Here is a 60,948-nt window from a genome sequence, read left to right on the forward strand (position 1 = left end):
CATCATTATCAGGCTGGGTAAATCTTGTCGAAATGATGGTGTACACAACAACACCAAAGTGCGTTTGGTTTCAACTTTTATATGTAAGCATGCAGTGCACTTAGAAATTGATAAAAAAGCAAACGTATCGTGTCGTTCATTATTTTAGCTGGCTTTGCAAGGAAGTATTGCGCAAATTAGCATTTCATAGTCCGTATCACAAAAGCATACGTTATCGTATCTATATAAATAAATTACCATGATGATATTGCATCAAAAGATTTTGATTTCATTGACCGATTTCATGAACAATAACTGCTCAAAAATGAGGCGCAGTACAGGAGCTATTTACGTACTCTTTATTTACTTTGTAAGGAAGTACATGCACAAAAAATATAAACGCATATCTTTTTCTTCACGATCACTGACAAAGAAAATGGTTGGTAAGCTTTACGTTTTGGACATTTTCTTCTCGGTTTACTAAATGTAAAAACACTACCATTTGAAGGATATCATCTTACCTACAATGAAGTAAATTATGCTCGGATAATTCCAAAACGATGGGCTAATTAAAACCTTTTCATAGAACCTTTTATATTTATGAAAACGACATCGTGCGTGTACACGTTATTTGATTTAAAATATCCTTATTCAGCCAATTGACTTTTATAACACAACGCTATGTAAATGTATTGGTAATAAGATCAATGCTCCTTGCTGCATTCTTTTTTTGCGTTTGCGTTTTAATTCAGTGCTTATTATAATCGTGTGTATTTATATGTTTGCTGTAGAACATGTATATTTGTAACGTTATTACCAACATTTGTATTCGAAATTCTATATGCAGTTCCAGTAGTATAATTGGACTTTTTTATATTTTAAATACTATTACTTTGGGTAGGTGCGTTTTATGGAAGTCTATTGCATCTTAATGTGCTCTATGGTGATATGTATACGCCGTTCATATATGTCTGCATAAAATGTTTACTGGTATCGTAATTGGCTATGCGTTTTTTGGTTACATAGAGTCGGTTCATATTTCGTTGAGTACTACAGCAGCGTATGGGGGAACGTTTATCATACAATGGCGTGTTACCACTGTACGTATGTCTTAATTCATCTTTATGTGTTTTTGATACAAGCTCAGAACGAACCGTGTTTTGCTATCAAATTGTAGGGGCGTTGCTTTCCGTTGACCGACGTCAACTGTCATACGTTATTGTCAATATTTTGAAAACGACATTTTATAAAGCATTGGTCCAATGTTGCTAAAACTAGGCAGGAATTTACTGTGTTATGATGATATCCGAAAACACACACATTTAGATAACCTTCTTATATAAAACCGCAATATTATTAATTGTTTAGAGGACCTTTAATAGTTGACATTGCGACCCAAAGGAACTAGCATTGCTTTTTTTCACAGCATATGATGCTTTAATAATGGTCCACATGTTACTTAAATTATGGAATTTTAACAAGTTGAAAAATCTCTTGAAGCATGCCATATATGTTAAAGAGTAGACTAGTACTAGTTGCAGAAAATTTTAACTTGCTTTGACTTATGCCTTGCCAATTCTGCACACATCTTGCACATATGCTGAAAATAATAGAATAACATAATCAAGTGAATATTTAAGTTTTCATTATGTGAATAATAATTAAACTTACTGATCTTAATATGGGTTGTAATGTTACAGATGCTATACTTGTCAATATGTTAGTAAAATGGCATACATCCCTAGCCCAACAGATGCAAATGCATAATGCAGATGAATTGGAGCTGCATAGCACTGACGGATAACCCTAATGTCAACAACAAATGACGTCTGATCTTTTTAAGGCAGCTCAACTGCTGACAAACAGTGACAAGCAAAGCAGCTTTACGAACAAGAAAACAAATGTCTGCAAGCTGGAAACAGTCACATAAAAGCACTCGAAGACTGTTCGAACTAAACAAGGAGCGACCAGGAAGACATGAGTTTGTATGTGCAGACCGTGTTACTAAAATTTGCCGTCTGGTTTCAAATAATATGCTTCCTTTCTGTGTCATTTATCAGAAAGTATGCTGCTATTCTTGACAAGTAACATAACAGTTGTCTTCTGGTGCTGCTTTGACTACGAACTGAAAAATAACAATAAGTATAAATAAACTAAAAGTCAAATACAAACGTAGACCCGTCTTAGGCGCTGAATTCAGCTCTGCATAGGAACACTGTCGCATACAACTCATCACACCGGCATCAGCTTGCTAAAGTGCCGGTAAGAAAATTTAAGCAAATGTAACCCAAACACAATTATAGACCAGGTTTTTTTTTGTAAATTTAGATCCGCTGTGAAATCATATGATAAGCATCACTTTTCGCCACATATACTCAATACAGTAAGGGTAACACAAGTATCTGAAGTACCTGAAACTCGAATATGTCTATGTATTTCGAACTTTTAAAGGTCCATCTGCGCCTTAGACTGTATAATGTGTTTACTCGGATTGTGTTCCAGCACTCTTACATAATAAATATTGTTACTAAGATGTTTACAATTTTGGTGAGGTGTTGCGTTGTGGGGGGAACCGGAATACACGGAAGAAACCCCACCTGCCCGCTATGGCGACCACTAACTTAAGTCGTGTCCTTCCGGTAAGAATGGTTGAATCAGGGTCGCTTAGGTAAGAAGTGCTTGAACCAACCAATAACCTGATCGGACAACGCCTGAAACCAAAATACAGAGCTTTTAGAAGCTATGCTAGGAACATTATTCCCGCGAAGTTCGCGTCCTAGCGTTATAATCAGCTCTCCACTGACAAAACTGTAGTATACACCACATTTCACAATTATGGATTATAAGAAAGAAAAACAACTTATACATACCTGGGTTCACTGTAGCTATAAATTCACAGTCCATTGCGATTACATCGTAGGGAACACAATGGACAGAGGTAAGACAAAAATACATCACGATCGAAAACACATCTTGCTTCATATTCACTTTTGAGTTCAGCTCTTCATTCCCGTGTCAAACGATTCCAATAATAATAGCCATTCAATTATATACAGACTTGATCCGTACTTTGCTTTAATTTCAGGTTTGCATGGAACATTATATACGACATACTTTCAGCATTTCGTAAGTCTTCCTCGATATATATTTACAAAAATAATACCGTAAAATGTATACGGTTTAGTTTAGTATATATGAATGTCAACATGTTTGTGTACATACGTCGGTTAAGCTCGTAGCTAATGTATCGGGTCATCTAGTAAATAGTTGCTCCTTGTTTCTGCTTTGCAAACATTACGTCTCCTAATACACGAGTAGGTTTAGAACAAAGGACTATATAGCCGAATAGCCTAAAAATGGGCTCACTGTTTGTAAATAGGATTACTTATAATACATACACTTAGAAATTAAATCAAATACAACGAATCAGACAGGCAAACCGATTTATTAAAATGGAATACTAACGAATACAATTATCACCCCACAGAAACAATGAATGTATGTACGATTGTGCGAAGATTCAAGAAACAACGGTAAAGTTAAAGTAAGGGATTGAGAATGATTTCTTTGCAAAAAAGACTATACCTTCGTTGTTTTTTCTTACCGGAGCGATTTCCATGCATTCGCCTACACCATAAATTCTTAAACTAGTAAAAGACCAGATTGCAAACAAACTTAGTATGCATTACATTTATTTTGCATTCATACACTATTAAGAAATGATGCGGCTTCAGCAGACTACCGGTAATCGCTAGCGATATGAGTATGATAATGACGGGAATGCTCGAACTGTAGTTACCAATAAATATTTGCTCATGATTCATTCACGAGTAACCGTTGATAAGCTAGAATTTTTGGACCAAACACATTAAAAAACGCTGGTAGAGTGCATGTAACTAATGGAAAATGTCCATGGATTCCTTTTTTGTTTTATTACTATTACCGCTTGGTAGAATTATCGCAACATCAATGTAGTGCATAAATGCTTTTGAATGTGTGAGAAAGGTACGTTGATATTGCTACATATAGCGGTAGTCCACTGTTTGCGACCATTGACGTTACAGATGCGACATAGAGCGTGAGAAGATTTTGCGACATTATGCGTTGGATTCGACGTTAAGCGTTGCTCCAGAATGGCGAAGTAAATGTGTGAGTGTTTTATCATGAGTCGCTTTAATAGTCGTGTGTTGATCATAAAGTGCGACAGGCGGAAATTTTTATGGCTTATCCGTATTTCGTAAAAGTGATGTCTATTAGTACAATGTTCTATATCCGTTTAAGTAAGTTCATCAAATTAAAACCGTATAAAATTATATAACTACACCACTTGTTTGTATCCATTTCTCCTTCTCGTTCAAACATGTGACATTTAAATTAATGCGTCATATTTATATTCAAAAATTATGTTTATAGCATTGAATATACAGTATTTGTAAATTATGTCTTTTTACTACTGTATCTCGGCCTGTCTGAATTTGTTTTTACAAATACTTTTCCGTCAACGATTTTAAATATTCATGAAAATTCGTTCATGGATTGTGTCAGACTTTTCTATTTACAATCGATAGGTCGACATTTAAATGCTGATATGAATTGATTTACCCAGTGAATATTGTAAGAAACCCATATCAATCCGATCCATATTGATATATATCATTTTATGCTTTCCGGTGGTATATAGAGAAATATCAGTAAAATAAAACTGCGCTGTTTCAAACAGTGAAAAATAACAGTGAAAAATATCAATATTTTTTACTGATTTACTGTGAAATGACGTCATAATTTCGACGAAATGACGTCATTATTCTAGAAAAGTTCTCTAGTTAAACTCTTTTACAATGTAAATAAACGGTGAAAAAAGCATACAAAAATTTTTTTTTTGGATTAGATGGGATATCGCTTTTAATTCACTAGTGATTATAATAAATATTTATATTCACTCGTGGCTGCGCCATTCATGAAAATATTATTTTATATGATCACTCTTGAAATAAAATCGATATTCCATTGAATCCAACAAATATCTTCCATATATTTGTTTTACCTCACCCGCTTACGAATACATATCATTAACCCGCCTTACAGTTCTTGGGCTTATGCTTATCGTATCTGTTAGATGATCAACTCATAGCGACATTTAGGCATTTTAACCTGAAATATAAACGGACTTTCGAAATATAAAAATGACGTGGAAGTCAAGCATTTTTTAAATAACTACGATATTTGCGGCTTATTAGAAATTGGAGTAATCGTACTGGGGAATTTGATACGTTTCTAAACTCGTATGTCCACTTCGATTCTGTTCGATCTAAACCTGTAAATGCTATTCGAAATAGTGGTGGTGTGAGTGTTTTTGTTAGAGAACATTTAATCCAATCAAGTTTGGTGAGAAGAATTAATGATGCTATTGTTGATGGTATTGTTTTATATATTAAGTCGAGTATTTTTCATGCCATGAAAGATATTATTTTATATATTGTTTATGTTTCCCCTGAAGGTTCTCCTATATATTTAAAAGAAAATGAAAGTAATGGTATTCTATTGCTTGAAAGCAATATTTCTGTTTTAAAATCTAGCTATCCTGAGTGTTACTTGTTTTTAGCGGGAGACTTTAATGCAAGAACAAAAGATTGTTTAGATTATATCCCTTTTGATACATTAGAACATATTTTTGATGTTGAGGTAGAGTATGACGAAGATTCTTTTAACATGCCTAGGGAAAATAAGGATAATATGCATTATAATAATTTTGGAAAAACATTAGTTGAAGTATGTTGTACGCATAATATTCACATTTTAAATGGCAGGTTGCATTCGGATAAATTTGGAAATTTTACATGCGTGGCAAATGGGGGCCACAGTGTAGTAGATTATCATATTGTATCTACAGAATTATTTCCATTTGTTTCTAACTTTAATGTAGAACCATATGATATTTCTGATCATTTTCCTGTATACTGCCAATTAGAGTTTACAGGTTCCCTAAATCACGAAAAGCATGATGCCGATTCTCCACCAAACGATACTCAAAACTATGACACTTATAAATGGAATGAAAAATATTGTGATTCATTTAAACAAATATTGACAGAAAACTTACAAAGATGCCGCGATTATATTTTAAATTGCATAAATGGAAATGTAAACGATGCTGTGCAAACGATTATCTCCATTTACAAAACCGCTGCGGAGGATATGCACACAAGAAGGCGCAATTTTAATAAATACCAAAATAATCCGCTCTGGTGGGATAGCGCGTGTAGTAAGGCCAAGCGAGAAAAATATTCGTTGCTCAGGCGTTTTCGTTGGTCCAATGAACCGGTCGATTTTCATTTGTACAAAAATGCACGTCGGTCTTTCAAAAACTTGTGTCATGCAAAAAAAATTCTGTACCAAAATAAAAACGTAAAGATTTAATTGACTCCCGTAAAGATCCGCAGTATTTTTGGTCGGTTATTAAAAAAATAGGTTTTCAGCAACAACAAATGCACCTATCAATCCCAATGAGTGGGTTAAATACTTTAAATCTTTGCTATTTAAAGAATCAGAAAACCCACTTCTAAATTTTGATGTACATGCAAATGCGTATAATACCGACCAGGCCGATTATATATTAAATTCGCCAATTACAGACGACGAAATAAAAACAAGTATCAGTAAGCTTAAACGTGGAAAATCTCAAGGTAAGACGGGATCGGTGCGGAATTTTACATAAATACTAAATACGTTATAACTCCTATTTTAAATGTACTTTTCAATAAGATTTTATCTTCCGGCAGCTTTCCTGGTGCTTGGAGTGAAAGTATTATCGTACCTTTATATAAATCGGGTTCGCGAAGTGATCCTTCAAATTATCGAGGTATATCTTTAGTTGACGTTATGTACAAAATATTTGCAGGCATCATTAATAATAGATTAACCAGGTTTGCAAATGAATTAGATTTAATTGATGAGGCGCAAGCTGGGTTTAGAGCAGGATATTCGGTTACCGATAATATGTTTATTTTACAGAGCTTGGTGCAAAAATATGTTTCTAAGCCTGGGGGTAGATTCTATGTGTTATATGTGGATTTTTTAAAGGCGTTCGATTCCGTGGTGCATTATAAACTGTTCACATGCTTTATGCGTAAAAGAATCCAGGGAAACGTACTTAAAGTATTGACCTCAATGTATTCTAAACTTAAAAGTTATGTACGCACGAGCCCCGGTGCTATTTCGAGCCCGTTTACTTGTAATATCGGCACTAGACAGGGCGACTTGTGCTCGCCGATTATTTTTATTTTATATATAAATGATCTGTGTTTATTTATTCGACAAAAGTGCGATACTGGAATATTTGTAACAAACGATATCCCTGACATATTTTGTATACTTTTTGCTGATGATATTGCAAATTGTGCAGATACTGCTGTAAATCTTCAGTTGCAGATAAATGCTATTGCAGAATTTTGTACCTTAACAAGCATGAATTTAAATCTTAAAAAAACTGAGGTTATGGTATTTAGAAATGGGGGTCCATTACGTCACTATGAAAAATGGTATTTCAATAATTGTCCAATAAATATAACGTCCGTCTATAAGTATATGGGCATCCTATATACCCCAAAGTTGTGCTGGTCGGCTGCAAAAACTAAATTAGCCGCGCAGGGGCGAAAAGCATTATTTGCCATTAAAGAATACCAAATTCCGTTCGGATATTTCTGCTGTACAGAGTTCTTTAAATTATTTGATGCCATGGTAACACCCATACTCACATTCGGATCAGAAATCTGGGGATTCACATATAGTGATTCAATAGACCGTGCACAAATTGAAGCTCGCAAGTACTTTCTGTGCGTAAAAACTACGGTCAATAACTGTGTAGCTTTAGGAGAATGTGGTCGTTTACCAATGTACGTCATTTATCACTCAAACTGTATAAAATACTGGTGTAAATTTCTCCAGATGCCTGATAAAAGATATCCAAAAAACTGTTATAAAATGTTAAAGTCATTAGATGATATTGGAAGGCGAAATTGGGCTACGGATGTAAAGGAGCTTCTTTTTAAATATGGGTTCGGCTTTATTTGGCTCTCACAGGATGTTGGTGATATTGATTTATTCATGCTCCGTTTTAAACAACGCCTTACTGATTGTGCAACTCAAACCTGGCACGAAAATATAAATGACTCTTCAAGATGCGATACTTACAGACAATTTAAAAGTTTATTAAACACGGAACGATATTTAGACATAGCAATGCCATTTCATTGCAGACAAGCGTTAGCGAGATTTCGTTGTTCAAGCCATAGGTTTCAAATAGAGTTAGGTAGACAATTAGGAATATCAAGAAATCTTAGAATATGTGCACACTGTCATATAGAAAATGAATCTGTAAAAACAGAGGATGAATATCATGTATTTTTTGAATGCTCTAAATATGCTCACAATAGGCAAATCTATTTGTATAATTGGTATCATGGCAGGCAAACTGTTTCAAATTTCTTTGATCTGTTAAGAAATGAAAATGAGTTTGTTATTAAAAAATAGCCTTTTATGTTTACCATTTAATACGTTCTTCATATGGAACGTAATACTTGTAGTGGAAGTATGTTTGTTCGTATTTGTTTTTTGTTTGTTTTCTCCATTCAATGATATTGTATATATATATAGGTAGGGACAACTCTCTGTATTATCTGTATATATATATTTTGTAAACATGATGTATTATGGGCCTTTGTTTACAATAAACTTACTTACTTACTACTACTTACCCGCCGACATTCTTCTACAGAAATTCACACATACACTTGAAGACTTTTTTAGCGCAACACTTTTCAAACTTAAATATCTAAGTTATTATTTAAGATATTGATTAAATTTTAAACATGTGATCATTTGACTATATTTTGAGCAAGCTCGCGATAGAATCATTCATTCTTGTCGATTGTACGCTTAAGCACATGGGTCATATATCGTTTCATCTTAAGGCACGTGAAAATGATGAAACACGAGATTATTCTAAATTTATTTCATCATTTAACGTGGTTTCTTACACCAGGAAAACATTAAACTTATAAAAAAAAGTGTATGGCTCATATGAATATTTAGAAACTTAACCGAGCATTTCGGCAAATGGCAGTCTACCCGCAGTGCAAGTGTATTTTCTAACTAAACACTTTTCAAACTTCAATGACTCACTAATATAGGGATAATACACGTTTACGAGGGCATGGTCATCTGCTGGCGCTCGAAAAATCCGTTCCTGCCCGAGTGCGCAGCACGAGGGCAGGAACGGATTTTGAGAGCGTTCGATGATGATCATGTCCGAGAAAATGTGTATTTTCGCTATTATTGCATAAACAAATCACACATACCAAAATAAATTAAAATATCATTGAAAACAATGTTTTGTTCATTCGACATCGACAAAATAATTCGATTATTTCAATACAGTTCAAGGTTGTGTTTTACATATGCCTCACTCGGTCATCATCCGAAATGACGAGGCTTTACCTTCGGCTTCGGATAGGCAGTTTACGATCTAAAATGTGTTTAAGCAGTGGATTAATGCAAAGTTGAAATGCAGCCGCGCAAACTAAGAAATGAGGAATTATTTTGGAATTTACAGCAGGATCGTTTAAGGTACATAATCACTTTAATTTACAGCATAGTCTTTCGAAAGTGTTGAGTAAATAACCTTAACTTCATTGACGTTGCCAATACAATAAAGCTGTTGTCAAGAAAGTGCAGATGGTATAAGTTAAAAAGTGGATTGAAATAGTCATTGCCATTATCCCTGCATGCATGAGGAAACTGGTGCTTATTCAGTTCCCCATTTATGCTTGGAAAGTCGTCGAACGACGTCGTCGAAGGCTGGAGAAGGGAAGTAACTGCGTGTGGACCAGATTATGGATATGAAAAACACATAACAGGGCTTGAACGGCACGTGAATCGCCTTGTTAATGCACGATTTCTTCCGTTCAAGCCCTCCTATTGTCAAGTTTCTGCACCCCACCAGAGGGCATTATAGATCGATTTTATGCACAATAAGTAAAATATGTCATTTAAAATTGTAGATGTGATCATTTGACTACATTCGGTGCAAGCTTACGATACAATCATTTATCCGTTACGATCGGACGCTTTAGCTCAATGAGTAGGTAGCCTGGAATTTGCCAATTGCGCGGTTGCGCTTCTGAATATGCATATGAGCCATATAAAAATAGTTATGTTTATGTTTTTCCTGGTGTAAGAACCAACCTTAAATCCTGAAATTTAAATTAATTTTGAATAATATAGAATAATTCATTATTTCCACGTGCAAACACATGAAACCATGTATGCCCCACGTGCTAAAGCTTCCGATTGCCATGGATGTATTATTTTACCGTGAACTTTCTCAGAATGCAGTCAAATAATCATATGCAATTTTTTTATCAAAATCCTAACCCATAACTGACATATTCAAGTTTGTAAAGTGTTGCGTTAGAAAAGTCCCCAAGTGTATAAGTAATAATAAACACCTATCCATTCTTTACACTGATTTGGAACTTCGAGTAGTGTATCTTCCTCTAGATAGATAGATAGATAGATAGATAGATAGATAGATAGATAGATAGATAGATAGATAGATAGATAGATAGATAGATAGATAGATAGATAGATAGATAGATAGATAGATAGATAGATAGATAGATAGATAGATAGATAGATAAGATAGATAGATAGATAGATAGATAGATAGATAGATAGATAGATAGATAGATAGATAGATAGATAGATAGATAGATAGATAGATAGATAGATAGATAGATAGATAGATAGATAGATAGATAGATAGATAGATAGATAGATAGATAGATAGATAGATAGATAGATAGATAGATAGATAGATAGATAGATAGATAGATAGATAGATAGATAGATAGATAGATAGATAGATAGATAGATAGTAGATAGATAGATAGATAGATAGATAGATAGATAGATAGATAGATAGATAGATAGATAGATAGATAGATCGATAGATAGATAGATAGATAGATAGATAGATAGATAGATAGATAGATAGATAGATAGATAGATAGATAGATAGATAGATAGATAGATAGATAGATAGATAGATAGATAGATAGATAGATAGATAGATAGATAGATAGATAGATAGATTTATTTCGGCATAGGAAGCATATACACAGTTCACAACATAACATAGAATAAAATAATAAGCAATTATTAAAAACTATATCATGAACAATAAACTATGACATGCTCACCAAACCAAGGATAACACAAAAAGAGCAAGCCCTTATTTTCATTGTGGTCCTTATTATTGGTGGCATGACAAAAAGAGGCAGACCTTAAACAAAACTATGTTGACCTTCAACATAACTATGTTCATAGTAAAATAATTATTTAATGAAATAAAAAATATATATCACCATTCAAAAGAGATCAAACTAATTATCACAGTAGTGATCAGAAAATATGACAGGAGCTGAAAACAAAGATCAATTGATAATGTTATCAATTATTGCAACACATAGATATTTTGACAGTTGTAATTTGATGATATGAGGTATCATGAATTATCTAAATTAAATATATTGCTAAAATGTATGTTATGAAGTATGAACTAATAATTAATAAAAATAAAAACCTAAGCCGAAGTTAATATCTGCTTATTAAAAGTGAAAAGATACACATATATAAAAAAATAAATATTATTCATTAAATGACTTTTAATGACAACCTTAAAGCCTTCTAACCTGTTGACCTCTGTGAGTGACTCAGGTAAAGAGTTCCAGAGTTTAATGCTGTTAGAAGAAAAGAATTTGGAACCATGACATTTGACCATGGGTAAACAATGCCCACCCTTTTTACTAAGCCTATGCATAGAATCTTGGGAAACAAAGTGTTTACTTAAGTAATCTGGAAAAAGGCCATTTCTTTTTTGAAGACATGACATAACATTATTTGATTTACTCTCATGTGAACTGGTAACCAGTTGAGGGACTTAAAGTGAGATTGGTCAATATGAACTCTAGAATAAAGGTCAGGAACAAACCTAATTAACTTATTTTGACAGGTTTGTAACTTATTTCTTAAAGACTGAGTTATACTATTATACCAAACAGAACAAGCATAATCATAATGACACTGAATCAGTGACATTACAAGAAGTTTCTTCGTATGCAAAGTAAGGAAATCTTTCTTACGATAAAGGAATTTTAACCTAGAATTGGCCTTTTTCAAAAGAGACTCAGCCATTGAGCAGAAAGAAAGGTTTTGGTCAAGGGTAATTCCAAGATACTTAACGGATGATGTAGAAGCAATGGGTAATGATAAAGTAAGTGTTGTACTCGTGCCTACTGTCGAATTTGTCCAGATATTTAAATAAACTAAGGCTATTCGGTACGACTTTTTCTACGTATTTTGCATTTGCTTTCGATCAAGATATTAGATAATGTGCAATATATTTGTGAAATGAAGAATTATTAATCAGAAGCCATTTCGAAATAACAATATTTATGTTTATGATTTATGTCAAAGAAAGTTTTAGTTTGAGAAAGGATTTAGTTGTTGTAGTTTGACAGCAGTTTCTGTACAACTTGCTATATCGACTACGAAATATATCAGCAATGTTATTAGTTAAAAAAAAATCAACCATCTAAGAAAGGGACGTTACTGGCTTATATTAAAAATAACATTTATAATAGATCGTACTGCTTACGACCCTTTGCCGGGTACCAAATTTACAATAAGTAGCTTTGAGCTTTAAAGGGATCTTTTCACGGTTTGGTAAATTGGCAAAATTGAAAAAAGTTGTTTCAGATTCGCAAATTTTCTGTTTAGTTATGATATTTGTGAGGAAACAGTATTACTGAACATTTGCCATGGTCTAATATAGCCATTATATGCATCTTTTGACGATTTAAAAACCTAAACATTATTGCAACGCGAAACGATTGAATAATTTGGAGAGTTCTGTTGTTGTCGTTAAAATTTGTGAAACTACGAAGATTGCTTATATAACGTATAAAACGTATAAAATACGCATCATATGTATGCTTGGCAGGATAGCTCAGTTGGCTTATGCGTTTTTACCTCAGTATGTCGGGGGTCACTGGTTCGAACCCTTCTGCGGGCTACTTTTTTGTTCCTTTTTAAAATTTTATTTTTGATTTTTTACTGGAGCTTTTAAATTTTAAATGGTTACATTTATCAATTTAAAGCATTTAATGACAAACTTCAAAACATGCCAAAATCTGTGAAAAGGCCCCTTTAACATATCCTTTCAATAAAAAATCCCTGGCCATGGTTCTTTGATAAATACTTGTTGTTGTTGTTATTGATGTTTAAGATAAAAAAAATGTAAAGGTATGTATGAAGTGTATTAACCTTATTTAATGCACTTAAGTTATACGACTACCACTGTGTGATTATACTTATTGACCGTTTTGTGTTTAATTACATATAAAATTATTTATTTATTTGTTCCTTAATCGCAGAATGTCATCCAGTTAGTCTGGAATCTTTGCAGTCTGCGCTTTACTTTTTAAGAACCCAGGTGACCTGTCATTGACCTTTTACTTGATAATATTGTATTAAAGAAAAAATATGACAGAATCATAATATTGTTCTCCAACCCTCTTTAACATCATGCTAGTTAGCGAAAAGCCGTAAAAGCGGTCCGCAAGGTTTTTCACAAAAAACTAAGCGAAGGCTCTCATGTTGGTCTTAGAAAGGGCACGACAGTTTAAATAACGTTGGTATTTTGACTATCAACAATTAATAAATACAAGTATTTTTCCTTTCTGTTTTCGATTCGTATGCGGCATTTTCGATAGACATCCGACGCATGAATACAATATGAGTTTGATTGCCTTATACATATAGTTACCATTACTTGAAATAGTAATACATATAAAATTAGTTTTAGAAACGGCAAATACGTGTATTGATCTTATTTACAGATGGAATCGCTTATATCACAACTTCTGTGAAGTAACATTTACGGACTCAAACTACCAGGCGACATTATACTAAAGTTGGGCAATAACAAGAGAGAATCACACGTGAAAGCGCTTCGTTAAGTCAACAGATCACCGCCATGGGACGCTAATTGCTTCACACGTCTGTTCGACGCACTTGTTTAATAACGCGGTCATCTTTTCCATCAATGACGACGGTATCTGCATCTGATTCGGTCGCCCGGATCCTTCCATTTTCGATTGACGTCATTTTGCGAGACACAAAGCCGGAACTGCTAGAATATTTTTCACCCACAAAAGTGGCCAGCGCAGATACACACAAAATGACTGTATCTACAACGTTCTCTATCGTAGCCTGTTAAAACTTCCGGTCGGCCATACGTTTTGTGTGAATGTCATGAATGCTGAAAAACACACAAAGAAAGTGGCGTCGAATTTCGGAAGTAACTGCTCGTCTTGAACGGCTTCGAGCTTTCTCTTTGGATTTGTGTAAGTGCTTCTTTATCAGCGCCTCAAAGACGGGCATATTTGGGACGTCTGTCGTAGGAATGCTTTTCACCAACCACCACCTGAATTATCACATGAACGTCCATCTAGGAGCGACGGTATATTTGTGCATCCAGAAGTTCTCCAACACAGTTTTCGACTACGCAGTACTACTGATATCATAGGGACCATGATGGTTTTAATAGCGGCTAATGCGCACAGTTCAACAGCAAGTATGCTTGCGCGCACCACGAGAGACTCCTTACTGGCAATTCTGATGAAAGTGGAAGTGAAAAGTTAGGTCTAAACAAATACATTGTACAATAGAATGCCAAGTTGTTTGTGTATCAGACGTAATACGGACAAAAATACGTGCTTCAATCCTGAACAGTTCTAGAGAGCGTTCAATGGTCTTGTTCTGTCATCCCTCATCTCATCTTATCTCATCTAAGACAAAGGGTGCTAACCAGCTTTCTCAAGGAGTCTCTTTGGCGAGTCTCTACAGATGCTCCCAATTTTATTTTTTTCTTACCACATTTATAAATCGCCCTTTTCATACCGAATATACGTTCACAGACGCTTAACATGTTTTCCCTGATCACTGGGTCATAAGTCGTCCGCAGCCACGGCACATTGGCTTATTTCCCTCACAGGTACCCATTTTTACACCTGGGTGGAGAGCAGCAGATGTGGGAAAATTTTCTTCTCAATGAAATTCCAGTGGTCAGGGCGGGATTCGAACCCGGGACCTCTCGATCCCTAGGCCAGCGTCCTACCATTACACCACTGCTCCCCAAGTCTTGCCCATCCAAGTCCCGGTGACATGAACAATTGTACATATGACAATAGGCTATTTATACACGAATGTGTTTGTAGGCCGCGCAATTTTCATCTTTCCTTGGCGGTACAGGTGAGATATTGTCTTGTATTATTGGATGCAAGCTTGCAAAGGGCGTGGCCTATCCAACGCCAACGCCTCTAGAGGATGCCTTCTTCAACGGGCGTCTGCCTTGTTCTCATATATAATTGTTCGTTGGTGATCTCATCTGGAAGACGGGTCTTGTGGATCATCCTGAGGAAGGTGTTGATGAAGACAGGTATTTTGTTTATGATGGTGACTGTGGTTGTCCAGGTCGCTGCTTCATTATGTACGCTTGTTTTCACGATGTTATAAAGGAGCCGTGTCTTGGTGGTGGTTTCTATCTCGCTTTATCCACAGTAGTTATTAGCTTATCGAGGGCTGCTCGTGCTGTACCAATGCGTTTTTTTACGTATCTATCCACTTCAACATTTGTCCAGGATAAAGCGAAAAGAGTTTACGTCTATTTACGCAATTTACTCTTAAGTGTGTGCCGTTGGATGCGTTTGTATTTAACACCGTGCTCTTATCTATATTGATGGATAGTTCCACGTTAGATGAATTATCCGCAACGGTGCTGGTCTTGCCCTAAATTTGTTTCGTAGGTGTGAGAGAGAAGAGCCAGATTCAGCAAGGTCGAGGTCGTGTAACTGCTTCTAAAGTTGATGTTAACCTTACTGTAAGAAATTGGTTAAAAACATTGTTAATTTAATGATTCTTTTCTTAATACAATACAAAGTGAATTGTGTAGTATTTTACTTGTCTATATAAAAAGCATTTAAACTACTAACAACGAACTACACAGGAAATTTGAGCTAAGCACTAAACGTTATTATTATACTATATTTATATTTAAAACTCGCAATTATTGACAGTCGCTTCCTTAAAGTTGAGAGCGCTGTAAATGAATGAAATTTCAACCAACATCGTCAAAAACTTGTTTTACGATAAGCCCTTCATATTTATATTATCCTATTGCTTGTTTTCTTACATAGAGTTTAAAAGATAACAAATCTAAACAGAAAACAAGCTACAAAACTGATGAACATCCATATTTGGAGATAAACTTATTTACATGATTAAACACTGTTGATGATTTATCACAGAAATACAAAAGAAGAATGAAAATGAAATAAAAACATAAAAATAAAGTGATCAAACCCGAATAACTCATACATAGCAAACTTAGCTATTTGATTCAATTATTAATAGTGTAATTATTCATCGCGGTAATGCTAAATATATTGGTCATGTTGATGGAATAATTCTTATTAAATCAGTCAAAAAAGTATTTATCATGTAGCTGTTGTAAAAAAATTAACAATCTATTATTAAAATGCCACGTGTTTATGAAAATAATAAGATTTGTCCATTATCTTTATTTTAAAGATATTTCTTGTCTTAATTTAATTATCATTTGCCTTAGTCAATGCTATAGCGTTGAAATAACAATTGGTGGACAGACTGACCACGGAATTGACAAAGAGTATTAATACTCTTTAACATATACTTTAATTACACATAAATGCACTGAAGCATACAGTCTTATTTTATGGTAAGGTATGTTTTTTCAGAAGGAGAAATATACTGTAAACACACTGCACTGTTTTTATCTAAAAACACCTTATTCTGTTAAAAGTGAATGTTTCTGAATTTTCAAGTGTATTTAATGCGCATTTAATGCAGAAAAACTGTGCAAATACGGCTGACGTTAATGCGTATTAAATGCGCATTTAATATACTTCGAAAATAGGTCAATGGTGTTGTGCAGGAATTTGTACAGTTGTATGGCTTTTAATATATTTATAGTATAGATGGAATATTTCTTTAAGGTCTCTATGATTGAAAATAAATCACAGGATCAACATGACCATGCGCGCTTAAAGTTGTTCTTGAATGCTTTCAGCATTTACGAGGACATACATAAAGTTCTTGCTGGTAAAGGCAAAAATCCGATGTAAAAAATATGTCCCACTTATGTCTATAACATTGAATTCAATCCTAATACATCGTGAGAAAACACAATACCTGTCACCATGGACATCAAATTGCATGTCTTTTGTGGAGAAATGCTCAAAACCAAACATTGATAAAAACGTTATTAAACTAAAAGGAAAATAGAATTGACTATTATAGCAAACACAAATTAACATTGCATTATTTTTTTTACAACCGAGTGTCTGATGGTCAGGTATTTTACTGGGAGTTGAAAGTTTGTAGCGTATGCACGTTTGATTTGAATAAGGACAAATTCTTCTTAAAGTTTTATTCTTGCTAAAGGTTTATAGGTACAAGATGTAATTCAGCGATTTATTTCCTTCTTTATAAAGAACCGGAAAACGGCACTTTCCCAATAAGGAAAAAACTACAAATTTCCCAATGGCTGTCAAAAGACATTCCAAATTTAAGGTTTCCAAAATTTAAAAATATATATAATGCAAGATTAAGTTAGCAAATTGTACCGTATACATTTCAATACAATTTCATCAATATTGACTTGTTACTAGATACATGCCTGCTTAAAAATAGGGAAAGTGTAATAATTGAATATGTGTATACATTTAGGAGGAAATAACATTAATATGCCCCTTCAAACATTTGGGGCATATTGAGGAAAACAGGAACAAAATTTGATTCACAGAGGAGGGGATTTGTGGAGCCATACATCTCCCAGTGCTGACTGATGTTTACTGATACAGTTTACTAAACTTTGTAAATGATGATTGTATCATAGAACATGTTTAAGGTGTATTTGTTACCGCTTACATTGTTTTAAACAGAAAGGGTCAAAGAAGCATTGTAACTGTTCCAAAGATATATCAACAACCAGTATGATAATAGACCCATGTAAGCGCTTTTGTTATTTAATAATGGCTATCACGTTAAGTCAGTTGTAACAGATATGGTTCATTGTTCAAATATGTTTTGTAACTGCATTATCACAGAGTCATCATTAAAACATCCTTGGCCGAGGTCCACTTGTTCATGTCGCAAACTACTTGAGCTCCAGCCTTTGTGGCTCTCGAGAAGGCAGATTTATTTAGGAAACGGAAACTTTTCGTTTAACCAATAGTTTTAAAAGGATCATGTTACAACATCATTACTCATAAATCATACGAAAACTGTTTACCATACCAGTATTTTGTTGCGTCTGCATTTTCAAGTTTTTAAACGCAATGCAATTCAGCACTTCAGTTATTTTTATGCCCCCGGTAGGAGGGCATATAATGATCGGACTGTCCGTCCGTCCGTCCGTCTGTCCGTCTGTCTATCCGTCTTTCCGTCACACTTTGCATTTAGGTTTCGAAAAATGCTCATAACTTCTGTCCCTTGAGATACAACCTTCATATTTGTTATGCATGTGTTTATGGACAAGGCATTTCCATACGCACAAAAATTTTGACCCCTGTGACCTTGATGTTGAACTTAGGGTCCGCGTTAAGTTTCGAAATCTGCCTTTAGGTTTCGAAAAATGCTCATTACTTCTATGTCTCTTGAGATATAACCTTCATATTTGGTATGCATGTGTATATGGACAAGGCCTTTTCATACGCATACAAATTTTGACCCCTGTGACCTTGACCTTAGGGTTCGCATTTAGGTTTCGAAATCTGCGTTTAGGTTTCGAAAAATGCTCATTACTTCTACGTCCCTTGAGATATAACCTTCAAATTTGGTATGCATGTGTATATGGACAAGGCCGTTCCATACGCACACAAATTTTGGCCCCTTCGACCTTGACATTGAACTTAGGGTCCGCGTTTAGGTTTCGAAATCTGCGTTTAGGTTTCGAAAAATGCTCATAACTTCTATCAAGCGTTTATAGGGGGCATAAGTCATCCTATGGTGACAGCTCTTGTTCTTATGTGCATTAATATACACACATATTCATGCGTATATCTAAAACTTGTACTTTCGTTAAATGTTTTAAAATATGAAACTGTACATATTTACTATACATGTATGTTTACAAATGTATTAATACACACCCTTACAGAATATGAACTTGAACTATTCTATGGATTACAAGCTGGTAAGTATTACTCAACGGTATAAGAAACATTTTGAATACAAACACCAACAAAGGCAATGAAATAATGAATATGAGAAGAATAAACACTCATTCACAAGTAAATAGTCTAATAAGAATCTATTTGTCGTTATAATTCTTTAAGAACAGTGTAAATATGCGCACATTGACGTTACATGATTTGCACATTCAATATACCCTAGTATTGATTGGACATCAAGTAGACCCAAAACCCTGGTCTACAATATGTTTTATAAAGTCCTGCACATTTCTCTGTGTCTGAATGTTGACTCCAAAAAGACGCTGTGTTAACAAAACATTTAAAACTTTATGGTATGTATTTGCAAGTACTAATGTTTGTATTAACAATAGCTTTGTTTGCAAGCGACCTGGAAAATAAATAAATTAGAATACCTCCATCTAAACGCAAGTTTATGAGCAGAATCATCTTTTCATTTTTAGTAACACTGACCTGGATATCACATGCCTGAACTGCAATCCCAACATAAGTCTGCATGTAACCTTCTTACACAACACAAAAAGGTACCTCAATTAAAACTAAAGTTATTCAGCAGGAAATACTTTTTCTATTTTTAGTAACAGTTACCTTGACCCCACTGACCGATAATACAAATCCTCGCTAGATCGGCACGTCAACTTCCTACAAACACAATGTCAGCACAATATCTTCATTCAACTGATACTGTTGAAGTCAAATTTACTTTTAGTAACAATGATTCAACGGGCTCACATTTTAGATCTACATTTCACAAGAGATAGAAATTGTAGCATGCAAACTTTAACCTGAATTTCTTACAAAAGCTTGTTGTTTCATAAAAGATTTATAGTTATATTCAATTTACATCTTGACGTATCATGTGGCCCTGGGTAGTGGCCATGCTTGAACCAAGGGTTATAATTTGAACACAAGCAATTGTTACACACCAAATATTTAACCTTGCGGTTTTAGAGAAGAAAATGTTTGAGATTTTCATTTGTAAAATCCTTTTTCAGCTGTATTGTCCAGCATCTGCAACCCACCAAAAGTATTTGAACAACAAAACAAGCGGTTTAGAAGGAGGTGTCCTTAGAAGAGCAAAAATTATGCTCCCTCACACTAACTGAAATAACGATATTCCCAGGAGATCTAATAAAGTATGTACAATATTTATGTGTGGATTACTGGATAGTGTTGATTATTGAATGAACAAGATGTATGTATGGATTACTGGGCAGTGTTGATTACTGTATGTGCCGGATGTATATGTGGATTTCTGGGTTGTGTTGACTACTGTATGTACCAGATGTTTGTGTGGATGACTGGGTAGTGTTGATTACAGTATGTACAAGATGTATATGTGAATTACTGGGCAGTGTTGATTGCTGAATGTATCGGATGTATGTGTGAAATACTGGGAAGTGTTGATTACAGTATGTACCGGATGTATGTGTGAATTACTTTGCAGTGTTGATAACTGTATGTAACGTATGTTGGTGTGGTTGATTGGGTAGTGTTGATGACAGTATGTACAAGATGTATTTGTGAATTACAGGGAAGTGTTGATTACTGTTTGTACCGGATGTATGTGTGGATGGCTGGGTAGTGTTGATTATTGTATGTACAAGATGTATGTGTGGATTACTGGGCATTTTTTATTACTGTATGTACCGGATGTATGTGTGGATTACTGGGCAGTGTTGATTACAGTATGTACATGATCTTTTTGTGAATTACAGGGAAATGTTAATTACTGTTTGTACCAGATGTATTTGTAGATTACTGGGCAGTGTTGATTACTATATGTACCGGATATATGTGTGGGTTACTGGGCAGTGCTGAATACTGTATGTACCGGATGTATGTGTGATTAGTGGGTTGTGTTGAATGCAGTATGTTCATGATGTATGTGTGAATTACAGGGCAGTGTTGATTACTGTACGTACCGGATGTATTTGCGGATTACTGGGTAGTTTTGATTTCTGCATGTACCGGATGTATATGTGGGTTACTGAGCAGTGTTGATTACTATATGTACCGGATGTAAGTGTGGATGACTGTATAGTGTTGATAACTCTTTGTACCAGATGTTTTTGTGGATGACTGGGAAGTACTGAGTACAGTATGTACATGATGTATGGGAGAATTACTGGGAAGTGTTGATTACTCTATGTATCTGATGTATATATGGGTTTCTTGGACGTATTGATTGCAGTATGAACCGGACGTACTGTATGTACCGGATGTGTGTTTGGATTACTGGGCAGTTTTGATTACTGTATGTACCGGATGTATATGTGGATTACTAGGCAGTGTTGATTACAGTATGTATCGGATGTTTATGCGAACTACTGGGCAGTGTTGGTTACTATATGTACCGGATGTATGTATGGATTACGGGGAAGTGTTGATTACTGTATGTACCGGATGTATGTGTGGATTACTATGAAGTGTTGATTACTTTATGTGCCGGATGTATGTATGGATTACTGGATAGTGTTGATTACTGTATGTACCCGATGTATATGTGGATTACTGTGCAGTATTGATGACAGTATGTACCGGATGTTTGTGTGAATTACTGGGCAGTGTTGGTTACTGTATTTACCTGATGTAAATATGGATTACTGCGCAGTGTTGATGAACCGGATGTATGTGTTGATTACTGGGACGTGTTGATTACTGTTTGTAATGGATGTATATGTATGTGTGGATTACTGGGAAGTGTTGATTACTGTATGTATAAGATGTATAGGTAGATAACTGGGCAGTGTTGATAACTGTATGTACCGGATGTATCAGTGGATTACTGGGTAGTGTTGATTACTGTATGTACCGGATGTTATATGTGGATTAGTGGGAAGTGTTGATTACTGTATGTACCGGATGTATGTATGGATTACTGGGAAGTGTTGATTACTGTATATACCGGATGTATTTTCGGTTTACTGGGAAGGGTTGATTACTGTATGCACCCGGTGCATATGTTGATTGCTTGGCAGTGTTTATTTCTGTATGTACCGGATGTATATGTGGATTACTGGGAAATGTTGATTCCCGGAAAAGAACAAACAGGTCATGCACGTTTACACTCTGTGGTGTTTGTATGTTTGAAGTTTCAATTGATTAATGTTACGTATAGAAGAAGCTGGCTATGCAAAAGATGTATTCACAAAATAATTGACTGACCAACTTATAAACCAGTTGACTCCAATAAACTGCTGTGATATACTTTTCGTTTGGTGTATTCTAGGCATGACACTCTTATTGTGTATGCCTGACCTTAACTTATGCAGGCATGGCACTCTAATTGTGTATGCCTGACCTTAACTGTTAGTGTATTACAGGTTGTAGTTTTGATCCTTTAATTTATTCATAAAACAATATTCTCAATATAAACTATAACACATACAAAATGAAATGTTGCAAAATTATATCAAAGATTTAGGTCATTTAACATCTTCAAAGAGGAAAATCAATTGTGCAAAGTAAAAAAAAGGAACATAAAACAAGTTTGGATTTTTTGAGTTGTCAAACGAAACACAAACTTTTCTTGTTGTATTTAAGGAAAATTTGGGAATGTACTGCCCATCCTTGATCAGGTTCTGTAGGCCAACCTTTACCTAAGACATTCACTGTCAAATAAAACCTCATCTGACTACCTTTCTACATGAACTGTGTAACAGGCATGTTTGTCGTCCATTGGACAACATTATGTTTATTGCACCGTATAAATACTAACTCAGTTTATGCACATCATGGTCATGGTCAAAGATGTCACAGCTGGACAACACCATCGATGTACAATATGCAACGCATGACTACCGGACAACAACTTCGATGTGCCATGGACAACACATGACGTTACAGCCGACAGGGCATGTGATGTCCTCAACTTCATTTCGATTGACATTTTGATTGTACAACAATATCCACACTTATTTATTTCAACAGAGACGTTTGTCAAAATCTTATTGCTATACGCAGATTGTTCATCATACATGTGTTTATATCTATGATGTGTTCATTTACTTTGTAATTCAATAGTTATTGTATTTTACATCATGAAATATATAAAAAAAAATTAAGGGGGGCGATTGTGTAACGTAACGATTATTTGAACATGACCGATTGCACATTAGACAATCAGTTATTTGCACGAATAAAAATTTCTTTGTTTGGCCTTATGTTTATAAAAACAACGATTAAATGGTGTGGTCGTATGGTAAATTTATATATTTATTTATCTATACAATGTCCCTCATAGTTACATTGAAAGACAAGCCATCGACCTATATGTCATTTATAAATAATTAAATATACATTCCTTAGTTAAATCCATATACTGTTAAGCAGATAGGCCAAAATGTCATTTATTAGTTACACTCCGTCGGTAAATAGATGAACTTATTCTGTTTAAGTAACGCATCTTTTCTTATATTACATACAAGCGTATAGTGTTAAATGGGTATATATATAGTCATTTCTGTATAATAAGGGGAAAGCCAGTTCACAATACACAAGCATGGATGTAGTTTCACAAATTCTTATTATCCAAGCGAAGTCCGTTAACAGTTTAAAAATTTAAGGAGCAAAATAAATATCAAGGAAAACTTTGTCAGTGTTTTAGCCTCTTTGTTCAATTGAATAACGTGGAATACTTATCATTTTTATTTATGCATTATTATCAACAACTATAAAGTCATATCTCTATCAAAGGAAAATAGAGAATATGAATAACATTAAACGAGAGCACTTTTTATACTTCTTATATCGAATCCACCCTCTGTAAAACATGCTATGTTTTTTTTTCTTTTACTTGATTTGTTTTGGTTGTGTATGATGATTTATGATACATCTTGACGTCATAGATGTTATTTATTTTCAGGCAAAAGGGCACTTTAATGAAAAAAAAAGAAAAGTACAATTGAAATTTCAAGAGCAGAACTGAGCACTCATGAACAACTAAGTTGAGTTTTCAATGTGACCTTGACATATAATCTGGGAGCGTGTGAGTTTGTCGCAACCCATTGTGTTGTCATAAGGAATATAGTATGTTGTTATATATTAAAATCCCCCTAGTAATGTACAAGTTACAGAGCTGACACGAATTTAGGACTGCTGATAACATAAATGGATTTAATATACCTTCCAAAATCAATATATTTGAAAGCATTTCAAAATCGCTCATAGCAATTTGGATATGGATGTATATTGTAATCTTTACACTTAGCCCAAGGCTTACGATGATTTGGAAGTATTGATAAGATATAAAAGCAATTTATGGTATATCCATTTCAAATTGTCAAACACTACAGTCACACAATGAGTAAGACAGAGCAGTTTTCTAATCAATATAATAAACCCCCAGGAACACACTGGGGAGGGTTAATTTATTTGTGAAGCTATTGAAAAGTTTGAGAACTGAATAATGATCACCGTCATAATTGGAACACAGAACATTTTGAGGTATATAATTTCCCCTATATTTATTTAAATTGTGTTATCAACTGAAACGATCAACTTAGCAGTATAATTTCCGTGCCATTATCGTACTAAAGAAAATTATGCTAATAGATACGTTTGCGAGTTTTAAAACATAGTTTTCACATTTAAACAATATTTGAAGCATATGAAGAAATGTAAGTATTCACATACGCTCTCGTAAATATAGCACGTTAATAGCAAATTTAAGTATAAAAATGGAATTGATATTATGGTTATCAAGATGAAATTTCAGTAAATGTATTTTACATGTGCATCATATATCTAGATAACACGCCTGTTAGTGTCAGAATTTCAAAAACAAGTTCTTCCTGCTCAATTGTGTTGTTGCCATTTGTTTTCCTATCGATTTGCATTTTAAGAGGTACAGAACCCCATGCGTTTACATTTGCTCGAATAGTACTTTTGTAAACACGGCACACGGCGCAAGCATTCTTTTTCTTACGCCCATCTCTGATACCGAAAAATCACAAAGAACATCGTGTGGTCGTCGTTAAAATGTATGAATACATCATCCAAGCGCCAACGATACCCAATCGACGACCTAACGGCAATTCCCTTTAACACATTCACAGTAAACGCCAAGGCTGTGCGTACTTGTGACGTTCCTGCTGGTACATCATATAATCGCCCTGAAAACGCGATAGATTCACAAGCAAAGCTGTGTAAATGCCAAGGGCGAGGTATTGTCTTGGCAGACGCGCCGAGAACGTAGTGTGGACGCTTCAATGTCGCCATTGATCGGATCTGCTGACCTACATTATCTTGTTCCGATGATCGACCGATAACAACCCGGTAGTAATAGTAGAGCAGTCCTTTTCAAGCACTCGAACTACCCCTGTCAAATGGAGTCAATATTCACATGATTGGCCAGGTTTAAATGATGATAGATTATTTTTAAGAACCGTGGTTGACATTGAAATGACCATGCTTTTTCCATGTTCAAATGTTTTATTATAGGATGTATTGACGCATTGATGATCATGGTTTTTAAACGCTAATTGTGTGTCATGGTCCTACACAATTACAATGGTCAACAATATTAAATAGACCGCATTGTTTATACTCATAATCATTATACTAGGATTCATTACGATAACTTTAATGGTTATAAGCAATGTATCTTTTGTCATGTCAATAAACAAAATACAACAACAGAATTAAATTGACATTCGAAACGATGTGTAAATCTCTTCTAGAGAATATTACCAAAACAAGAAAGTAAAGCGAATATTCTTTCACAGTAAAAATAAGATGCATTAATGTTTTTTCAAGTTATAGATTCATAAAAATTGAGTAAGTTTGTCCTTTTTAGCTCGGCTGTTTTCGGAGAAAACCCGAGGTATTGTCAAATCCAGCTCGTCGTCCGCCGTCCGACATCCGCCGTGCTAAAACCTTAACATAGTCTCTAAAATCTAAGCGCTCCCACCTACAAGATTGAAACTTCATATGTAGCAACACCTTGATGAGTTATACACTCCACACCCATTTTTGGGTCACAAGTCAAGGTCACGATGACCTCTAATATTCTTCTGACAAGCTTTCATTTATTCAAAACTGCACCCGCAGCCGAGCGTTGGCACCCGCTATGCGATGCTCTTGTTAGAAATATACGAATGTTTTTGTTTTTTATGCGTGCATTTAAACAAAACATGTCTTAATGTTTGTTGGAAGTGGCCATTTCTGAGGCTATCTCTAGAAAATCAATATCTTATTAAGTTAGCACCGAGAATAACACTGTTTTAACTATTGGTGACGTCAACGAGTCAATCAGTTTACAAAAGAAAACGTTAATCGGGTATAAATTAGCGTTTTATTATTAACTGAACGTGTACATATCAGCTAAGATAGTTTCGCGATAAAACCTGGAAGCATATCATATGAATATGATTATTTCTAAAAACCTTCGGGTGATAATTATGATGCTCATAATGATGATGATGATGATGATGCTGATGCTGATGCTGCTGATGCTGATGCTGATGAGATGATGATGATGATGATGATGATGATGATGATGATGATGATGATGATGATGATGATGATGATGATGATGATGATGACGATGAGATGATGATGATGATGATGATGATGATGATGATGATGATGATGATGATGATGATGATGATGATGATGATGATGATGATGATGATGATGATGATGATGATTAATTTACACTCTATCAAGTTTTAAACAGAGACCAATCTGAGACAACATACTTAAACATGTAGAAAAACTGGCAATTAGGAACAACATACTTAAACATGTAGAAAAACTGGCAATAAGGAACAAAGAAATTAAACAATGGATAAAACAGCGCCAAACGAATGAATATTTATGTCTATGCTTTAGACCTAATTAAAAAAACATTGTTGATATATATAGTAAAGCTTGTAGACAGCCATAACAAATATTCTAACCACATAACAACCAATACATCTAGCGTATAGATTGGGATCAAGTTACTACAATGCGCTTCCATACTTGTTCGCGTAAACTCTTCGCTATTTGTTAGGATTTATAACCAATAAATACATGTATTCAATGAAAGGAGTGTATAATGCAATATGTATTTTTAGCTAGGTGAATCACGCTCTATTTTGAAATGCTTCTGGTGCAGTGTTTGGTTGAAGGTATTAATTTCTTAACACGTTGCTGGCGTTAAGTTCTCTACCAACGTGACTTTTGGTGGGTATGAAAGTGGTTTATATATATGAAACGACATGTTAATCTCTTCGAGAGAAGATTAGCAATTTAAGAACGTAAAGGGAATATTCTTTCACAGACAAAAAAGGTGCATTTATGTTGTTCCAAGTTATAGATTCATATAAAATTGAGTATGTTTGTCCTTTTAAAAAAATACGAATGTTTCGTTTTTTATTCGTGCATTAAAAAAATGTCTTAATGTTTGTTGTAAGTTTGCAATTTATAATAACATCTCTAGAAAATCAACATCTTAATAATTTTGCACCGAGAGTAACAATATATAAACTATTTGTAACGTCAACGAGTCATTGAATTTACAAAAGGTCACGTAAATCGTGTGTTAAATTAGTATTGTCGTATTAATTGAACGTGTTCATATTTTGCTTCGATTGTTTCGCACTAAAGCGTGGAAGCAAAACCAATGATTATGATTATTTCCAAAAACATTTTTTTTATGATTACTATTACTGTTAATGTCTGCCTAAGAAAAACGCTCTTGGTAGCATAAAAATAATAGCGCATGAAATATAATAGCGCTATTATAGTAAATTTTCTTCTTTTGTATACATTTGTTAAACATATTTATTCATGTTTCGATAATGGTTTTTCTACATTATAAATTCTAAGTTTTTTCATGAGGATGATGATGATGATGATGATGATGATGATGATGATGATGATGATTACTATTACTGTTAAGTGCTGACGTAAGAAAACGCTTATGGGTGATCATGCGTATGAAGAAGAAGATGATGGTGGTGGTGGGGAATACAATAATGCTGATGCCGCTGCTGCTGATGATGATGAGAAAGAAGAGGAGGAGGTTACTGCGGCTGTTGCCAAAAGCGATAATGATGTTGCTGCTGATGCGGATGAAAATAAAGATGATGACGATGATAATGATGATTTTGATCATAATGATGATAGTGTTATGATGCTGTTGCTGCTTCTAATGCTGATACTGATGTTAATGATCAGAATGATGATCAGGAGTACGTTTACAATATTTTTTTTCTGCTATCCGGATTATGATAATTATGATGTCGCAGTGAATCATTATCAGCTAACTTAACATGATAATTATCATCACCGTAATCCTCGACATCATAATTATATGTGTGAGAGGAGAGTTATTTATCAAAAACATTCATCAAGTAATATTACAAGATTGTGTTTAAATAAAACAACGTGTTAAACTCTTTATTCCCGACCGTCACGATCAAATGAGTGTCTCGGCACGTGCCTAAAGAATAACGACTACTATTATTACAAGTATTTGCTCTACAGGTTTATTCGATAAATGAGACATTTTATTGTCTGTCAATCGTTGTTTTTACATTATTTAAATGTTTAGATTACAACAACAATAACAAAAATAACAACATGTATTAGATTGAAGTCAGAATGTATTAGAAGACAAGTAGCACTTTTATGAAGAGACACTATGAAGAGATATTGATTTTGATCATGATGATGGTTTTGTTGATGCTGTTGTTGCTGATGCTTCTGCTCATAATGATCATAAAGCTAAGAATAATGATCAGAAGTTAATAATAATAATTGTGTTTTTATAATGATAATTATGATGTTGCAAGAAATCATTATCAGCTTAATTAACATCATAAACGCCATCATCATTTTCCTCGCCATCATTATTATCTGTGTAAGAGGAGAGTTATTGATCAAAAACATTCATCAAGTAGCATTACACGATTGTGTTCACATTGAAAACAAAACAACGTGTTAAACTCTTTATTTAAGACCGGCACAATCAAATAAATTTCTAGAAAATTTAGTTTAAATAATATTAACATCCGCAAATTAAACACTATTGCTTATATTTATTTTAACCGGAAATTTATACTTTAACAACTCCTCGACGCGTGCCAAAAGAGAAACGACTTTTGCTCTACAGATTAATGGGCGATTCGATTAATGAGACATGTTATTGTCTGTAATCAATCGTTGTGTTTACATTACATAAATGTTTAGATTAAAACAACAATAACAACAACAACAACACTAACAATATGTATTTGATTAAAGTAAGAATGTAATAGGAGACAAGTAACATTTAAATGAAGAGACACTAATTAAGAAAGACCAAGATAAAATAAAATGAGTAGCTTTCATATCTTTTTATTATACCAAATGGATTAATTAATGTTTAACTTATTACTGTCAAGATATCTTTTTACGAAAACCTAAGAACACGAAATATAAGGAACAAATTAAAAATATACATGTGTATAGGATGCAATTCCAAAAATGTTTAAGGCTACCACTTCTAGGCCCTTTTACATAACAAAGAATAACAAAAATAATACAAACGGGGGTGACACGGCTGAAACTATCAAACATTCCATTCAAACAGGTCGTTTATGCAATCGTATCGTTTATCTATACGGCTTGAATACAATCATGAGTATATATTTGTGAGTATTAACAATACGTTTAATGGTCATTCTACAGAACGCTCTGAAAACAAGTATTCCATAACAAATCAAAATGAACCCGCAAAATTACAGGGTTCGAACCAGCGACATAAAGATCACTACACTTGACACAGAGAATACAGAATTATAACAAGTTATTTTTTTAATAAAAATATTTGTTTTTACTTAATTCAAATACTGTTTTAATACACATATTAATTATACTCGTTTTAAATATAAAAGCAGTTTCAGCTTTGCAAAGATGAAACATTGGTTATTGTATACTTCATGTAAACGTTTAAACATAACCTTTTGAGTGTCACCGTGTCAACTAATAAACACTTCTCAAAATTAATAAAAACAAGAAAGTTGAGTACATTTTTACAAAATGCAATTGTGTTTAGAAATATTACTTAATGAACAAGGTACTCATCATTATTTGTATTCTGCTAATATTTGTAAACATAAACAGTTCTTAAATAATGCATTTTACGTCCAAACGTATAAAAGTAATTAAGGCCGAAATCGACATTCTAAAATTATACCAATATTAAGACAACAACAACTTATTCATTTAATTCGCAGGAACTTGATGGATATTAGTTCCTATGTCATGTGCTAATTAACTTAAATATTTTTTTTTATAATGCTGCTATATGAAATACATAGCCGGATTCATTTGCATTTATTGAATTCGAACATAATATAGAAATTTTTACACTGTTGATCAGCGATATTTGCATTAATAAAGGATCTCACAAAATTGTATGCGACGTAAAAAGTCATACACAGGCATATACACAAAACAAGTGTGTCTAAAACAAATGCACATTTTAAACTGTAAAAAGAGGTAAAATAAAGTAGTTTGTCTTTTTTTGAAGACGGGTTAAAAAATAAATGCTTTTATGTACAACATATGGTATAGAAAATACATGAATAAGTCACAAACTTAAAGTTGTGTGTACACTGTGGTACCTGCACCGTAGATTGTAAGGCATTCGATAAAGTTTTATTTTTTTGTATTGATGAAATGAATTATGTATTTTATCTATTGTTACACAATGACATTGACCCCTTTATAATATTCTGGAATGTTTTACTCTGATATTGTATTTTAATGATATACAATAAATGCTCAAAATTAAACTATGAAGTATAATTTTTTTGTTAAGAATATATCATTCGTAACTATTGCCAAATACTATTGTGTAAGCTTTATTTATTAAAGTCTACCATACAGTACCCTCAAGGCACTTTTCAAACATCAATTTTGAAGATGTAGTCGTTTTCAATTCTTTTAGGCTCATTTACCAATGTTTTCGGTCCACAGTCATCATTCATTTCATTGTTAATCTCATTACGCGTTTGTTCGTCAGTTACATGTTTAACGTCAAGATCTATTGCCCCTTCGTTAATAATGCTGTAAATTTCTTCAGGACCCAACATCTCATTTTCATTAATATGGTTATACACTTCTGAACTTTCTGAAACACTTCTTTCAAACCTTGGTTTCATTGAGTCAAGTTCAAATGACTTGTTCAAAGAGTCTGAATTCTGATTGGTCGAATTGGCAGGCTGACTGAGTCCACCATTTTGAAAAGAACTGCTCATGTGCTGAGTTTGCTTTTTCTTTTTTGGCATTGACAGACTTATTCGTTGCCAAAACTTATCGACCTTCTTGGACTGATCTCCCGGCCACTCGATGTAGGTGACTGCAACAAGACCCACATAGAATACACTGTTTGCGATAGGTATAACTGTATTATGTAACAAAGGAAGTGTATGAAGCGTGCACAGTCACGCTTTTTATAAACATGTCTTTACTTACACACCGTTGTTGAATAAGTTCATACATATGCAAATAGATTTTCTGTAACGCAATGTTTTAATACAAATAATTGTAGTAAAATATATAAAAAACATAAAAGTCGCACACAGTTAAAGCCATACCTTGCCGGTGGATTTTTTTTTCATCAAATCAAGAAAAAAGAAACTTAAATATATGATATCGCTTGCGTCATTTGACGTAATTGCCACTTTATTTAGAAAATATTCTTAAAAGAAGTAATATATCCAAAACATTGATCAATAAGTTAGTACACTAAATGCATGATGTCATATTGAACTATGTCTTTTAACCACTGCAATATAAAACACGCACGTAAACATCGACCAGTAATAACGCAACTTACCAGAGTCTAGAATACTTTTTAGGTTGGGATCCATGGTGTCCTTTTGGGACGATATTTCTTCCAGAAGAATGGGGATTATCTTGTTCTTGCGCTCGAGCATCTTCTGCTGTGCCAACTGCCACTCCATCTTGGTGAAGTTACTCGTGAGGTAGTGAGGGGAGACGACCAGGATTGTGCGACGACTGTTCTCCACAGCGTAGATGATGTTGTTGGTGATCTCTGGTATAAACAAACAAAATAATTTAGCTGTGTTTTTAGAAAAGAACAATACAAATGATAAGAACTGTAAATATCTGCATTAACCAGCAAGGTTATGAATGAATTGCACATTTTGAGTTTGTTGTGCTAAACTACGGGATATTAAGTATGACCTTTTTTATTCCGTTGTGCATCCCGTGCCAAATTACAAAATAACATAATTTCTATGACGACCAAGTGCTATCATTCTTTCACATTAAACGAGGCTTCAAATGTGAACAATACATTAAACAACCAGTAGTGTTAATGCATATATATTAATAGAAAATGTTAACTAATCGGCAATAACGCTTTATTGCATTTATAAGTTGAATCTTAAAGTTAAAATATGATGGTTCATCTTCTTTATTACATCTGTATGGGCCTTCAAGCTTGTCAAATATAGATCTAAGCATGTGTGATTCTGCATTCATCAAAGATCATCGCATATTTCATTAACTCTTTGGATAACATTTTATATTTGAACTGCATGTACTTCTATGAAAACGCAAATACATAATGGGCCGTGCTATCTGAAAAGGGGGTTTAACGCATGCGCGAAAAGTGACGTACCAGATTAGCCTGTGCAGTCCGCACATACATGTGGTCCATATATTCAACATAAGAGTTTCGCTAGCTAATCATTTAAACGGTTTGGCAATATAAAATATATCAAACACATTTATTAAAATGGCGTTAAGATTCATGTCGTAAGCCCGAGTGCTCAATAAGTTGAACTGACTTAACAAAATGTAATCTTATATAAAAGATAAATTAATAACAGTATACTACTAAAAAGACAAAATCCTTGAAATTAAAGACGTATTTGCTTAAAATATTTTAAACTTGTAGGCTTTAATTGAGCGCCCTGTGGCGGTCTATTTGGAATAAGATTTCAAATTCGTCTCTAGTTTGAATATTTATTAACTTTTTTACAATTTAGGAAGAAATAATGATGGTTTAACGTATATACAAAATAACAGGCAAGCCTCGCCATTAATTTTATTTAAAGCCTTGCTTGATATATTACAAAACTATCAGGCATTAATCTGTTGTTTTTTTCTGTTTATCATACTTCTACGTCCCCCATTTTATAAGAAATAGTGAAAAATAATCGCTACGACGCTGCAATTTTTTCGGGAATGAATACGGTTTAGGACGTTTGGTTTGTTAATTATGAAGTATCTGCAAACATTGACTGATTAAACAACTTCCCGTTGACTTGATACAATAACATATATCAGGCAGCGTTATATCAGGCAGATATCAATGCAGCGGTATGATAAATAAAAATACTACTTTCTGTTGTGATTTTCATTCCGTTATATGTGTTTGTTTTTAAATATTTTTTTAGCTTTAACACACCTTAATAAAACTTTTTTCCCAATCGGGTTGGTTTCAGTCGCATCAGTATGAAAGCTATGTTAACTATAACAAGTTTAACTTGCCTAAAAAAGTGAAACCGGTAACAAAAAAGATCTCAATAAACATTAAATCGTCTGAATGAGTTGTTGTTATTCACGGGACATCACCTTACGGACAATGACGCGTGAAAGAATCTTTCGTCGCTAGTTATGCTCTTTCAGCACTCAAGAATGTTTTGCTAAATGTTATATACAACGTCTCTCTACGTACAGTGTTTTATTAAGCTTTTCAAAACGTTTTCAATACATGGATTTGATCGAAATATATTTTGTGTAAGTTGTACGTCATTGTTTTTAGGTCAGATGGTCAAAATCGATGTTTGTGCGTGCATTTCCAAGACTCTTCAGCCGCGTTAAGATTTCTTTTAATTACTCTGTTTATATATATTGAATTTCTAGCGCTGAATGTAATTGGAGCGCTAGTATTTAAATAATTGCAGAACATTATTCGTATGAAATCCTGGATGTTGAGTGCAATTGGCTGCGTTTTGTTGATTTCCCCCCTTCAGAAGAATGTAGCGCTTTGATGTTAACAACATATCCTTAATATAGAAAACAATAACAACTATGCAGCATGTCAGTAGTCGTTGTTCCTGTATACATCTTACTGTATTTGCTCTTAGCATCTGGCGATAAGGCCATCGCTTACGTCAAAATGCGCGCATAACTGTTTTCTTTCTTGTTATCGTTTATCACTACAATACGCATATTTTCACAATATGACTACCTAGTAATTTTTACAAATTCAGTTATGTTTTGAAACCAATGTAAATGAGAAACGTAAAACAAATTATGTCAAGGGACGATGATGATGCCCAGCTCATTTTGGTTTACTTACGTAGCAATATAAACTGTTAGACGGGCCATTTCACGTGTTGGTAAATTTAGAAAATATTTTTTTTTTTCAGATTCGCATAATTTGCATTGAAGTCATGACATTTGTGAGTAAACAGTAATATTGAACATTTTTCATGCTCTAAAATATCTATTATTATTATTGACGATTTAAAAATATGAAAACTATCAAGCATTGCAACGCGAAACGATGTAATAATTTGATGAGTTTTGCTGTTGTTGTTATATTTTGTTATACTACAAGGATTGCTTATATGAAGTATCAATTACATCATTTATTGTATGAACACGGATGGCCGAGTGGTCGAAGCGTTATACTTTTACCCCAAGGGTCAGTGGTACGAGTTGAGGGTTACTTTTTTTCTTCCTTTAATTGTATTTTTTTTTACTGGAGCTTTTTAGATCCAATGTTAACCTTTATCAATATAAAGCATTTAATGACAAACTTCAATACATTCACAATCTGTGAAAAGACCCCTTTAAATGGCGCCCTTATGATATTTGCATCAATTGTGTTTGTTTGTAAACGGACAGCCATATGTATAACCTAGACCAAATGACTCACTTAAAATAAATCAGCGAAATATCTTTTGCATACTGTGAATGAGAAACGTTGTAACCTCATTAATAACATAAAATGCAGTGACATCAGAATTTATCATACCGCCGCATTGATATCTGCCTGATATAACGGTGCCTGATATTTTTTTATATCATGGTCAACAGGAAGTTCTTATATCAGTCATGTGTGGAGGACGGTCATATTACTCAGAATCAACTATAAAAATCATTAAGTTTGTAGTAAAATCGATTCAGATTCTACAAAACAAACAATTTGACACCAAGATGGAATATATTTTAAACACCAAATGCACCTCAAACAACAAATGTTTTTTACAAATATTAAGCGCGCGTGCTCATAACTTCATTATTAAGACGTCAAACGACAAAAGTCATATTCTTTCCCGCTAAAACTTAAGCTTTTTAGCGAGTTTTTCATTATTTCTTTAAAATCGGGGACTAAGAGGTATGATAAACAGTAAAACATGTTACTGCCTGATCTGTTTGTAATATATCAGGCTCGGCACGCCTCGCCGTTATATTATTCTAAGCCTTGTCTGATATATTACAAAAATATCAGGCAGTAACCCGCTTTTATCTATATTTAGTCCCAATCAGGTATATTACTTTGACAGTTTGACATTAATATTTGTATTTGGGACACAACTGATTATAAAAAGTAAGCATTTATAGAAACTTGACATTTTAAAATCATAAATAGATCTAGAGTTTATATGTCAAAGGTGGTAGTATATGCGTTTAACGTTTTACTCAGAGGAACGGTAGTAAACCTGTACACTGATTTAAGGACGAAATAATTCGTTGCAATGTAGAAGCTGTTAAAAATAATAAACTGTAATTAAACCGTCATTGGGGTAGTTTTATAGCAATGATGGTTGTATTACAGTTTTATAATTGTTAACAGCTTCTTAAATTAAAATCATATTTATGTTAAACTGAGAACCGCATGAGACTTTGCTTGCACAGATTTCGATGAAATTATTTTGAGTTATACAAAATCTGGATACAAGTAGCTGCCGGGAATTTTAGTGTACAAATATATTTAATCGTTCAATTTCTTAATATGTCATCTCAGGTCGAAATGATCCGGTGTAATTCGGATAAACAATAAAAGGAATCTGAAAGGCAATCAATCATTTATTTAGGAAACAAGTAACTTAAAAATAAAAAAAATCGCTCGTTTCATATGGCTAGTTCCATTCTTAGACTTGTGTCTTTGACATGTCAGATTTAAGAAGTCTAAGTGGAATAATTAGAAACAACGATCTTTCGACCCGGTTATTGACAAAACATGGCACAATGCTGTTTGAACCATTAGTTTTACTGTCAGAAAGAATGTCTTACCATTTCCAGGAATAAAATCTTTATAATGGACGTTCACGTTGAAACCCATTTCTTGCGTGAGTTTCGGGAATAACGTATGAATGACGTAATCTTCATCCGGGGTATTGGAACGGTACGAGATGAAAGCGTCCCATTGACGTTCGTCTGTCAGAGAAATATATAAAATAAGCTGTAAAAGACAATAATTGAAGGCCAAATAAGGAGATTGATATTCTCAAATCGTAACAGCGTTTTTTTTTAAATATTAATTTACGGTGTAGATATTTGATACAAGATAAGTTTAATTTAATGTATCTGTTAAATTTTTAAATTAGTTTCAGAGTTTGATTTTAGTCATTTTAAGCCTATCGTTCATTTCAAGTTTCATTTATTACCGTCATCTTCATACGCTTGAAACAACCTGACAGCTTTCAGAACAACGATGACGCGTCGTTTCCAAAGATACACGAGAAACAGTGACGTCAGCAGCGTCATCACGAGGATTGGAATCAGTACGACAATCAGATAGAACCACCAATGAACCTTTTCAACTTCTGTGTTCTTCACTGAAAACAAACACACCAGCAATGTTTTGGTATTAATTGAATACAAGACCCCATTTTCTCACAAAGTCTTAGGCAAGGTTATAGAATGACTGTCTGAAGTAACATAATTTAAATACATATTCCCATTGTTAAGCGAAATGTGTTTACAAAATAATAATATGTATAATAATAATATGAATATTGGTGAGTTCACATACACTTATCAATTTAAGCTTCTATTTTTTTCAATGAAATGTTGGAATACTATTGAAAAACGTACATAGTAATTAATGGCTTATTCTTTTCAAAAGACTTTTAAATTTGCAAGAATGCGATGCCATAACGAAACATACATGCATAAGACTAATTCGAGACTTTACAGGTTTGCACGAGATCTTGCTTAGTCTTAGATATTAACCCATTTATGCTTAGTGGACTCTCCCATCCTTCTAAATTGGATCAATTTATTTAAAAAATTAGGGGTGTCAAGTATATTTATTTCTATATTTAGAATATTACTTACTGAAATTCCTTTAAGCAAACAGCGCAGACCCAGATGAGACGCCGCATCATGCGGCGTCTCATCTGGGTCTACGCTGTTTGCAATGTCCTTTTTTCAGGACGCTAGGCATGAATGGGTTAACAATTCGTTGTAAGTGTGCCCCGTTAGATCAATTACACTGTCAAAAACATTATGATACCATCACCGAAAAAATACAAAACTAAACAATGCAGAGTTCTCAAACTAACAATGGGTTATTCAGGTATATATTTTATTTTCATATGTCAATGTTAAGGACCTACAACGATTATTATTGTATTAACTCTTTACCACTTAGATACGTATTTTAACGCATTTGTAGTCCATTAAACAGTGAAATTAAATTAAAGACCTTTCTAAATAGATTCGATTTTTAAAGTCTTCATTTCCAACCCTTAGATACTGATGAGCAACAAACAGCATATAACCTGAACAGCCTGCGAGTTGGTTTTATGCTGGTTGCAAAAGCCATTTTCACGTTGCTTCTTATGACGGAAAGGGTTAATTAAACATGCGTATCAAATAGTCAACGGATAAAATTGCAATTTGCGGTTGTTGGTTTGTGGGTAATGTTGATAAATATTATCACGAGCAAGTATCTGTTAATAGATCTATAAATATGAAACACAGACGATCAAATAAACCTTTCACGGCATGTTTAACAAACAGTAATGTGAACACATAGACATGGAATATAAGGAATAATTTAAGGTATACGCGTCATTTGTAATGTAATATTTTTCATTACTATTAAAATTATGATATGTTTATTATTACATTGTTTAGACTGATGATGTACTATGTACAAGTCGTAATAAAATTTCTGTTCTGTTCTTACAATTATGATCAGACATTGAGCTACATTTATATTACCACGATCAAGCAAATAATTAAATAGCCTACTTTTAATATGTCTCTGAAGCCTTTTTGCTTAGGCAAACATATAAAAGTATCACAAATAACACAATATTTGTGACGGCCCGATGAGAGGGAATCCGTGCACCCATAACGTTAAGTAAAAAACGCACACTTCCTGAATACAATAAGGCGGCTATTTACAAAAATGTCGGTGTCTTCGTACGATCATCAAATAATCACAAAACTGTAAAACCCAATTATCATACAAAATGCCGATTGTTACATTTTTAATGACATGGACTTCAAGAGAGTTTCGTGCACACATGAACGTTTTGACACTCATAAGTTGAAACTAGAACAAAATATACAGCAATTGTAACGCGAAACGACGGACTAATTTGAAATCTGTTTTCGTGTTAAATTGAGGTTTATACGTTGTTAGCTAACATGAAAGAAAGACATATATTAAACTGTCCACGCAAGTAAAAGCATATTAAATATTTAATAAGTAAGTGTTTGCATTTTGCAGTTCAGTGTACTAAATGTAAACTCGAATGTTTAACAAGCCCATTTATTAGCATTTAAATATTGATGTATGTGAGGTTATTAACAAACAACGCACATTTGCAAATAAATATGTGGGGTATTATTCTTAAGATGCAGAACGGCTTAACATGACGGTTATAACAATACCCTCCCCTTACCCCCCCCCCCCCCCCCCAAACAAATTTTATGAATCGCTATGATTATGATAACATCTGTACGGTTTACTCCGGATTGTCCCACATTTTGAATTTTAAGATGAAACATCGATATCGGAAAATCCATAAGTCGCATGCCTGGGGCTAAAATCCAACTACAGTTAGGTTCAATTGTTGTCCATGATCTACACTTCATTATACAGTAGGTCTCGATCGAAAAGGGGTTTGTTGTCGAGTTTTTCTCTCGTTGTTTCGTGTATTAATTACGTGCATTTGTGCAATTAAATGAATATATCATAAACAAAAACGTGCTACCCGATTAATATTTTATTTTTATTCTCTCCCATTAACGGAAATATGCAAGCACTTTATTAACATATTATATTTTTAACAACCAATAGATTAAATACCCATAGAAAGATAATAAAAATGTGTTAAAAACTCAGAAAGGATTGGTTTTAATTTACAACATTTGAAATATATGCGACAAAATGACACCAGCCAATGGAGGAAAACATTCAAATGTTCTATCGCAACCACGGACTCTAGATGAGTCAATATACGCTCCGTGATCGCAACACAGCTTATTGAAATGAAATATTAAAAAAAAATATTGTTCAAACATAAAATTATGAATTAATTCTTTCTAACACGTTAATATATAGTGTTTACGAACAGGTTTTGCAGTATTGTATGCAACACTTAACAGCAACAGTTTAGCAAAATGTTCAAATAAACCGTACAAACAAAATATCGTAGTAGTCACGATAATGGGCGAGCCACCGTCCCAAGACACGGACGGGACCAATTTAATGTGGGTTGAGCGGTAACATGTTATATCCCATGCAAATAGATATATTAGGTAGATTATGATACAGGGGAACATTGTAAATTGCCTACAAGTCATGCGTTACCAAATCAACAATAAATTTAAATAGCCTTTGGCAACAGCGAAAATGAAGTAAACAGGACCATTATGTTAAACACAATCAATGTTCAAAACGGTATTTTATGTTTTTCGACAGTATTACCAGAGCGATTTTATTTAATTTGTTTTAATAGTTTATGCTACATATGTAAGATATTATACCAATAGGTAAATATTGATATACACATAAACAATTACAATACAAAAGCCAATATAGTAGAAGTGCACATTATTTCGAATTAAAATTGGTACATACGTAAACAGGGTGTATTTACAGTGTTACCCAAATATAACAATGATTTCTATTCAGTGACATCAATTTACAATGACTAAGCGTACCTTATTTAACAATCTAAAATGTCTAATGTATTATTATATGTCAAAGATAAATGCACACAGTATTATTCAGACGTAACCATGAATACAAGTTCATGTATAAAAATGTATGTGCTTACTTAGAGAGAAATTTAATCGTGACATAACTGGATTTTCAATATGAAGGCCGTAAAATTATATATTTTTCGAAACGTCTTTCTTTTTTTCATTTATCAATTTAATTCAGTCGAAATATTCATGTTTTTACTATAGCATTCACCAATATCATGTTTACGTAAATTTATAAATATCGGGCATTCTGATAAAAATGGAATTCGTCCTAAAGTTCATAACAGTGTGCACATTTTCTTTCGTTGTAGCATATTTCATTCGCCTAATGCCATCGACCTTACTTATTTTGGATGAGCTAAAACTCTGACACGTGTAACGGCCATTCTGAACTAAGTAATGGCTAGAACATGTTTTAAAATATATACACTACAATTCGAATTTCCGACCAAACTTTAATGTGTACATCTAATTGTATCAGTTCTTTCGGAGTTAAGTTAAGTCTTTTCTTAACATGTGACATGACAACACCAGTATTATCTACACACTGTAATGCATTTGTCAAGTTTTAAGTTTTGGTATTATTTGTCTACAGATCAATAGACTATATTAAAGTGTTTTTATTCAACGGTTGTAACAGTTTCATATTAAGTGAAAGCGTCAATGAAAACTGGCTTAACATCTAAAATGTACAATAAAATATTTGCAAAGCATGTAACCACTCGGTAAACATCGTTCATTCTTTTTCTTACAAATGTTGTAATTCATTCATGCAATGGACGATGTGTTATTAGGAAGCTCACTTTTATTTAAACGATCGATTGTATGTGAACTCGATGAAACTCTATTTTCAGGTCATAAAACTAAAAGAAGGACCGCAATTTTGAAGAGCAAAACTAAACAGCCACGCCAATTTGTACGAAATTGATAAGTTGGCTTAAGTTTCTTTTCAAGTCTGTTGTAGTAACTGTTCCGGTAATAGTAATTTGCTAAACATGTGTATGCATGTATTTGAGTATAAAACTGTTAATATTTTATACACTTTGTCGTTAAAATATATAAATAAAAGTCTGACGCGACCCTATAATACGTATGCACCTGCGATATTTTTGCACTGGGACATTTCATAATATTTTACAGCGGAGACATTTAAATCAATGTTAAGATGGGCGATTTTATGGCATGTAACCGCATGGAGCTGTTATACTATTAACATTTAGGATATTCTATACAATTTTACGGCTGTGACAATTCATGCTGTTGGGCTGATATAATATAATTTAATATTTTTTGTAACCTTGTTACCTTGGACATGTAAGACTATTTTGCCGTTGGTACATTTTATTATATGCTACAGCTGAGACGGTTTTTACCCAATTTGAGAAATTATATTTTATTATTTTTACAAATATGATATTTTATCACAAATAAAGCTGGACTTTTTATGGCATTTACAGCTACAAATATCTTTTATAATTTGAAGTTGGAAAAGTTTTCAATAATCTGCAAATGGGTCATCAGTTTTGCATTTTTGAGATTCGACATTGGAATGTATTTTTCAGCAGGTGTAGTTTCTAATATATTTGAGTCGGAGCATTTAAAAATTTGCAAATTAAGCATTATTAATGCCTTTTGATTTTGTTGCACAATAAAGACCGCATCATACCTGGCGGTATGTATATCTCACACAGTGAACCTGTATAGTTCGCGTCACAGTTGCACCGCTCTTCTTTTTGCGCCACGTTATAATAGCACTTCCCGTGAGCGCCACAGTCCTTGCAACATTTGTGCTCACACAGCTGACCGGGCGATACACCGATATCGCACTGACAAACTACCATGTTTTCCTGGGTGAAGCACGTCCCATATATACAGTTAAACATGCCCAAGCATGACCGTTCTTTTACAGGTCGAAGGACGTAGCTTGAGTTGCAGGCGTCAAGGCGCGGGATAATCGCGGTCGACCTTTGACTCGTGGTCTCTAAGAAGGTTGAAGGTTGTGCTGACGTCATTGTATTTGATGACGTAACATTACCACACTTTCCTGATGGACACGCACAAATCATTAAACAAGTCTCCGTTGTGACACACTCAGAGTTAGCGCTACAAACATTTGGTATCATAGAGCACAGGTCAAATTGACATTTAGCAAAAGCCCGATGCGAAAAGAATACGCACGCTGAAAGATGCAAAACCATGCATTTCATCAACATCGCCATTGTTATCCCCATTTTCAAACACTATGCTTTATCTAAATGAACATGAACAAAACTTTAAAATCAGTATCGATGTGCACCAATTGTTTTAGGCTTATTACGTAAAGTTTTCCACAATTCTGTTCTGCATGAAACACACAACTGTGCGGTGCGTAGCGTCTTTTATTATCTGCTCAGGTGTTTTTATATTTAATAACTGGACATCCAATTACTTATTAATTCAAAGGCATGGGTGTAATTACTTCAATCACGATTTCTCGCTGTAAATAATATTCCGTCACTTTCTCATGATTAGTCCACCAGTTCTAACACCACGGAAAACGCCTTACTCAAGTATCACCATCCTCATATTTGTAACTCGATCTCTGTGTCCACTAATTATACTGCTGTAACACCGAACTCAATTTTAATGCCGAAGCGTGTATTTATCCAGTATAAAATACAAACTAAACACGAGCTTAATTTACAGACGGGCTGCCATTATTATTTATTTCAAAGAAAACAACAAAACTGCTTCACGTCTAAGAAAGTACTAAATTCTGAAGATGTCCGCGCAATTAACCGACGAGCGCTTCATAAAAAAACATTTTCAAGAAATTTCTCTTAGTCAGTAAACAACAGCATGTGTGTTAACCTTGATGACATGCAGGTATTCCGTATTCGTCAAAGACATGAACTTTCACAGGCAATGTTTTCGTGACTTTGAATTAAATCCCTTTTTGAAACCATTATCAAATGGTTCGAAAGTTGTTATTTTACGAGAATCCAAATAGTGTAATGAGAAGTCAGTATTTGATGTTCATTTATCCGACAACTTGGCAGTAGTTCATGCGACTGAAATCAGCATTAACATTGTAATTGAAACAATCATAACACAAACGAAATCAAGATTCGGCACATGCCACGGATAGGACTTTGCTAATGTATATTGGTTGATAATAAATCTAAAGGAAAAAAGTGATCTTTGGTTGATATTATAACAGAATTTATATTGAATTGCGAGTAAGTCATTCGTGATTTTGTAACAAATTTATCAAAATAGCCCCTAGCAACTGATAACCTGAACGTTAGTATCCAATCCAAATATTGGGTAGACAATTTTGAAATACATAGAGAAACAAAACATCGTATGTAGGAAAGTGCTTCGTTTACTATTAAGCTAAATTCAACATACTCGAGTTAAGTGTGATTTTAAAAGGCAATGCAATAAAATGTTATCGCCTTACTTCGCGATGTTAGGTTACATGAGTTGAAACAACCAATGCAGCCAGTCAAACTATTCGATTACCGCGATATTTTTAAAATTCAACTTGACGCATGTAACATACAATAATAGTTAATATCTTACGGATACCAACGACCCCAGAAAGAACTACTTTTAATGGAACACTTTCCCTTTCATTAAACTATGGACAAAAATATAAGAAAATCACGTGAGTGAACTGCATTGTGGTTGATTTTTTAGGGGAGTGTTTCAGATTTATGCCGTTTTAACTTGTATCCGCTTAAACGTGTCACCGATTTAAATTGTGACCGGGTATTAACGTGCTTGCCATTAATATGTATCCCGATCTTACTTATGTTATTGGAGACAAACCAATCGAGAAACTATAGTTTTCGGACGTTTTGGTTAAGCAAACGGAATTATGAAAAAGAAAACACAACGACTTTCAACACACATACAAAATGTAGTATTTCAATGTATTGGTAGTCAAACACAATGGTAAATATTAATAAATAAAATAATAAATACTCCTTCTAGGGACACAGTAAGCAATCTAATTCCGTATAGAACAAAAGAGTAATTGACTCGAAAAACTTTTTATAGATAGTCAACATGGAGCACGTGATAAAAAAGAACTGCCAATATATACGCATGCATTTATTTATGTGGATTAAAATGTTAAGTCCAACAAAATGCTCAAGAACAACGAATCAATGACATGTGTCAAAATTTAGTGCAGCATACATGTTAAATAATTCGTGAGCACCAGATGCAGGTCTGAACGTCCCTTCGATGAGATGATAACGATGTGCGACATATAACTTACGTGTTCTGTTAAGAAATATGGAAAATAGGTTCGAATTTAGAATTACAAATCTGCATATCATATGATACATTTGTCCTCCACAGTCACACGGTAAAAACTGACAGAAAAACATAAATGCCAAATAAAGCTTATTGGTTACATTATCTCACTTAAATATCTATACAAATATCGATGCAGAACAATTTTATCTTAGTTATATTTAGGTGATGGTAATGATGTGTTTCAAGAGTTAGACCAGCCAATTAGTGTTGAAAAGTTATATATGCTACTGCAATCAAATAACTTAGGATAAATAAGTCAGCTGGCGTTGATTTTATATTAAATGAATATTTAACAGAATGTAGCGATATATTGTTTATGTGCATTTTTTAATTGGATACTACAATATGTTTTTCAACTCAACAATGGACACAGGGAATTATAATCCCATTACACAAAAAGGTCTCTGTAAACAATTTAATACTTACTAAGGAACAACACGTGTGGATTGTTCGTTAAACCCTTTACTACAATAGTGAATAAGTGCATTAAATGTTTTGTGAAAATAATTATATTATTGTGCACGCACAATTCGGAGTTCTTAAGGGTTTTTTAACAATCGATGCTATCTACATATTAATGTCTATTGTGAAAAGATTTATTAATATAATAAATGTTTTGACAGTTTTAATAAAAATAAGTTGTGGTTTAAACTTTAAAACTGGCTTTAGAGTAACAATTTTGCAAATGGTTATAAATATGTATTGAAATGTTGATTCTCTTTTTGTAAAGGGCTTTTAGATGTTTTAAAACATACTTTAGAGTCTGGTTAACTATTGACGATAGACGACTAATATAACTCATTTTCGCTGATGATTTTGTCATATTGGATAACAATCCTCAAAAATTCCATTTTGATAATCTTCTTTTGCATTGCGATACGTGGGGTCTTTTAGTAATCTTTAAAAACTAAAAAAATAGTTTTCCGTAAGAGGGACCGTTGGCGCCAAAACACGAAAGGTAGTATTTTTTAATAGCGCAAACGATGGAATAATCTGTGTCAGTAGTGCAAAGACGAACCATATAATAAAAATTCCTCATTGAACAGCCATATAATATACTTAACGAAATTTTGAAATTATAGTTTTTGCTTGATATGTTGTATGTATTATATTTGATCTAAACGTATGCATTAGGGTATTTAACCGTAAATATTGTTTACAGCGTTTGTGGATTCAATAATCTAAACACGATTGACGCGAGACTGTTTTATACTTTTGCAGCCCTGATATTTTATAGTTTGTTATGAAATTATATACCTATGTGCATGCATTGTGAAATCATCTGGTTAATTGAGGCCTATTCATACCTGGCGGATCGTATATCTCACACAGTGGCCCTGAATAGTTCGTTTCACAGTTACACATCTCATTTAGCTCCGGGTGGTAGTAGCACTGCCCGTTGTTTCCACAGTCCTTGCAACATTTGTGCTCACATAGCTGATATCCGGGCGATACACCAATATCGCATTGACACAACCTAAAGTCTCCTTGGATAACACAGGTCCCGTATGTACAATTAAATATGCCCATGCATTCCCGTTCTTGTACTGGTCGAAGGACGTAGTCGGAGCTGCAAGCGTCCTGGCGCGGGATTATCGTGGTCTGACTCTGGCTCGTGGTCTCTATTCCGGTTGGGATGCAGGTTACTTTGCTAAAGACTTCTGCACAAGTGCTACCCTGACCGCAATGATCCGAACAGGATATGTTGCACGTGGCTCCCGTCCACCCTTTGTTACAAATGCACGTTCTCGCATCATTACATGACCCTTGAATGCAGTTGCAAGAATTGTTAGCTTCGTGGATTGGTATTTCACAAAATGCACCCGTATAGTTCTGCTCACAGTTACACATTTCTATTCCAGATCCAGGCACGACACGACATGAGCCATGCGCACCACAGTTCCGACAGCATCTCTGTTCGCACAACTGACCGGTAGCCCGCAGATCGCATTTGCAGTGTATAGTATCTATACTTTCAATGCATACTCCAAATTCACAACTCAATGGAATCAAACTGCAACTTCTTTCCGAATCTGGCCGTTTGACGTAGGTCGGACTACATACGTCGGCATTTGAAAGGTTCGTTGGTACATGATTATCATTAATACCATCTGGTATGCATTGCATGTTTTCATTCAGACCAATACATAACATACGTTCGCCACACAGTTGCTCGCACGATACATTGCACGTGTTACCGAACCAACTTTCGTTACAGACACATGGAGAAGTGGCGTTATTCACACACGTACCGTGTACGCATGAACAGTTCCTCCCGTATAATGCCGTTGACGTTTCGTTTGTCGCTGTAGGTTGTTTTGACGTCATAATGTTTGATGACGTCACATTATCGCATAAAAATGAACAGTCATCCATAGTTACGCACTCTTGGTCAGCTTTACAGGAGTGGAGTATAATAGAGCACGCATCAAAAGCACATTTGGAATAAGCCCGGTTAGGAAAGAAGGCGAAGGCTAAAGTATAAAAAACCATAATTCTTAACAGCGACGCCATGGTTAAAGACACGTTTAGTTGTTTGTCATTTGTCGATTATTGTTATTAAGAATATCAACAGCAATTATTTGGATTTTGTCGATTATTGTTATTTAGAATATCAACGACATTTATTTGGATTTTGTGTTTTTAGCATGGTTCTGATGCACACAAGTATAAATTGTCAGTTTTTCTTTTTGTTGTTTTAAAGATTCTTAGATTCGTCTAATCTTCTTTTGCTTTATACTTAATAAAAAGTGAAGTCTTGACTCCAAAACCCAACGCAGACCCTTGATGAATGCTTTTATAAATTGTTTTATTTACTGATTAACATCATAACTGTTATCCGTGCTAAAATATCTTCGATCTAAATGTTTTTAATCAGTCAAACAAGAATGACTTTAATATATTTTCCTATTTCAACACCACAAAGGCTCAGGCGCTATATACGTATCGCCATCATTTTGTTGTGGCCCTATATGTCTTATAATTAAACTGTCATTCTAACGAACTAAATAGTTATTCCAATAGAACATTATGAGAGGCTTTATTCCAAAATGAAAAAAACACACAACGTAATCGACTAATTGTATCATCAAACTCGAGCTTAATTTAAAATGTTCTAAATTGTTTGTTTTTCTTATAAAAACACCACATAGTTTTACTTAAATCCCAAGAGATCTGACTAAGCTTCGTACACAATATAGAAAATCGCTATCCGAACAACGTATGTGCTTTTCATATCCGTATATTTCACATCCAATAAATGCATGATTTAACACATTCAAAATCCACATCCAGAACTAGGTATTATCAACATGCAACACGCCAAAGCCACGCGCAATCTTTACACTCGATGCTGCACCGTCTGGGAGAAAATAAGATAATGCAGTTATCCATTAAACATTCATCAAGGATTTCGCACAAAGTGTTAGCTCATATTGAAATCAATGAGATCTCAAAAGGTGTAATAATAACCCAATTATTTATTCATCCGCACAAAGCAGTTAGTTTTTTGTGTGTTTATTTAGTGAATATATTTACTGTGCTACAATAGCTTTTGAATAGATACTTTTTCTAAGCTATTACACAACTAATTTATCCGGTTTAAGATACAGGTTAATATTGGTTAATTCAATTGAATGTATATACATTCCGCCCTATTCGTTTCAGGATGTGTCACCGATATGTATTTGGGTATGAAACGCTTCGTTAGGTACGACGTATGGTGTGTCAATAAAGCCATAATTAATCATTACAGTCAAGCTGCAATGTAAATGTCAGTAATATATTTCTTTTGTCGCAATCTATTTAGGAGCTTTGATGACAGCGCATTCATATTTTAAACATTTTAAAAAAGAGTTGATTAATATCAAATGCTATACGATTAGATTACTACGAGCAATAAATTTAAAACTGATATTGTAAAAACTATATACAATGTTTGAAAATTAACTATTGAAGGTTTTGTTCTAAATAACAACATATTAAGACATCCCGAATTTCGATGAAACACAAAAAAAGGAATATAAACACAACTTGCATATAATCATTTACTTCAATTTAAGCTCGAAAAAAACTCTTAATTGATAATTGAAAAAAAAAACAACAACAAGCAACTGGCAATAACTTTTGTAAGAAAGGGGTTTCTTTAGTTACATTATTTAAAACTATTTCTTTTTATAGTTTTGAAATCTTAAACTGTGTGCCTCAAAAGATAATATATTGTGATTTAATACTACACATTCTTACAGTTGTACGGTTCACTATCGTATGCTTGTATACGCATACCATTGTAATACAGCATACAGATACAGATTCTCTATTTTGTTTATGCATTTTTATATGAGCCGCCTTCTGGGAAAACACATGTAAGGCATGTGCGAAAAGTGTCTATCCCGCATAGAATACTCAGGAACGAGACGTGTCGTTGTTTTGGTATTTTTCGCTCTAAGGAAGACTCTGCTAAGCAAAAATCAAACCTAGGCGGAAAATGTCGCTCGTGATGAAACTGTTCCGACTACACAGCTTTTGGTTGGTCTTAACTGTACGCATATGCTTTAAGCCCGGTTTTCTCAGAGCGCGGTTAATATACTGGGATCAATGTCACCCTCACGCTTTTCCGTACTTGCCCACGAAAACACACTGCGTTATTTGGTATGATATATCAATCTCTTGCACGACGGTTACATTACATTCACCTCTGTGTTGGGCTCAGAACGGACTATGGTTATGAAAGCGTCTCATTCATGTCATGATCATTCCAAACGTTCATCATTGAGGTTACAGTATACTAAACAATCTCTTGCACGACGGTTACATTGCATTCACTGCATTAAAGAAAACCATCTCTTGTCATGATATCTTATATCAGTCTCAATTCATTATTATAAAATTGATATGTTTTTTTGATGTTAAGAAACCAGCATACATACTTCGTCGAAGCAATTCCTTACGTCACTCAATACAAATTATGTTCAATTGTTTACATTTGTGAAGTGCGCGGAATGATTCCATCTGCGTAAATGGGCAATAAAATAGTTCCAAAGAGTTGCATTAAAACTCGCAAGTTTTTGCACGATTTATCGTACATTTAAAAGTCATATTTCTTAATTTAATGCATGCGATCTTAAATATCCAATCAAATATACATTGGATGTGTTTGTTCGGTTTTACCTATTTTATAGGCAAAATGGCAAGCTGAGCATTTCGCAGAGTTGTATGTGAGAGCAAGGAACGACAACTCTGCGTGGAGATTGATGATACATTAATGGAAGGAGTGCCGTGTCCTACGTAGTTTATTTGACTTATTTATTTCTAGTTCGGTGAGATTTAACTCTTTACATGCACGAAGTGAATGATACGCATTTGAACTCGCTTACCTTAAACGAATTATCTTTCACAGATGAAATAAATGAGTGTTTTGTGGTTTCCAACTATTGTATAGATCTATTTTTGTTTAAATAAGCACATTAATTATACAATTGACGTTAGAAACCTATTCGGTAGAAATGCTATTGGGTCGTGTAATTTTAAGTTACTGCTTTTTAATATGCACCGTTTATAATACTTTCTTTGGAGCTTACGAGAGATCTATAACGATGTAGTATAAAAGAAATATGAATATTAACGTGTTAATTATGTATAATTTGGTGAATAATACAGCTTCTTCTTGTTGTTTAAATAATGATTAGGGTTCATTAGAGATGATCATTTTCAAAGATCATCATCATAATTCATAATACTCATCATTGCTTATATCATTATCAGCATCATAAGCATCATCATCATCAGTATAATCATTATCTTCTTCCTTTTACCATCATCATAATTTATCATTATCATAATCGTCATCATCATCTCCACCATGCATATTTATATGTGTACTATAGAGTAGTAGAAAGATATATCAAAGAAAGTAATAAAATACATCCTAACGATTGTTTACGTGTTTACTATTACTGTTTAATCACGATTGAGCATCAGTTTCTTGGCAATCTAGGTGCACAGATTTCCATTAATAAAATCCAACAATAAAACAATATTTCTACTGTTTAATTTACCATAAATTGATACTTAAGCAATTATTCAAAGGTTGATTCACTTTATTGCGCAGCGCAATTTGTAGACGAATCGACCGATTTAGTGCTGTTGTTGTTGTTTTGTCGGTGACACTACGTCACAAAACTGACATGGTTTTCTGTCAGATGAATCTAATATTATCAGCATCGATTTTACAACAAGCGAACTATCGTCATAAATAAATTGCCATGGTATGCTGCGTGTTTGTCATGGAATACTGTGTTTTATCACGGTATGCTTTGTGTTTGTTGTACTACCCTGTGGGTTTATCTAACAGCCAGCCGCAAGGACGGACGGAAATACGGACATACGGACTGACCGACATACGTATAAGGTAACCATTATATCTTTGATAAGAACCGAGTGTTCCGAATGAAAATAACGCTAACTTACACCATAGCGAATGAAAAGGACAGCATGTTAGATAAACCCTCAGGATAGTACAATAAACATATAGCATACCACGACAAACACACAGCATACCAGCACATACACACACCATACTATGGCAAGCACACATAATACTACTAAAGGCACATGTCATTTGATTTAAACCAACATCATTTCAATGAAAAAAACAACAGCATATCATCCCAAACACAAAGCGTATAACACATAGCATGCCTTGACAAACACACAACATACCATGACAGACGCACAGCATACCATAGCAAGCACACATCATACATTATAAACGCATATTATATGATTTAACCCCATATCATTTCAATGAATCCTCCGATATATCAATAATCAACAGGAGACAGACGAGGCGCTCCATACATATCGAGTGTACGTAAACTTTGTTAAAATTCTTCAATATTGGTTTAAAACTCTAAAGATTGAAAAAAAACAGTATGAAAATTGTTGACAAACAATCCTTAAACGATTTTTATACTAGTTATACAAATTGTGTTTTGAAGTGTGTTTTTTTCAAATAAATTTGGAATTATTTTTGTGAAAATTGAAGCATTAAACGTTGAGGAATATCACACGAAAAATGCTTGATAACACAGTACAAGATTAATACACGTAAACAAATTGGTTACAATTCAACAAATAATGATACAGTGTTGACCAGTAAACTCTGAAAAGACTGATTGTGTATCGTGACTTAAATAAACATGTACATTACACATGCCCAAATAGCTCATCATACCTATAGATCCCATGCTGGTAAGTCACAAGTAATCAAAACGAAGTGCACATTATCCAAAGTCAATCACCGTTTGAAACAGGAACTGTTCTATTGCATTTTTATTTCTTTGTTATTGACACTTATCCAGAAGGGGTAATCAGATGACAAACAAGATGTCGGCATCCATGACGAGGCAGGTATTTTTGCAGTTGTATACTCTTTATAACTTGTATTAATTGTTCAAATGCGGTTAAGTTTCCAGCCATTTCAGCAAGAAAGTGATAAGCGTGTATTTGGTATTAAAATGGTGTTATCTCGACTTTACTCGCTGCGAATTTTCGTAGTGGAGCTGTAATTAGGTCATCCCGCTAGGAAATTTCACATGATTACCCCCACAGGTAGTTAGCGTGTGGCTATGATATTAATTAGTGAAAACATCGTTTTGAATGATACATAATCATATTATAAAGAAAAATCAACTTTTCTGAAAATAAAATTCACTATCAAATATATATATAACAAGGTATCACACTCGAAATCACCCGAAAACGGGATGCATCGCTTTGAACAGCCATTACTTCATCAATTTTTCAGCAATTTTCACGATCTCGGTCTTATTCAGAAATAAATTTCCATTCTGGAAATGTATATGTCTTGCAATATGTTTACAAATACTGGGTCAACTTTTAAGAAATAACACGATACACAACTCGCATGACCCACTTAACATCGATCAGACAGTATTCATGACTGAAATCTTCACGGAGTAAAGGGCATTTTACCTGCAAAGTTCACGGACCTCGATACCATAATTCAATAAAACGTATTAAAACATTCTTACCGTGCTTTCCGTTGCATTATGCATCAAAACTAACTGACCAGCGCCGCTTGAAACCTTTGTTTACATACATTTCAACTAACTGACATTTTAAACACACGAGTGATTTCATTGGCCCAATGCGAAGTAGTGTCTTTACTGTTATGTATTTATCATGAGTCTGATAGGTTAATGTTCAATCATGTGTATCATGGCAACGCCCTCTATGTACTTCCGCATGCTCACCACTGGTCATACGATGTAGTATTAAAATAGCCACCAAACGTACTGCGTTGTTCTCTGTTTATGTTAACCCACATACACAACAAATTGGCGACGATGATTATTGATTGAAAACCAGCGTGATAAAATTTTCAGGATTTTATCCATTTCTTAGTAACTGTGCGTAAAAGACTAGTATTATCATAGAATGGCTGGACTCACCGGGAACGTTAACGCATACGATAGTAATGTTGAGTCATGGCAGAGTTATGAAGAAAGACTCGAACAATATTTCTTAGTAAATGACATTGCTGATTAAAGGAAGGTGGCAGCATTGTTGACGCTAGCTGGAGAAAAAACATACGGATTACTTCGTAACATTACCGCTCCGAAGAAGCCATCTGAAAAAACCTATAAAACACTGTGTGAATTATGAAGGAAACACTTATATCTGAAGCCACTGCTTATAGCAGAACGGTTTCGCTTTCATAGACGGAACCAAGCTATTGGCGAGAGTGTAACAGAATATGTCGCCGAACTTCGGAAGCTGTCCGAATATTGTGACTTAGGTCCGACATTGAATGATGCTCTTAGGGACAGGTTCGTGTGCGGTATCAAAGACGAAGCAACCCAAAGAAAGCTGTTGTCAATAGAAGAATTGACACTCAACAGGGCAATTGACATCTCCATAGCGATGGAAACCGCAACAAGGGACGCCGCTGAGTTGCAAACATCAAACGCCGGAAGCAACGTCAACCGCGTTAAGAAGACAGCAACCAGACCGCCGAAGAACAAGAAATACACACACAAATCACGTTCCAGGTCGACGTGTGTACACTGTGGCAGAACGAACCACCATTCGGCGGATTGCAGGTATAAAATGCATCCTGTCATAAATGTAATGCCAAAGGACACATAAATCGTGTATGCCCTTTAACGAATAATGTCAACGCATTGGAAAATGATGACATTGAGGATGAAAGCAGCGACGTTGAAGACATGCATCTAATAAATTCGGTGAAGAGTGATTATAAAGGAAGAATCACCATAAAACCGGAAATAAACAAAGTAAGCGTTACAATGGACGTGGACACCGGATCTGCCGTCACGCTGATGTCAAACACTGAATTCCGGAAGTTGTTCGGTCAAGTTAAGATGCGACGACCACAGGCAATCCTCAAGACGTATTCCGGAGAAGTTCTCGAGAAGGAGGGGACTGTAATGGTGTCAGTCTCATACAATGGCAAACACAAACATCTGCAGTTGTGTGTTGTGAAAGGTGACGGTCCGAGTCTCCTTGGTAGAGATTGGTTAAAAGAAATACGATTAGACTGGGACAAAATCGTAATCGTAAACCATTTGTCGACGAATGTGCGTCTACAATCCATGCTCAAGAAATACGCTGTTGTCTTCAGTGATGGCATCGGAAAGGTAAAAGACATCAAGGCTAGGTTAACGCTGAAGGAAAATGCTAGACCTAGATTTATGAAAGCCAGAACCAAAAATTGTAAACGAATTGGATAACCTTGAGCGCCAGGGAATCTTGACGAAAGTGAACACTAGTGAATGGGCAACACCCATTGTTCCCATTGTGAAACCTAACGGTGATATTCGGATTTGTGGAGACTTTAAGGCAACTGTCAATCATGAAATCAACGTTGACAAACGCTTGGAAGACGTTCTTGTCAATTTGTCCCCCGGGCAAAAATACAGCAAGCTCGATCTACGACAAGCATTTCTGCAGCTTGAATGCGACCAAGAGAGCAAGGAATTATTGACAATTAACACGCACCGTGGTCTTTATCGTTACAACCGGATGTTGTATGGCATTGCGTCTGCCCAAGCAATATGACAACGAACAATCGACCAAGTTCTGCAAGGGATTCCCGGAGTATAGTGCATTCTGGACGATATGGTGGTCACAGGTGACAATGACTGTACACACCTTGACAATCTCGAGAAAGTTTTGAGCAGGTTAGAGCTCTTTGGAATTAAAGTTAACAAAGACAAATGTGTTTTCTTTGAAAAACGGATTACATACTGTGGTCATGAGATTGACGCTGAAGGACTCTGGAAATGTCAGGATAAGGTTGAGGCAGTGTTAAGCACACCGACTCCACGAGACATTAAATCATTGAGAGCATATTTAGGGGTGCTTAATTACTATCACAGATTTTTGCCAAATCTCGCGACAACAATTAAACCGCTGACATCTCTCCTTGAGAAAAATCGTAAATTCATATGGTCGAGCGAATGTGAAACCGCGTTTGAAAATTCAAAGAAACTTCTGACTTCAGAACCAGTTCTTACTAATTACAGGCCAGAACTTCCGGTGCGCCTCGCGACCGACGCGTCTCCGTATGGTATATCCGGTATAATGTCTCATGTAATGCAGGATGGTTCTGAAAGGCCAATTGCATTTGCGTCAAGATCGCTAACGAAAGCGGAGCGTAAATACGCGCAAATCGATAAGGAATCTTTAGCGATTTACTAGGCTGTTCAAAAGTTCTACCCGTATCTTTATGGAAAACAGTTTTGTATTGTATTGTACAAAAGTATTGTACACATTCGCACGGCAGTAGCCAACCCTGCTACGAACGGTCTAGTGGACAGATTTAATCAAACATTTAAGTCATCATCGCGTGCTATCCGAACAGAATCCGATGATTTGAATTTGAAACTTAATGCATTGTTGCTTTAATACCGAAATACGCACCACGCTACAACAGGCGAAACACCGTCCAAATTATTTCTAGGGCGCACGTTGCGCACAAAATTGGATTTGATGAAACGAGACACACAAACGGTTGTTAACGATTCGCAGATGAAACAATCTTTGGCTGGTAGTCTTAACTATCGCGATTTTGATGAGGCCAAACTGTTCTCGCGCGAGACTACCGTCCAACAGCAAGACATAAATGGATCAGTGGGTGCATTATATCGCGCGACGGACCGCTTTTATACAAAGTTGATGTTTGTAACGGCGTGATATGGAAACGACATGTCGATCAATTAAGATCTACAGAGGTCAGCAGTCAGACACTTCTCGAAAGTGTTCCACCTGTTAATTACTAACCGCTTTGCGTAAACATTGATCAAACGAATAATGATTAATTGCCACAATTAGTTCCGCGTTCAGATCAGTGCTTTCCACAGGATTTTTTGTCAGGCGCCCCGGGGCTGATAGGGGTGGTTCGGGAGGGGTGTCCCCTCCCGACGTTGATTATTTTAATTTAACGTGCCAATTAACGCTCTGGGGTGCGTTTTAACTCAAAGAAAAACAGCGTCGAAAGACGTCATTTGGTGCGCTATTACTCTTCAAAAAATCCCCCTGTCATTTAAAAATATATATACTTTTTTATATTGTTTAATTGTTTTAAAGCTTTCCTGTACCGACAGTAAAATCCTGACCCGACTCTATTACTGCATACTTACTACTATTCAAGTTTTTATTTATTATCCGATAATCCCGTTTATTCCGTTTTTATAAATCACTTTCTGGTAAACGTTTACGATAAAAGCTCTCAATTATTTCTTTTGAACAAACCTTGCCATTTTTCTATAGTATCAAATAAATTTTAAGTGACTATTTATAGATTTGATGAAATATTGCCTCTGAACATGCGTCAATCCTCTGACGTGTTGTGTGCTTGTTAAAACAATACACGCGACGTTGTACATGCTGCATAATTTTCGCGCTCTTTTTAATTGATAAAAAGATTCGACACAAAATAAATTTGCACTACTAATTTGAAGCAAGAATATTTTAACGTTGCGGTAACATTTACATTCGGAAGTGTTTCGGATTAAAAACGCGTTAACGTCGACATACGGGAAAGGGTTTCGGATGACAAATTTAATTATTCCCATTTGAGATTTTAATAAATATTAACAGTTGCGTTATGAATTTAACGATAATTTGTTTAAACACTTAAGTCGAATAAATGTTTTGACGGAATTATGCATGATATTCACGAGGATTACGGACGCCATCATCAGTCTTCTAAGTATCGATTATCGGACGAAAAATTTACTAGTGTGCGCAATTGATTCAACGAATATTTGTTAACGCATTACGTGTCGAATAAATGCCAGAAAAACGTTATAAATGGACATGATGAACTATACATGTACTGGAATTAAATTGTTATCGCATAATTGTAACCGGGAGTTATTTGCACAACTTACTCGCTGTAAGTAATTATTTCTTTACCTCTTTCAGTTAATTTCTTGTATTAATTACAAGAGTCATAGGTAACACTTGTTTACAGTAAAAAGGTGTAATGATGATGCCCGAAACTGTCTTTAATGTACTTTTTATTACGTAAATGGTACAAATTCTTGCTAATCAAGCTGCGATAAACTTTTACATCGTGCCCGACGTCAATCAAAAATAATGGTCGATAGTTAACCCCGCCCTCATAAGCATTCGCGTAACCGATTGGACGATGAACATCACAGTTTGACGACTGGAAAGTTACCTGATACATCCTTGTCAGCATTTAAATGACTGTGTAATGTGGCTAGAATAATCTATACGCGCGTCATGCTATTCTCTTATCAGTGGATTATCCATTACCCCATGTGGTGTTTATGGCGATTACTTGTAAAAGTAGGTACCGTGTGCTCTTTTAAACAGGGAATATTGATACACTGATAGAGAAACCTTTGTTTTTTTTTACAATCTCCACTTTCTTTCACTGAAAAACACACAGGTCTGAAAATTTCAAGCGCCCCGGGGACTCTGAATTCGAAATTCAAGCGCCCCGGCAAGGGGCGCTTAAATGGCCTGGGGAAAACCCTGGTTCAGATACTGAAACGACTGGCATGCAGTCAAAAACACCTGTTAGACGCTACACGCTGCGTAATCGTCGTAAAACAGATCGGCTAGAGTATCATTAGTTATAACTGACACTGACTGACCGCAGGAGAAAAGCCGGAATAGAAAACATTATATGTCTGAAAAATTTAATGTTCTGATGATTTTGTTGGCATGCTAAAACTCAATTTGATATGTCACTGGTTCCTTCCTATTGATGAATACTATATGATATGTATCTTCTTGTATTATTTTATTTCAGGAATCTATGAATTTTAAAAAGGGGAGAATTGTTATGTATTTATCATGAGACTGATTGGTTAATGTTCAATCATGTGTATCATGGCCACGCCCTCTATATACTTCTGCATGCTCACCACTGGTCTACGATGTAGTATTAAAATAGCCACCAAACGTACAGCGTTGTAATATAATTGAGTAATATTGGACCTTCTTTACAGTATAAATCGCCCGATTGGTGAAAAAAGTACCATGTGCCTTCTATTGTCAATGTCGCATGGTACCTTTTTGCACCAAGGGACCGAAATAGCACTATTCTGGTCGATTTGCAACTGCTCTACATACATAGACAACCGAAAATGAACAACTGCCAAGTCATGTTTCATTGCAACTGGTATATACGTGCGCTTGTTAATGTTGCATGATGATTCAACATAATCTCAGATGAACAATTTGATTTCTTAACAGTTACAGTTCAAACTTCATGTTTAAGTGTAGCCATAATGAATGGGATTTTCTTCCGAATTACATGAAAAGGATCGATAACATTAAAAAGAAAAGGCTGTCATAGGTTTTCAGTCAGACATCACTGTTATAATGGGTAGTGACTTCGCAATAGGTCTTCCTCTAGAATAATCTTTTATAGTTTAGTAAAATTGTCATACTTATAATTATGCAAGTAGTACAGTTTTTAAATTATTGATGAATTATAACAGGATGTTGTTGTAACTAAGCGTATTGTTCATTACATAATTGGATATATGTGTTATGTTAGCACCAGAATTACTCTTTAAATAAATATATATATATATATATAAACTTGTGCAAAAGACTTTTGAATTATTTTGTTTCATTTTAGTCTTCAGAGGCTGATAGAAGTATAGCTCATTTGTGTTACAATACTTTTTCTACTGATAATGTCTATGACGTTTGATGATACATACAGAAGTCATTGAGATATTAAACAATACCCTCTTTTTTGAAGATTGCAAACATTTTCAAGAGTGTTCGGAGTTTACAAGAGTTTGCTACTTTTGTACATGAAGTTTATAGGCAAACATATAATGATAAAATAGTGATGAAGGTACTCCGAAAAATAAAGTGTACTTACATGCGTCGAAGTCCGGTTCAAAAATCGTGCAGTTGTCGCCAGAGAAATTTCCCCTACACTCACAAATTGGTGCCAGATCATCTCCGATTACGCAAGTGCCATTGGAACCACATGGCAGACAGCACGTGGTCTGACACCTGCCTCCGAATGCGTTTAAGTCGCACTTACAGAGTTCCTCGTCGCCATCTTTTGAACAATATCCGTATTGGCATATAACGCCCGTGGGACAGGTGCGCTCCTTCAGAGGTCGTTGCTTATAATTCATGTGACAGGTGTCAAAGGAGTAAAGTATAGGTTGTTTTGACGTAGTAACTGGAGTCACTTGTTTATTGTGATTGTTCACGCAAATCTGGAGCGACGGCGAAACGTAATGGCAGTAAAGACCTCTGTTAGCGTCACACGGCTTCGTGCAAAGAGACACGTTGCACAGGCTGCCTTCCCAGCCGATGTCGCAGACGCATGTCTTTGAAAGCATGCATTTTCCGTGGATACACGGGTTATCATCGGAACATACAGACTCCCGATGAGAGGTAGTTGGTTCTAATGTGGATTTAGCAACGCCATCGTTCTCCTCCGCGCATGAAGGGTGCGTGGAGTCACCGGTGCACTGACATTGCGGCATACAAAATTTTCCCAACCCGCACTTCCGCCCACCGGAACAGGAAAAGGCGGGACTCGAGCACGGATTAAAGGTGCACTTGATCGGCTGAGGTGTGACGTTTATATCGTCCGTTTCTTTACATTTCCAATGATCTGAATTCTCTTCACAAACGCACCGGTGAATACAGTTGCTATCCATTTCACAAGTCCGTCCCCTCCCGCAGAATCCTGGCACGCCGCAAGGGTTAAAAGCACAGTTAACAGTGGCCCCGTGGGACGGGGTACCCGTCGCCTGCCCTAACCAAAACGGATAGACTCTCCCTGTCCCTACACCAACATTGAAGCCATTTGTTGGGCCGTTGAAAATAACATATATAGAAATAATGCACTGAACATTTGCTCCGATCATGTTTAATCAAACTATCTTGTAAACTAAATATAGACATCTATCGGAATCAAGTGTCAATTAACTAACATCATCGTTCGGTATTACCATGTATTATTGTGCACTTACTGTAAACAACGCACTTTTTAAATGCACGAGCATTGTTAAGAGTTTTAAACTGAATATCATCCGAATCGCTGACAGTGTTCTTAAATGTATTCCATCAATCGGTCGATGAACATTGGCATACACGCAACCCATTAACGTGATTTATGTCAGTATTAGAATAAACATAAACGGTTTGTAATTAACGGAACTATTTAAGTATTCACGTTCAACTTCTAGTATGTTGAATACATTTACATGTAAAACACCTCCCGACAAGCTAACCAAGGCAACATATTCTTGAACAGACACAGGTATGTAACATGCTGTTTAGATTTAAATTAGGCGTTTTCCTCATGTTGACATATGTTATTTCATTTAAGGTCATAATGTCGCCAATAAACCGTCATCGAATGCACTGAAAATACGAACAGAAGCAAGTGTCAGTATCCTAGACCAATAAAACATTTAAAACGTATTGATTTGTAAATGCTATTAAAACATCTATTTTTGCATCAGCAATTTGTTATAAACTTAAAAAAAATAAAGATCGGTAATATAGTGTGCTATGTTGACTTGTCAAA

At 34.7% G+C, this 60,948-nt stretch overlaps 1 protein-coding gene across 2 annotated transcripts; it reads right to left on the reverse strand.

Moving 5' to 3' along the window:
• Window positions 1-28,911: 28,911 nt before the first annotated feature.
• On the reverse strand, window positions 28,912-60,202 carry LOC127862665 (multiple epidermal growth factor-like domains protein 10). Of its 2 annotated transcripts, none has more exons than XM_052401875.1 (5): window positions 59,275-60,202; window positions 36,983-37,153; window positions 36,609-36,752; window positions 32,167-32,385; window positions 28,912-31,686 (listed from the first exon to the last, which is right to left on the reverse strand). In XM_052401875.1, the coding sequence occupies exons 1-5, from the start codon at window positions 60,071-60,073 to the stop codon at window positions 31,232-31,234; spliced, it is 1,788 nt and encodes a 595-aa protein (XP_052257835.1). In that variant the 5' UTR covers window positions 60,074-60,202; the 3' UTR covers window positions 28,912-31,231. The 2 variants fall into 2 exon arrangements, with proteins under 2 accessions (XP_052257835.1, XP_052257836.1); XM_052401876.1 differs by lacking the exon at window positions 59,275-60,202 and adding an exon at window positions 46,160-48,422.
• Between the last annotated feature and the right edge of the window lie 746 nt (window positions 60,203-60,948).

Source organism: Dreissena polymorpha, chromosome 16, assembly GCF_020536995.1.
Source record: "Dreissena polymorpha isolate Duluth1 chromosome 16, UMN_Dpol_1.0, whole genome shotgun sequence".
In the NCBI taxonomy this organism is placed as follows: domain Eukaryota; kingdom Metazoa; phylum Mollusca; class Bivalvia; order Myida; family Dreissenidae; genus Dreissena; species Dreissena polymorpha.

Excerpts from the sequence above, each read along its gene's own strand:
- LOC127862665 (XM_052401876.1), bottom strand. The coding sequence starts at position 47,366 with ATGGCGTCGCTGTTAAGAATTATGGTTTTTTATACTTTAGCCTTCGCC. Across the intron at positions 37,154-46,159 it reads TGAGATATACGATCCGCCAG|TGAAGAACACAGAAGTTGAA; the intron begins GTATGAATAGGC and ends GTTTGTTTTCAG. Across the intron at positions 31,687-32,166 it reads AAAAAGTATTCTAGACTCTG|TCACCTACATCGAGTGGCCG; the intron begins GTAAGTTGCGTT and ends GTCTTGTTGCAG.